The sequence below is a fragment of the Mytilus galloprovincialis genome, chromosome 7 (genome assembly GCF_965363235.1).
Source record: "Mytilus galloprovincialis chromosome 7, xbMytGall1.hap1.1, whole genome shotgun sequence".
Lineage (NCBI taxonomy): Eukaryota > Metazoa > Mollusca > Bivalvia > Mytilida > Mytilidae > Mytilus > Mytilus galloprovincialis.
The window spans coordinates 59,216,766-59,288,854 of record NC_134844.1 but is presented as its reverse complement, the minus strand read 5'-3'; the positions used below and the strand labels follow the sequence as shown (position 1 = coordinate 59,288,854).

Sequence of the window (72,089 nt, the reverse complement as noted above, 5' to 3'; positions counted from 1 at the left end):
CAATTTATACAAGTAAAGTCAAGGGGAGATAATTAAATTACAATCAAACAAAAACAAGTACATGTAAATCAATGTATATATAACAATATCAATAAACATAGATAGTACTTTTAAGATGCACACAAATCACTGTCCAGTTGTGATGTGCATCAACATATTAATAATTCTACATGAATTATCATAAAGCCTTAAGTAAGTACAAAATAGAAAGATCTCTTCTCACATGTGAATTAAGTTTTTAATTAAGTCCCATTTACTATCAAATTTCTCTCTTGCTTAAGGGGATCTGTAAAAGGAGGTAGATATTTTTTCTATTCGGTAAGAATTTTTAATCATAGCTATGACACCTGTAAGAGTCGGTAATGAATTATTAAAGCGACATGTTTAAATGCAATATTTAACCAGAATAGTGAATAAGTTTAGGAAAACATCTATGACTCTGACCCAAGAACAATATTTTCCACATTAAGTATTAAAGTTAAATTATTTTCAACTAGAAAAAGTGCTGTTATTTCTAACCACAAATTTCTAACTAGGGTACATTCACAGAAAATGTGACTTATATAGTTTCTTTAGTTTCATTACAGAAACTACATAAGCTAGTTTCTTTTAACCCATATTTCTGCAAAAATGCATTTGTAGCGAGTGTATCTTTAGTTATGAAACACACCTTAGAGTATCAAACGACATGATCAAGATGTCAAAGTGTTTTCGGGTTGGTTTTTTGTTTTACTTTCTCGCCCTAATTGTTGTGCAACACAGGTCTGATGACCTACTATTTCATAAGCAGAACATATGTATGTGCACTTTCATTCTAATCAGACTAGATTTTTGTCTTAGAGAGTTTTTTTTTCATAGAAGAACGCAATTACTTTGTTTATGACTGACATTACTACACGATGAACATACAGTACTCCGCCATAAGTATTCGTAAAACAACAATGGCGGTCACGTCACGGAAGAGTAAACAAGATTTGACCGTCGTCTCCATGTCACAATCGGGATTGCAATGAATCTATATATAGATGGTCATGTTGAAAAACGTGTGGTTGTCATGTGACACGTGCGTGATGACGTCAGAGGCGTCTGCACTTACGTTGTAGCTAATGTAAACAAAATGGGTCGCAAGGGAAAAGAACTGACATCTGATCAGAAAAGTTGTCTCGCTGCATTAAATGATGCAGGTTACAGAAAAAGTAAAATAGTCAGATTGACAAGTATTAAACTGAAAATGAATGAATAGGTATAAACACCGGGGTGATATAGAACACATTCGGAGAACAGGCAGACCAAAGTCCTTTCATGAACTGGACATGAGAAAACTTTCCCGTTGTGTAAAAAAAACTCGCTGTAAATCTTTATCTGAAATTACTAATATTTTAATGAGAGCATTGATCGACCTTTCTCTAAACGAAATGTTGAACGTAAATTACATTCTGATGGGTTCAAAAAGCGGTCAGTAAAGAAAAAAATCGTATCCGTGAAGTCAACAAGAAAAAACGAGTGGCATATTACAGGGGAAATATGCATAAAACTGTTAATGCACACTGGAGTAAAGTAATTTTTCAATGATGAGTGCAAGGTGGTCATTGGGCAAGATTCTCGTGTCAGTGTCTGGAGAAAGGTTGGAGAAGAGTGGCTGATGATTGTATTTGCCCTCCATCTCAACACAAGTAGATTAATGATCTTGGTATGCATCACTTACCATCATGTCGGAACTATTACTGTTGTTGAAGGGAATATGAATGCCTTAAAATACATTGACAGTATTGACAATGACTTGTGGCCAGTGGTTGTTCGTCATTTTCCAGATGATAACTACGTTTCTCAAGATGATAATGCCCCCGTCCATCGAATCCGATCTGTTCAATATTTTCGTAGGGAAACGGGTCTAAAAAGCATGAACTGGCCAGCTTGGAGTCCGACCTCAATATTATATATATACAGCTTATCCACTGTTTAAAAAAATTGCATCATAATATATCTGTAAAGTATACGAATCTGTTACTTTTGCTTAAATCTATAGCAACAATTTTTCATTCAGCCTTTCTGCTGAAATCCATAACATTAAATCTGCTGTCATTTCGAAAATAACAAAATTACAACTACATGTACTATTATATCGTAAAATTCAGATTAAAAACCATATGTTACCAAGTTTTATGCTAAAGGATAGATTTGTTATTTGAATTATTGTTAAAGCATTGTGTTAGATATCACATTTGGATTCAAATACCATTGTATATTACATTTATTTGATTTCATAGATTATTTTAGTAATGCAATTATCCTTTTATTTCCTATTTTTCATTGATCGATGTGTGTTTTTTTCTGAGAACACCATTGATTTTAACTTATTTACATTCATTTTAATTTTTCATTATATCTTTCATACAAGTCATATGTGTAAGACTGTTCAATATTTGTGTAGACTACAACAATAACCCAACGCGTTTGTCTTCAAGATAACTACGATGTTTCGGAACAAAAACAAATGGATGCATAATGTCCTTTGTGTTTTTTGTTTTATTTTAATTTTAACATGTCTTTAACATTCATATGCAAAATAAAAAAATAGACATAGATTTTCTCCTAGCATTGAATGTTATACTTTATCGTGTAAAAGAGGGACGAAAGATACCAAAGGGACAGTCAAACTCATAAATCTAAAACAAACTGACAACGCCATGGCTAAAAATGAAAAGGACAAACAAACAACAGCACACACGACACAACATAGAAAACTAAAGAATAAACAACACGAACCCCACCAAAAAACTAGGGGTGATCTCAGGTGCTCCGGAAGGGTAAGCAGATCCTGCTCCACATGCGGCACCCGTCATGTTACTTATGTGATAACAAATCCGGTAAATAGTCTAAAGTGTAACATATGTAACAGGTTTTATCTCTCAACATCATATTTAGCCATTTTACCATTCGCACATAGACAAAAATGAGAAAGACATGAATGTTAACAAAAATAGAAATCAAACACCGACAAACTCACCATTATTGTTTCTTTATTTCATATTTGTTTTTTATGCTGATTACGATTCTAAAACAGTGTTGATTGTATCCTGATTTGTAACATGTGTTTCTATTATGACTGTTTATTTTGTTCTATCGACAATACAATTTCGTTCGTTGTCCGTTCGTGCGTATTCATGACATGTGCCCATTGGTTTGCACCTAAAAATTCGTACGGTAATCTTTCTTACCATCGACTTTCGCTATAGCCTAAAGAAGAGAAACGTATATTTACGTATGGTTTAATGTGAATTTGTATTTGTAATTATGATCACTATTGTTAGTATGTCTGTATTTGATTTATAAGATATATAATTAAAGGTAAAAGTGATTCGCACACCTATATAAGATCTGGTGATTTTGGTAAAGCAATAGTACAGGGTGAATATAACATATCGTTGACAATATACTGGATTTTATGCGATTTTCAAACCAGTGAGACTTTAAGCTAGCTGTTTAGTCCATCATGTTATACATAAGAAAACGCCTATACCATGTTAGGGGTAGGACAGTTCTTTTTTATGTTTTTTTTTTTAATTTTAAACATATTTTTTTAGTTATCTGTTACATAAATCCTACGTTGCCCAGTGAAGCAACTAAGTTTTTATCATTTAACCGTGGGGGAAAACAAATTAAAACAAGCTCCCATTATAAATAATTAAAATCTTTCTTTATCAATATTATCTATCTTTGCCCTAATGTACATTTTCTCTCACAATAGCCTCCTATATTTACCAGTTTCAATTGTATAGCACTTCAACCTGTTCCGTCTATTACAATAAATTTCTGGTCGAGTGATCTTTTGCCACGTGCTACAATCGGCATACATACAGGTTGGACTTTGTAAATACAGCTGTTTCGCAAAACACGCCTCTTTTGGGGAGATCTTGAATATTCATAGAAAATTAATTTTGTTTACATACTGGTTCCCAGTTATGCTCTCTGTGTTCCATCTCACAGAGACATAACTTGGGAATGTTCCCAGTAAATATACATGTACCTATTGTTTACATTCAAATCTGTGGTAATCTTTCAGTCGAGGTAGGGGTAGTTAAGAAAATTAGTGTTAGTTTAAACTATGAGAAGTTCAGGGCATATAAAAGTTGAAAATATGCCCTATATTTTGATCTTTGAAAAAAATTGTGGTACATATGAACTTTCAATTCTAGGATAAGATTGTTTTCAAAATTTCATAGTAAAAGTGGTACAGTTTTAGCCGTAAAAGGAGTTCCTATGGGAAATTGCATTGTCAATATTACAGAAATGCAACCTACATACATACATACGCGTATCAGCTTTTTGTACATTTGAATGCAGTCATTGACAGTACTTTTATCACAAATGTATATGTTTTACGTTTTGTAACAAATTCAGCTGAAATAACTTACTTACTTACTGCCCTTGTACGCCATCAGCTGAAATCAGTTCATTATTAGTTTTCAGTGCATTAGGTCTCTTTTAGTGGTAAAACACAACAAAATTAGAAAATAAACACCTTTTCGACGAAACGCGCGTGTGGCGTATTAAAATATATAATCCAGGTACCTTTCATAACTATACCTATCTGAAAAGGAGCGACCGTCAGTTACTTTGAAGATCTTTGATGTCAGTTTCGAATTTCGGTCCAATTCTGCTATCTTGATGTTTCACTTAATCATGTTCATTTCTTCCAAAGACATCCTCTTGAAATACTGCAGTGCTGAGACTGAACGATGTTTATTCAAAGGTCGATTTTTGTCTTTGTAATTCAGTGGTTGTCGTTTGTTTATGTGTTACGTATTTGTTTTTCGTTCATTTTTTTTATAAATAAGGCCGTTGGTTTTCTCGTTTGAATTGTTTTACATTGTCTTATCGGGCCTTTTATAGCTGACTATGCGGTTTAGGCTTAGCTCATTGTTGAAGGCCGTACGTCGACCTATAGTTGTTAATTTCTGTGTCATTTTGGTCTCTTGTGGACAGTTGTCTCATTGACAATCATACCACATCTTCTTCTTTTTTATTTATCATAATGTAAAACGTACATGTACGATAGAAGCTTTCAAAGCAGCCGAAAGCTATTTTGATACTTCCCCAATACCGACCTTAAGCAGCCACAGCAGCATCAAAAACTACCAAAAGGTAAGCATAACAGCAGCAACGGGAACAGTTATATAAACAAAAATAAATGCATTTCACATATTAGTGGAAATATCAATACCAAATCCTAACCCTAAATAAAACAAACGCATGCGAAGTTAACACAATGAGGCAATTTGGATAACAGATGCTCATATGTTTCAAAGGACCATATTATCGGTTAAGAGAACCCTATACATGCAAGATTAACACTATGAGAGATAATTAGATTTGATCTAAAGGTGCATCCACATCCCATTCGTTTGCTAACCTGGTCGTTTGCTACTACCTTTAATCCATCAATGAGTAGCTGCAATAACCACCAAACGAGTGAATGTAAAAGTGAAGTTAACATTCATTCATTCTATCTTTCTGACTGTCTATCCTTAAAGTTTTAAACACCAATGAAGATTTCTATTGATTTCAACAAGTACATTGCAACTCTTTTTCAACCGTCGAGCTGGATTAATAATGGAGCTATAACATACGAACTTTCTGAAGGTTAATGTTGAATACTTGGGTTTTGAAATGTGAATTTGTATTAATAAATAATTCTTCTAAAAAAGAAAAAAATAACAGATCAACAAAGTTGTTCATAGTTGGACATTATTTCCATACAACACGTACGTCAATTTACACGGGCACAATCACAATTTATAATATTCATGATTTTTTGGTTTTTTAAAGGAATTTTCCTCAATAATATTACTTCATGTTGGCGATTTATTGAAATGATTTTCAACACCGATATATTCATTGCATTGTTCATGTTGTTGAAAGAGGGAAATGGTTTTTATCATCACTAAATGAAAGGGAATATTATTCCAAAAGCATAAGTTTTTACTTCAGAACTGTTATGGCGTCTTAGTATTTTTGAATTGCCCGTTTGTATCTTTCTCGCACTTTGCAAGTCCACTTGAAACAAATCGCAATTGACCTGGATTATCATTATTTTTTTCGAATGTCGGTGGTCTATCCCAACACATTCGCTTCCTTCACAAATGAAAAATAGCAGTCTGCAAATAACCCAAAAACACTAATCAACCAATTTTTTTTTCTGTTTTATTAGGTATTATTTTTCTTCTATGACGTAGACAAGATTGATAATATTCCATCATTCCATGATACGTAATTTATTCTATGTAGTAATACGCGTTACGATTAATCATCTTTTACTTCCAAAATAACAAAGTACAGTGTCGTCATTAAGGTGAAAATAAACATAACAAGAAAGTCATGAAAGTATATTACGAAAATTTAATTATGTAAATAAACAAAGAAATACAGTTGTATTGATGCTATAACATTTATCGGAAGACATTCAAACAGATGTTATCTTGTATTACATGTATTACACTAATCGAGAAGGGATGTTGAACAACAAACAAACCGGATAATATCATTTAATTTAATTAAAGTGTACATTTTATTTTACATCATTATCTTGTATAAAATCTAAAAACAGTAATTAAGTTATTTAAACATTAAAGTTTGTCAACAGTAAACGTTACATTTTCTTAATATGTAAGTATATTTAAATTTATAAAAGAATTGAAATTGACTGCAGACCTGAAAGTTTCAAAGTCACAGGATAGCATGTGATCTGCCATATGTTGAACTAATAAGCAAGTACATGAATTCGTGGAAACTGTGGTACGCAATTTGCATATAAACATGATAAACTCTTACAATGATAGCTTCATTGTATATTGTTTTTCCATTACCGTTACATGTAATAGTTACGATTACCAAACTTTATACATATAGTCCTTGTTCTCGGGTTTTAGCATCCACAATTCTTAAATATTAGTTATTTGTAGGTCATTAAATATCGTGATGAGGGCTAAAATTCAATTGTGTATTTCAAGTATTATCTAGCATTGCAAATGTGAAGTATGGGGTCTGGATTAGGGTTCTTCGTTTCTGCATTTTTTTTTTTTTTTTTATAAGGCGGTTTTTCTCAATTCTTATAGATATTGTGTGTTATTCTTTATTCTTTGTTTTTTTAACATAATTATCACTTTTCTTTATTAATTTGGTGCATAATTTTACACATATTGTGAATTATTCTCTATTCTGTAAGCCCCATCAACACCCTCAAAGAATACTTTAAGCTTAATGTAACGATATATTGAGGGTTTGGAGTCGAAGATTTAATCAAATGTCCGTATAGAAAAATGTATTTAGTATATGTTTCACTTAAAAATTGAACCACAACTATTTGAAGGCTTTCAATTTGCTTGTTTTATTTTGAAGTACTTTAATGAAATACAAAAGTCTAAGGAAACTCAAATGTTATTTATTAAGAAACTTTTATTTGTTGCTGGCTCAAAATATAAAACAATCCAATATAAATACTGAAATTATACTGTTTCAAAATATTGAACTTATACTGCAAATGGATAGCTGTGGAACTAAAAATAAACATTTGCTGTAAAAATAGGTCTTCTTTGTTAAATACTATTATATTAAACAATACGTATCATTAGAAATTATAAAAATCATCGTCCAATTGTAAATATTTGACCTTCAGGAGGTGTTTTCTAGAAAAACATGAACAATACATATTTAGAAACAAACGTTTAATTTCTTGCAATTTTTTTGGATGTAACACGTCCTCTGATTGACTGAAAGTGTTTCATTGATTATACATATTGTTGACACGTGACCGTGGTGTAATAAACATTGTTTTCATGATTCTTTCATAACTTTTTTAAAATATGCAATTCAAAATTGAATTATAAAGTATGATAATAGTAATTCTACGCGGATTATTATACACATACTTTATTTGTATTTCTTCATAAGCTGAAAAATATTACAGTCATACCTGAAATTGACAACTAAGAGTTATAACATGTAAGAATGTCTGGATTGGAGTTTTCTTCATTTATGTAAAACAATTTTAGATGCCATTTTTCTCATTTCTTTTTTCTATTTGGCCAGTATGTTCTATTCTCTGTCTTATAGCAGGAATATGACAATTTTGTTCTTCTTCAAATATTCCGTATCTTTGTACATTGTATGTTGACGTTTGTGTTTGTGGCAGTTTGGTGTTTCTGTTTTTTATTGTTCGCCACTTATGACTATTGAACAGCAGTAAATTACTGTTGCCTTTATTTAACATTTCAATATTCTCTATTTTTGTTGCTTTGAATCACGTATTTGCGTGTCACTTTACGGAGCTAAGGTTGAATGTTAAAGATCTTTATATGTTTGTCTTAACAAAAATGCATTCTGTTTGTTAAATAAATAGTCGCTCTAGTTGCAAAACAATATCTATTTAAAATCGATAACAGTTATTTTTCGTCAATTCCGTGTTTTACAGTTCTTCATAAAAAAAACTTATCTTCTTCTATCGATTACAAGAAAGACTTTGGTGCCAGAGTGTTGAATATTATAATCAAATGACACATATCATTCAGTCACGCTATGTCCGATTACATCATACACAATTAACAATGTAGTATGCAAAGGACGATAAGAGCACTGAAATTCTGATTTAAAACCCATAGTATTGACTCTATGCTTACGTTTTATTGTCTTTGATATCGTTTTTTTATTAGAAAAATTTTAAATATTTCATTCAATCTAGATTTTTTTATAATTAAATTAAAAAAAAATTGTTTTTGTTTTTAGAAGAAGTTGAAAGGAACCATGAAATTTGCTGTGTGTTTAGTTGTCTGTGTGTTGTTGGTCGTCGTAGAAGGTAAGACACGATAACATTCAAAAGAGAGAGGCAAAAGTTACCAAAAGGATTTTCAAACTCATAAGTAGCAAACAAATTGACAATATAATGGCAACAAAATCGAAGAAAAAACAAACTACAATAGAGAAAACATAACACTAATTTCTAACGAATGAGCAAATCTAACATGGATCAGGGGTTTTGGAAGAGTAAGCATATCTTCTCTGCATACGTCATCCTTCGTGTCATCTATGTAACTTTCTAAATGCATAAGGGTACTCAAATCTAAGCGACAGTAATTCAAAAAGTAAGGGTTTAATCCAAAGCAAAATAAAACGCTTATACCTATCATGTTATCGTATTCCTGACTTGGTATAGGCAGTTCCTTGTAGAGAGAATGGTTGAGTAAACCAGTAGCTAGTATAGCTAATTAAACCTCTTGCTTATCTTGACAATAAGGGAACTCCAAGCAGAACAAAAAGACATAAAAGGTTATATTGTCAAAAATCTTGGTATAACTGTCAACCTTGTGTTTTCATCATAATCACTATAAATAGAATCAGCAAAGAAAACAAAATGGCACATAGACACTCTAAAAACAAATTATATATTCAAAAATGAAAGACCGGTATACAAAAACAGTTACCATAGCAGAAAAACACAATGGCGGGATGAAAAAATACTCAGCCACGCATAAAGCATATTACCAAGAATGGACCAAACAGTCAAGATATTAAATATGCAAAGACAAATAAAAACACTACAACACGTAATAAGTATTATTTACAACGAAAGTACTTCAAATCTTTACTTCAAGACCAACATGTATCATTTCTCAAGTTGATACGGAATATTTGTCAAATCTCGTGAAGCGATAAGGAAGAGATAAATGAAGATAAAGACACAAACGTCTTTAAAGTCTGTATACAATGTGGAATTCTCATATATTTTGGAATCGAGCATCTACAAAGAGACATGTATTATCAAAATAGGCATCTGCTGTAGTAAAGTTGGTTTTGTTGAATGTTATTGGTTATTATTTTACATATTTTGTCATACAAAAGTATATAAAGTGTGTACATTTTTGGAATGAGTGTAATGCAAGCTTATGGTACTCAACGAATGAGCAAGTTGTCCTTCGCTATGGCCTTACAGATTTTCAATGAATGTTGGACAATTACTTTTAATTTTTGATTTCAAAACTGTTTCAGTAAATATGGCAAATGGTGAAAGACTAGAAGACAATGGATTTCTTCAAAAGTAAGTTTAGCTAAAATCTTATCAACCTATCAACTAAAAATACATTTTAAAAGAGTTACACAAATATTTCATCCACAATTAGATACATTGTTGAAAGATTGACATTTCCCCGCTCCATACAGTCATCAGCATGTTGTCTCAGAAAGCTAAAAATATGTTTTTATTTCGCAAAACACGATATAACAAATTAGTGGCAATATAAGTTGAAATCTCATAAATTCATACAGAATATTCAAAGTTAATGGGAAGAGTCGAGAGGGTATTAAGTATAATGTTCTATTTATTTATGCTAATATCAAGTTAAAATATCGAGAGAAAAAGCATGCATTCGCGTTCAAAAACTTGATGTAAAGAAAATTCGTCTTACAAAGACTTAATACTATGCATTTATACATTTTTAAATACCTTTATACACACAATGTATTCCATCTAAAATACAAATACAATAAAAGAGACGCTGTAGCATCGGTAGAAGACTAATCTAATTGCGAATGTAAGGGTTTAATGTGGAATGAGGCAGGCACATCTCTGCCAACTATAATCTTAAGTTCAGTGGTTTCTAAATTCGATATTGTCTTTGACATATTCAACGCCATTGAGGCTTTCTGAGTGATAACCTTTTTAAATGTTCTATAAAAGGTTGTTTTACTAATCTGATCACCAGTAGAATGTAGGTTCTAACACGGTTATAAATGTTCTTTAAATATATTTGACCTTAATATACGTATCGTCAGATCATATGTGTTCATACGGCATATGAATTCCTACTATGCATGCTATTACAATGGCAATTGTGACGTCACAAACAATAAAATCATAAAAATGCTGGATTACGACGGAAATTCAAAACGGAAAGTTCCTAATCGTTTGGCAAAATCAAAAATTCAAACACATCAAATGAATGAATAACAACTGCCAATGCATTTATAAAAGGACGAGAACCCCTGAGGCGAGTGTACATGTAGTTACAAAGTTTGATTTATCATTAAAGTAGTTTTTGTATATCTTTTATATCGAAATGTATCCATACCATTAATAAGCGAAATATATGATCCAGATTTACACTTAATTGTTAGCTTTTTTTAGGCTTGAGAAGAGAGCTGTTAGCTGTGGCACATATAGAAAATCTTGCTCGTTTCGTAAGTGCTGTTCTGGTTATACCTGTTCGTATGGAAGATGTCGTTCCAGTTACGGGAAGTGAGCTTTTGTCGTTCCGGTTACTGGAAAGTGAACTTGACCATCTAATATTTCAAACTAATTAATAATAGTTACAGAACTAAATGTTCATGCAGTAGAAATAAAGATGTTGCTTTCTGCTTCAATGTTTGATTTATTTTCCTTTTAAAAAAGAGACACACGCTACAAACAAAAATTAGACTTTTTAGTCGAAAACTAATTTACACGGTCATGGCAAAACAAGAACAAAAACCATAAGACAAACAACAGTATATGAAACACAAAAGAAAAATTTTAAATCGAGCAACACATGTGCATACCCTACCAAAAATGAAAGGTAGTCCTAAATGCTTCAAAAGGGTGACTAGATTCTATCAAATGCATTGTCTAGATATATCTAGTGATTATGCATAACAAAGCATTGGAAAGTCTGAGCTATTATTTTGAAAACAAACAAAGCATCTTCTTCCTTCTAACTAGAGGCTCTGAAGAGCATGTGTCGCTCACCTTGGTCTATGTGAATATTAAACAAAGGACACAGATGGATTTATGACAAAATTGTGTTTTGGTAATGGTGATGTTTGTACATCTTACTTTACTGAACATTCTTGCTGCTAAAAATTATTTCTATCTATATTGAACTTGGCCCAGAAGTTTCAGTGGAAAATGTTAGTAAAAATTTACCAATTTTATGAAAATAGTTAAAAATTGACTTTAAAGGGCAATAACTCCTAAAGGGGTCAACTGATCATTACGGTCATTTGACTTATTTGTAAATCTTACTATGCTGAACATTATTGCAGTTTACAGTTTATCTCTATCTATAATAATATTCAAGGAAATAACCAAAAACAGCAAAATTTTCCTAAAGTTACCAATTCAGGGGCAGTAACCCAACAACGGAATGTCCGATTCATCTGAAATTTGAGGGCAGATAGATGTTGACCTGATAAACAATTTTACTCCATGTCAGATTTGCCCTAAATGCTTTGGTTTTTGAATTATAAGCCAAAAACTGCATTTTACCCCATTGTTCTATTTTTAGCCATGGCGGCCATCCTGGTTGGTTGGCTGAGTCAAGCCACACATTTTTTAAACTAGATACCCAAAAGATGATTGTGGCACAGTTTGGATTAATTTGGCCCAGTAGTTTCAGAGGAGAATATTTTTGTAAAAGATAACTAAGATTTACGAATTTTTTTTAGAAATTGACTATAAAGGGCAATAACTCCTAAAGAGGTCAACTGACCATTTCGGTTATGTTGACTTATTTGTAAATCTTACTATGCTGAACATTATTGCAGTGTACAGTTTATCTCTATCTATAATAATATTCAAAGTAATAACCAAAAACAGCAAAATTTTTTTAAAATTACCAATTCAGGGGCAGCAACCCAACAACGGGTTGTCCGATTCATCTGAAAATTTCAGGGCAGATAGGTATTGACCTCATAAACAATTTTACTCCATGTCAGATTTGCTCTAAATGCTTTGGTTTTTGAGTTATAAGCTAAAAACTGCATTTTACCCCTATGTTCTATTTTTAGCCATGGCGGCCATCTTAGTTGGTTGGCCGGGTCAAGCCACATATTTTTTAAACAAGTTACCCCAATAATGATTGTGGCTAAGTTTGTTTTCATTTGGCCCAGTAGTTTCAGAGGAGAAGATTCTTGTAAAAGTTAACAGACGACGCCGGACGACGACGACGACGGACGACGGACGCAAAGTGATGAGAAAAGCTCACTTGGCCCTGTGGGCCAGGTGAGATCAAACGTTTTAATGATTATAACGACGAGTGTCTAATTCTTTTACATGTTTAAGCTATTTTAATGTGTCATACATGAAGTGCAAAAATCTAAGTAATGTAAAAATAAACTTCGGGAAACAAGAGGGGTAAACGTTTAATTATTTACACATATGTTAACTGTTTATATGGTAAAAATTCAAATATATGTTTGTTCAGTGACTTTATATACCTATATGGAGTTATTTTCTTTCAGAACGACAGGTCATTCTTTTTCAGAATCAACCCGGACGATACCATGTTTCATTGAAATATGCTCAAAGGCATAAAATAATGACCTGTGTGAGGTCATTATTTTCCTTGATAAACATGCAACCTATGATTTACTTCAAAAATTATTTCGTCTAATAGTTTTTTGTTGCCGATTTGGAAATTTATTTTTTAAAGTCCAATCGTTTACAGTTTATCTCTATCTATAATAATATTCAAGGAAATAACCAAAAACAGCAAAATTTTCCTAAAGTTACCAATTCAGGGGCAGTAACCCAACAACGGAATGTCCGATTCATCTGAAAATTTGAGGGCAGATAGATGTTGACCTGATAAACAATTTTACTCCATGTCAGATTTGCCCTAAATGCTTTGGTTTTTGAATTATAAGCCAAAAACTGCATTTTACCCCATTGTTCTATTTTTAGCCATGGCGGCCATCCTGGTTGCTTGGCTGAGTCAAGCCACACATTTTTTAAACTAGATACCTCAAAGATGATTGTGGCACAGTTTGGATTAATTTGGCCCAGTAGTTTCAGAGGAGAATATTTTTGTAAAAGATAACTAAGATTTACGAATTTTTTTTAAAAATTGACTATAAAGGGCAATAACTCCTAAAGAGGTCAACTGACCATTTCGGTTATGTTGACTTATTTGTAAATCTTACTATGCTGAACATTATTGCAGTGTACAGTTTATCTCTATCTATAATAATATTCAAAGTAATAACCAAAAACAGCAAAATTTTCTTAAAATTACCAATTCAGGGGCAGCAAATCAACAACGGGTTGTCCGATTCATCTGAAAATTTCAGGGCAGATAGGTATTGACCTCATAAATAATTTTACTCCATGTCAGATTTGCTCTAAATGCTTTGGTTTTTGAGTTATAAGCCAAAAAATGCATTTTACCCCTATGTTCTATTTTTAGCCATGGCGGCCATCTTGGTTGGTTGGCCGGGTCAAGCCACATATTTTTTAAACAAGTTACCCCAATAATGATTGTGGCTAAGTTTGTTTTCATTTGGCCCAGTAGTTTCAGAGGAGAAGATTCTTGTAAAAGTTAACAGACGACGCCGGACGACGACGACGACGGACGACGGACGCAAAGTGATGAGAAAAGCTCACTTGGCCCTGTGGGCCAGGTGAGATCAAACGTTTTAATGATTATAACGACGAGTGTCTAATTCTTTTACATGTTTAAGCTATTTTGATGTGTCATACATGAAGTGCAAAAATCTAAGCAATGTAAAAATAAACTTCGGGAAACAAGAGGGGTAAACGTTTGATTATTTACACATATGTTAACTGTTTATATGGTAAAAATTCAAATATATGTTTGTTCAGTGACTTTATATACCTATATGGAGTTATTTTCTTTCAGAACGACAGGTCATTCTTTTTCAGAATCAACCCGGACGATACCATGTTTCATTGAAATATGCTCAAAGGCATAAAATAATGACCTGTGTGAGGTCATTATTTTCCTTGATAAACATGCAACCTATGATTTACTTCAAAAATTATTTCGTCTAATAGTTTTTTGTTGCCGATTTGGAAATTTATTTTTTAAAGTCCAATCGATGATAGGTGTAAAAGAAACCGTCATTGTAGTCCCGCATTTTAATTTTAGAAACAAATAACGTAAAGTACGTGAAGTTTTGTTAGTTTATCGCTACAATAAAGAAACGTTATCATATATGTCAGATAAATTTTAATGTAGACTTTCAAAAAATAAATCCAGATTTAACATATTCGTGTGTAAGATTTTGAAAATCTTATTCAGTCAAACTGAATAGGTTGATTGATTTTTGGTTGCTTGCTTAACGTCCAGTGGCAAATAGTTCATGCATGTTCAGAACGATACACACTGAATAGGAAATCATACTGTGACCTACATGTATTTATATTCGTCTTCGTGTCAGTTTTTAACTTTTTAAAATTTATGTATACCTTTTACTTTATCAAATGATCAACTAATAAGATAATCTATTGAATAACATTAACGTAACTCACGAAAGGGTCGGGTGCGGACTGGGGGTATATAATTATATCCTGATTATCTTTTAATGAAATTGTATTGCTATTCAAAATACAATCTTTCTTAATTTTCATTCGAATCAAGTAAAATTGTTAAAAAAAATAACCACTTTTCCGAGATAGAAAAACATAACAAATAGAAAAAAAAAACATACCCATCCCCCTTTTCTATAAGCTAAGTGGTACAATAAATTACTGACAATGTGTCTTGTATTTGTCATACACCGTTATCGGATGGTAACAATACATTTGTGTCTTATTTCATGCAGTTACAGTAATATTTTTATTGTGTATGGATAATAATTTTTAAAAGGTTTATATCTAAATTATTTAGTGAGTTTTATTTCACATCTAAATGAGCCGCAGGGCGTATTAAAACCTGAACGCATTAGAAAGGATTATATACCTAATTGGAGTTATTTTCTTTCAGAACGACAGGTCATTCTTTTTCAGAATCAACCCGGACGATACCATGTTTCAATGAAATATGCTCAAAGGCATAAAATAATGACCTGTGTGAGGTCATTATTTTCCTTGATAAAAATCCAATCTATAATTTATTCAAAATTTCATTCTTCTGATAGTTTGTTGCCGATTTGGAAATCTATATTTTAAAGTTCAATCGATGATAGAAGTTAAAGAAACCTTCATTGCTCGCATTTTAATTTTAGAAACAAATAACGCGTGAAGTTTTGTTAATTTATCGCTACAATAAAGAAACATTATCATATGTGTGAGATGAATTTTAATATAGACTTTCATAAATAAAAGCCAGATTTAACATATTCGTGTGTTAGATTTTGAAAATCTTATTGAGTCACACTGAATAGGTTGGTTTATTTTTGGTTGCTTGCTTAACGTCCAGTGGCAAATATTTCATGCATGTTCAGGACGATAAACGCTGAATAGGAAATTCATACTGTGACCTACATGTATTTATATTCGTCTTTATGTCAGTTCTTAACTTTTTTAAATATATGTATACCTTTTACTCTATCAAATGCTCAACTAATACGATAATCTTATATTCTATTGAATAACATTAACGTAACTCAGAAAAAGGTCGGGTGCGGAGGGTATATAATTATATCCTGATTATCTGTTAATACAATGTATTGCTATTCAAAAGACAATCTTTCTGAATTTTTCATTCGATTCAATTAAAATTGTTAAAAAAATAACCACTTTTCCGCGATAGAAATGACATTACAAATAGAAAAAAAAACATACCCCTCCCCCTTTTCCAAGTGGTACAATAAATTACTTACAATGTGTCTTGTATTTGTCATACACCGTTATCGAATGGAAACAATACATTTGTGTCTTACTTCATGCAGTTACAGTAATATTTTTATTGTGTATGGATAATATTTTTTAAAAGGTTTATATCTAGATTAATTAGTGAGTTTTATTTCACATTCTAAATGAGCCGTAGGGCGTATTAAAACCTGAACGCATTAGAAAGGAATATCCCACTTAAGTGTTGTCGGTAATATAAGATACTAAATTTTGCAAATCTTTATAAAAAATAATATTTTTTTGACGGTATATAAGTCAAATAATGCATATCTTAAGGTTTTTCTTGTCGTAGAACACACCTCGGGGTGTCAGGATTTCTCACAGAAAGACCTCCCTACGGTCGGTCTTTCGTTTGATCGATCCTGACAACCCTCGGTGTGTTCTACGACAAGGAAAACCTTAAAATAAGCATTATCTATAACATATCCCACTTAAGTGTTGTCGGTAAAATAGGATACTAAATTTTACAAATCTTAATAAAATTAATATTATTTTTTTGACGGTATATAAGTCAGATAATGCATATTTTAAGGTTTTTCTTGTCGTAGAACTCACCTCGGGGTGTCAGGATTGTTCAAAGAAAGACCTCCCTCCGGTCGGTCTTTCATTTGCTCAATCCTGACACCCCTCGGTGTGTTCTACGACATGAAAAACCTTAAAATATGCATTATCTATAACATAAGGTGCAAACTCTATAATAGGTTTAATGTTTTTTTAACTTTTATTTATAGTTGAACAAGGTAAATGTACATGTGATACACAAAATGAGAAAATAATATTCAAACAAATGTAATTTCAAGTCAGAAATATACTAGGAAATTTATCTAGGAAAACGCATGATTTTGGGATATTTCAATGATTTGTGATAAATAGAGTAAAGGAAAACATGATATGATGTGTTTACATATTTCTTTAAACGTCGACAATAAAGTAACAAAGCTACATCCAGAATCAATCATTTGGTATTTAATTCGAACAGACAATACAACCTTGATGCTGCACTTGTTTCATTATTCTTATCATGCGCAGCTATTTCTTGAAAAGCACGTCTAGCAGTGTGTTTATCACCTAATAACTGGTAAGCTATGCCACACATGATGACAGTATTCAACGAATCAGGATGTGAAACAAAAGAGCAACTTTCTAAAATTGTCCTATGAACCTGTTCGAGTTGTTTTAAAGACTCTCTGCTCGCTATAATGTCATGTAGATGGTAGCAACACAAGAAGCGGAGGAAATGTGCATAAGGTAACGGGTGAAAAATAGTACTGTCGCGTGAAACATCTTCTTGTAATTCTTGTGGAACTATTGCGGATTTATGGTCAATTTCAAAGCAACGAGTTGCTGATAATCTTAAAATTGTAGGAAGTGATTCTTTATTCATCAGTTTCACAACATGCTGTTTGGTATTATCAGGAAGGTAGCTATTATTGAAAACTCTAAGATAGATTGTGTCATCTGTGTATTTCCCCGTTGTATATGTTAATACAGTTAATGTGGCTAAGTAATTTCCGGCAGCATAGAAGAAAGAAGCTAACATCAGCAGTCCAGTTATTGCATCTGAATGTAAACCGATTAGTAAATGACTTAGATCATTTTTGTAAATTAAGTAACGGTGTTTGTTTGTTGAACTGTATGATTGGTGTGTTTTTGCGGGAACAACTTTAAATGCGGCTGATATTTGTAAAGCGAATAACCCCTTCGATATCCGAGTTGGCAAGTGGTGAAGACAATTATACAACAGTCTTGAAAAGCTTCCAACTTTACCAGAATTAAGAATATGCACATATGTTGGCATAAAATGTTGTAAAAATCCGATGTTTTTGCTTATCAATGATTCAGTAATTTCGTTGCACTGGTCATTTTGCTGGTTTTGATAATCTTTTAGGGTTTCAGAAAATACAAAACTATTAATTCCTTGTCCATGTAAATTCTTGAGTATGGTGGTCAATGTTTTTGCGTTAAAATTACTGAATCGTGAAAGGAACAAATTATTATCAGGAATAAAATAATGTGACAATATTGAGTATCTTACACAGTAGAGCAGTCTTTGTAAACATGCCTTAAAACATGGTATCAAATTATCTGGTCTCCATAAATATGGGTCTGTTTCTTCTAAAATCCAAAACATTAGCGTTTTTAAAAAATATGAACACAATAAATCTTTCAAATCCTCATGTTTCTCTATTACTTCTTTCAGTAAGATTTTCAACAAAGCATAACATAGTAATTGGGTATGGCTAAAGGAAAATACAAGAAATTTTTCCGCAACTGAAAAAGAAATTCGCCATTGAACGTTTTCGTGTATAGATCCTTTGTAGCCTATCGGAACAAATAACACACCACACGATATTATTTTGGAAATGAGATCAGGTGAAGGCCAAGTTGCACGAGGTCTACTTACCCATGGTTTTGCTTGGCATATCCATGTGTCGCATTTAAGGCAAAATGCAACATCTTGTTGATCAAATTCATCTGATATACACGGTCCATGGATTTTGGAAGGCCTATATGCATTTGACAAATAAGATAGCTTATAAAGTTCACTTGATAATGCATATCCCAGATGATTTGTATCTAACATATTTAAAAGTGACACAGAAAGGCTAGCAATTGTTTGATTTCGATGATAGGTTAGAAGATATAATTGTGTAAAGCAAGGTGGTGTGTCTTCAGTATACATCATGAACGGTAGCCCCCTGCCTTCAGTTACAACTTCTTCTTCGGATTCATACACCTGAGCACAACGATCAATTACCATTAGATCTAAATCACTGCCGTTTAAATTGAGTCCTTCACCTTTACTTCCACTAGTTATAAATGTAGCATTTCGTCCAATGTCACGAATAACGAAAGCCAGTCTCCTTATTCTCACGTCTTCTTCAGATCCGATCTTCTGGCAAAGATATTTGTAAAAATTCAATGAGTCGCATGTTTTCATAGATCTTCCAGTCATTTTTGTATATGTTAATCTACAAAAAATACATTGTCTAAATACTACATTAGATTTCGTTTATATTGCCTAAAATAAAACAAGCATTTGTGGAGGTTTTATGGTGGGGGATATAATTGGCATTATATCAACAATACAGACGATCAAAGGTTCTGCATCTCAAGTCTTTGAGTGGAGAATTTTTTGCTTTAAACTTTATAAAAAAAAAAAAAAAAAAAATTAAGTACGCTAATACATTTTGTAAAACTGTTTGCTATATTTCATATATGTTTTATCATTTAGAAGACAAATATTGCATATATAACATGTTTATAGTTAATCTTTAAAGTAAGGTATGCTTTATAATTCTTGTTTTACAAGTTCATATTTGCAAAGACACTTGTAAGATTTAAGATAATATTTTGATTTTCACGAATAATTGTGAAATTAAACCCAAACCATGAAATATATTTTATTTTCCTCGGAGTTCAGTATTTTTTGTGATTTTACTTTATACTTGAAATTTTCTAAACATTATTCCCCTTTGAAGGTTTCCAGAAAGTGAATTTTCATTTTAACTGAATAATCTTTTACTATTTCTCTTGTATTATCAGACTATTAAGCAGGATTTTTTCTTCACACAAGTATTTGACAATTTAAAAGCTATATAAAAAAATGAGGCACATCAATATGGTTAACTGATGTTCAAATCTAGTATATTTTTGCTCGTTAAACAAAAGAGGGTAGACCTGGAGTATGGGAGACAACCCCACAGGTATTGGAAGTCATTTGTGTGTTTTATCCTTAGACTAGGTGTACTTGAAACAGTGATCAAAAGTTAAATGTTGTTTAAAGTTTCTATTTAGAAATTGAAATGTATAAATCAAGAAAAGGACATTTACTGTTTTTTTTTTATGTTAAATTTATTTAAAGTTAGTTTCTTTAGGTAAATTTCGGTAGAACATTTAGAAAACTTTGATTATTTATAATAATATATAAAAATATATCATGTAGATAATGGTAGGTATAGTAAAATGTATCACCCAAATGACGCGTCTTTACTGAGTTTGGTCATAAACCGAAATATAATGCAATACAGTAATGAATCTGATATTAAAAGGACGCGATTAGTACACATCGAAATACATAATACTTGTCGATACAATTTTTTGCCAAAACGTATATATACATTGTCCAAGAGACATTGTTAAAGCCTCTATCAAATTCTAACATTTCCTGTCAGTGAATCTGGTATACTCACATTTATGTTATAATTTTTTGTTTTAAACTTTCAAAAGACCATTTAATTAAATGTCAATACTATTTCTTGATAAGATAGGAAGTGTATGTTACACTTTGTAAATACCACTGTTTCTCAAACCACGCATCTTTTGAGGAGATACATGTATATAATATTCATAGATATGTCATTTTTTTAACATACTGGTTCCCATTTATGAGCTCTGTGTTTTATCTCATAGAGACATCACTCGGGAAGGTAACCAGTATAGAAAAACATGGTATCGACTAATTTCTATTTTATTAGGAGGCCCAAAAATGAAGGTAAGGGTAGTATAGAATTTTAGTATAAGTTTAAACTCTTAGAAGTTCAGGTCATATAAATGTTGAAAATATGCCCCACATATTTTATAAGCTTTGTTACAAACGTTAAAAACATGTTTTCATAGGGGTAAAAGGGGGGCGTGGTAGTTAGAAGCACTTACAGCTTTGTATAAGAATACTTAGAGATAAAACGGAATTTAAATCAAATTTTACTTTTGGTAAACAGTACATAGAAAAGACATTCAAATGTTCAGAAGAGCCTTCAAGCTGAGTAATGGCAGTGATGTGCTAGTTGAACTGCTTCCTGGATTCGTCAGCCACCTTTTCCTCGTAATTTGCTGTGTTGCATTTCAGACTTCATTCTATAAAATAAATGCATATGCAAAAATGCCTGCAAACACCAAATAAGAAATGAATCCACAATTTTGTTCCTGAACGACTTCGGTATTACCTTATCTTTGATTCAGAATTGATTTTAAGCAAATACTAAAACTTCAATCCAAAATCACTGTTTTATCGAAGTATTTGTTATAGTCTACTAGTATATGTTTGTAGCTACAAAAAACCTTTACTTAGTTTGGATTTAAAATTTCAATATATGTTCTTTTATTTTTTCAATCTTTTTTTCAATTATGAAAGATTCCTAATAAAAGAAATTTTTGGATTTCTGCACCTAAAAACAAATCAAAACGTTTCAAATAGTCTTAAACTCCAAACTCCAACCTTGCAAGTAAGATAGGGTGACTTCCTCCAACATGGATTTTGAAATACCAAAAAAAATCGGTCTAGATCTTTTATAGAATGTGCAAATTTTGAGAGTAGTAGGTAATTCATGTGCAAGAATTTTCATTTCAATTTAGGAAATGACATTTTTTATCATATTTATGGTTGTATTTAAAAAAAACCCAGAAAATGTTAGTTTGATAATTTTTTTTCAAACTTTATCATATATTGGGGAGGCATCTCAAATGTAAGAGCGGATAATTCAGATAAAGATACTTTTTACAGTAGAATGTGTTAGGAATTTACCTATTTTATTTTGTAGCTAGAAAACGGGTCCAGTGACCCCATTTTGTCTTTTTATTATCTGAAAACATACTATTAAAGCTTTCTTTTCATATTTTATCTCAAAATTCTATGGTGTAGTTTTATGACAGAAAATTGGGTTTTTCATGCATAATCTATACAAAATCTGTCAATTTTGAAAAACCTGTAGGGTGAAAATAAGCCTGGTGATCCTTTTTTTTTTTTTTTTTTTTTTTTTTTTTTCAGCATTATATAAACTACATTTTGGCAAATTATATAAACTACATTTTGGCAAATTATTAAAACATTCTTTGAATAATAATTTAGACACCCCATCTACCTTAAACATCAAATATATGCAAGTTTGATTACACTCAGAATATTATCCATCAAAGACTACACAGATGACGAAAAGAAATCTGATTTATTGATTGTCTCTTAAATTTCGAGTGACACATATTTCATAAATAATATTTTAGTACTGCCGAGACGGTCGACTTGGATCAAACTATAAAACAGATTAGTGCATGACACACGCTGAATTAGTTAATGCACATCTAATTTGAGCAAAAAAAAAGGTAGGGGCATAAAATATAATGTAAAAGAAAAGTTATGAAGTGATTTCTTTTAGGTCAGTGTATATCTGCGTCCATTCGTTTTTCGTTTTGAAATATCATAAACAAAAACAAAAAACGAAAGTGTTTTCATTTTTTGTTTTTGATTTCTTAAAAACCAAAATGAAAAACAAAAGTGTTTTCGTTTTTCAGTTTTGATTTCACAAAACAAAAATCGAAAAACAAAAGTATTTTCATTTTTCATTTTTGATTCTCAAAAACTGAAATCGAAAAAGTGAAAGTGTTTTCATTTTTCATTTTTGATTTCACAAAAACAAAAAACGAAAAACGAAAGTGAATTCAATTTATCTTTCCCCACACTGTTTAATTGTCATTCCAAAAATGACAATGTTGTCATTTGTCATTCATTTAAAGGTCGTTAAAGTATACATGCACAGCGGTTGTCAGATCAATACTACTTTAATCGAAAATAATGTCGACGGATGCAAAAGTCTTTAACAATCGGAACAATATGGGTGCGTGAACTTTATTACTTTTAAGTTTAGAAAGGTCGATCCAAGATTATTAGAATTGATGATCAAGGTCCATCTGCCAGTATTTTACGAACTACGAGGACGTAATGTATCTTGCTTGATCAAATTTAAAAAATTTCCGCAATTTCACAATCAAACTGGGATATTAAAGCCTTCAATTGGTTTGCCATTAGAGCCTATAAGGTGTTAATTTTGCTTATTTGTGAAGACTATTAAGGTGACATTAACTAGATGCCGTTGATGGGGGATTATGGAATTGAGAATAGTGGACAAAATATATAAATAATAGAGATAATGGACTAAGAAATAAATAAAATAACTAGAATAATGGTGTTAAAATGTAATGATAAGAGAATACTTGTCAAAAAGTATAAAGAATAGAGAAATATGGCCTAAAATATCAAAGAATACAGAAATTAAGAACCCCGAATCCAGACCATCATACTAGTTGCCTTAATGAACGTAAGTTTGTCTCTGGAAGATTGTTATTGGTTATCATACGGTTTCTCTTTATTTCTATGTCTATTAATTGAGAAGCGTGCTTTCATTATTTGCCAACATTTTACATATCACATTATAAAAAAGACTATTATTTTCCAAACTACCATAGATTTCCGGTAATTGTTCTGCATAGACCAGACCACATTGGAGTCCCTGCAAATTTTTTTCAAGTGGACCTCAGTTACCCACCCTACCCCATCATTACATAAATGTTAATAAACAAATTTCTACGGAAATACTTCTGTCCGCACAATGTGTGAAAGGGAGCTGGGTAGCTGAAGTCTGCTGGAGAAAAAAATCAAGGTTGCTGTTTAGCTTATATTTTTTGAAAAATAGGTCCAAAGTTGGGGTCGAACACCCCACCCTTACCGAAAATGTAATAAAAATTGTCCTCACTAGGTGCAAAGGGAAGCTGGGTAGCTGGGGTCTACAGTAGAAAATCCAGAGTGTTGTTCTGCTTAGTTTTTTTTTCTAAAGTAGGTCTAAAGTTGAGGTCGTATACCCTACCTAACCCTTACCGGACAGTTAATAAAAAATTTCTGCGGCAATACTTTTATCTGCACTAAGTGAGAACGTAAGCTAGAAATCTAGAGCCTACTTGATCAAAATTACAAGTTAATTTATAGCACGGATCAATCTTTTTGAAGCTAATAAATAATTTACTTGCCCACCATACTTTGAATACAAAAAATAAACCTTTTGTCCAGTCATATTTAAGCGAAATCCACTAGTTCAGAGGTAGAATGTTTTGTAAAAACAGTTTTGTGTGGCAAAAAAAAGTTAAAGCACGAGTGCAAATTTCTTTTCTTTTAATGCAGAATTATTATTACTTTTCATGAACTATTTGACAGGATGGCGATAATAAGGAAAGCTTTTTCACCAAATAGTGCAATTTTGCCATCATTAAAAAAATCATAATTATTTACGATTCTATAAACACTCAAAGTGTTGACTATTTAAAATGTAAAGCGGACAGTACGGTGTGTAATATATCGAAAGCCATTGATTTTGCCTTTATATAACTAATAATTACATCAGATGTATGGTTCATTATAATTCGTTTTTCTGATTGGCTAACTGCACATCTCATGTTATTCCTTACGCAATTGCATTACATAATAAAGTGCAAAGGTGAATTTAATAAAAACTTGATAAAAATCGTGTTTTCATGATCCTAGCTAAAAAATGTAATTATAAATATTGAATGCTTCTTTTTGTAACTTCATAGGGTTGTAAAAGCGTTGACCGTGCGCACATTTTCAGAATGAAGCGCTTCTGCGTTTCATACAAAATGTATTTCGGTCAACGCTTTACACCTCAATGAAGTAACAAAAAAAAAAAAGCATTCAATTCTTTAATGAACCAGAAATGAAATGTTAAAATTCATTGAATAGTGTCTTTGACTGCTTAATTATATATTAAAAACTGATGATATAGTGGTTATATATTAATAAAAACATTTGAATATATAAAAAAGAAGATGTGGTATGATTTCCAATGAGACAAACTATCCACAAAAGACCAAAATGACACACACATTAACAACTATAGATCACCGTACAGCCTTCAACAATGAGCAAAGTCCATACCGCATAGTAAGCTATAAAAGGCCCCGATAAGACAATTTAAAACAATTCAAACGAGAAAACTAACTGCCTTATTTATGTAAAAAAAAATGAACGAAAAACAAATATGTAACACATAAACAAACGACAACCACTGAATTACAGGCTCCTGACTTGGGACAGGCACATACATAAATAATGTGGCGGGGTTAAACATGTTAGCGGGATCACAACCCTCCCCCTAACCTGGGACAGTGGTATAACAAATAACGAAGTCAGTTTGAGTCTTATGCAATATTTGTGTTTATATATTTGAAAACTGGCTGCTACCGACTGGCTGCTCGAGCCTGGTCTCAAAAACTCCGCAGTTTCATTACAGCCGATTACATTGAGTGTGTAGACAAAGGAAATATCTTTGGATCGCTTGTTTGTTAGCTGAACTATGAAGTAACTAGGTATACCACCCTCCTGTAGAAGGAGCCTAGTCCTACAGACAGATTGATTGGTTATCTGTCGAACTAGTCTACTCTTAAAGGAGTGTAGCTTACTTAACCTAATAATAAAAGCAAGCTAACCTAGGATATGCTACCTTTGCCTACACACTCAATTCAATTGGCTGTAACTTCTTTACATTACAGGTTGCAACACCTTGCCAAATCATTGGGTTCCAATAACCGTTTGGAAAATTAAGTCAATGTGCTTTCCCATAGGGTTTTATGCAGAACAATTACCGGAAATCTATTATGGAAACTTGCAAAAACAATATCAAAATCGAAATCTAACTGAACAATGAAGTTACTCACATTAAAAAAGGTTGAGACATTGAAGGCCAAATAATTTTTTTTATTCTTGCGTGTCTTATTATAATCAGACGGTAATTTTAGAGTTTACAAAGAAATTTAATATTAAGGTCAAGGATCAGTAAATAAACTAGTCCATAGATTTTTTTAAAATTTAGAACTCAATTAGATATTGAAAATATATATCAGAAAATGTAAAAAAAAGTATATGTCACCGACTTTGTTTTCAAGAAAAATCCTTTTTTAAAAATGGTCCGAGAGGGTACTAAATTACATTGAATATATAGGGTAAATCTATATTTTTCTTCTACAATTTTCGGTTTCTGGTATAAATCACGAGAACCGCTCCATAGAATTTTTTTTTTCAATTAATATTTTTTTCCTCTTTGTCTTACGAATAAGATGATATTAAAAAAAAATATGGTCACCGACTTCGTTTTCCCTGTAGAAGCGACGCAAACCCAACATTTTGGAAAAAAAACCATCAAAATTCGTGACGTCGTAATTTTTATTACATAACGTCAAGTTATCATGCTAATAATTTCCAACGTTCTTCGTGTTGATTATGCACGATGATTATGCGTTTCGCATTGATAGATTCTTTTTTTATCATAAGAGTCTGGATAATTATCATAAATTTTTATTTAGTATTACCAATATTCTTTATTCTTTATATTTTAGCACCCCATTATACACTTTTTCTTTTTCTTTCTTTTTTGAATTTTATTCTGCAATTTTTGCCCATTATTCTGTATTCCGTAAACCCCAATCAGACCCTCTTTTATGGAACATTTTAAAGAGAAATTATACGTTGTAAAAAATGTGATGTATGTTCATTATCAGGGTTTTGATCTTTATCAATATTTGCTCTAATGATAGTTGAACTTTGTCATTTTTGGGTAACCAATTCATAAATCTCTTCGACTATCTTGTAAGTCATCTGTTTACACCTTTTCTCCGTTCCGATATATGATTTGGCCACTTTTGAAAAAAAACCGGTTTATTTAGCAGCGTAACATGTAATAGCTTGTGTTTTGGTACTTTATCACGACAGAACGTGTTCTGTCCATATACTGCTGCTTAACATAGCATATATAAACAAACATTATATCAATGATTCTACAAATTCTTGAAAGAGTGTCGTGTGGTTATTTATACATCTTCAAGTTAACTAGTAAAACACGCAGACAAACTGACATCTTTGTTAATATCTTTTTTGTTCTGTATAAAATTTATTGTTTACAAGTCTACAAAAACGTTTTAAAAAGTTTACTAAATGTTTATTGTTCCATAAGTGTACATATGTATGCTCGAATTATATATAGAATCAGTACATGGTACACAACAAGCGACAAATAAAGGGCGGGGGGGGGGGGGTAGTAATTTTAGGAAAGTAAATTAAACTAAGGCTTTGATCCATGTAAACTTTAATAAAACTGGAAGTTACATAAGGGTAACAGGAAGATAAGAATATATTGCATCACTTACAACAACCTTTAAATTGATCAGTGATTTTTTATTCATTACTGACCAGCAACACCGAGATATTCCAACGATTTTTAAGGGTCAATATGAAGTGTGGACCTTAATGTTCTTTATCTTTAAATATAACGCTTATTCTGTAAAATCTTCAAATAACGATTTTGTAAAATTCTTCTATCATTACATGATTTCTTAATTCTGTACATGGTCTACACTATTATATAAAATAATTATTTTATTTTCCGTTGTTATTCTTTATAATTTTGCAAACGTTTTTGTTCAATTTTGACATTAGCCGGTATCCGTTATTCTGCAACTCCCTTTGAGATCTAATTATGTGTGACAATAAATTAATGTGCTTCTCTCTCTGAATTTCGCTTTCTCTCAAGACATTGCACGGTCTTTGTAGTACAGTGTATTTTCCAGAAAATACATCGTGTAAAAATATTTCCGAGGAAACCAAATATAGGTTGAGACATGAATGGTAATATTGTGTTTTGTTATTTAGTCCATCTACACAAATGAGGGGGACCTTAAACGGGACTCCGGGATCGGGTGTTTTTAAGCACGGGATTTCGGGATTGATCCTTTATGGATCCGGCTATTCTTTTTTCGAATTTCGGTATGGCGGGATTGAAATTTCTATAAATTCGGGACCTCGGGATTTCATGTTTTTAAGTCCGGGATTTCGGAATCAGGATCCCTGCACCCCCACCCCCGTCAAATGCATATCATAAGATGTCTTTTCCTTTTTAATTTTCTTTTGACCTTGTGTTGTTGTCTGGTTGCTGTCTTATTGAAGTACTGACAACTTACGGGATTTACATTTAACTTTGGGTACTGAAAGTCTGTGACACTGTGCATATTTTTCAGTCGGTGTATATAGTAGTACTATGATATAGAGGTGATTGATATAATCTCGTTCTCAACCTTCAAGTTTTATGAGTGAAATAGAATTGAGAACAGTTCTATTGTATATCTGAGAAGCTACTTTCAGCTAGGGTACATTTTTTTATTCGGTTAATTTTTACCCATATATATATATATAACAATTTCCTTTGAGGAGACAACCATACGAATCAATACTATTAGGATACTAAGCCCTGTATAAATCTTCAAACCATACCATGACTATTTATACATGTATCTATTTTAAGATTTGTGTTCTATTTTTAACATCGAAATTGCGGACGTGAAAGAAAGCACCATTACAAAAAAAAACGTTAGATTACAAAATGTAGCGATGGATTAATGATCGTGAAACATCATTTTTGCTTATTTTTAATTTGGTATAGTCTAAAAACTGTGCATGCATATTAAACAATTGTTCCAACCGTGAACAAGGTTAATTAATTTAAGTGTATTATAGTTTAGTGCCATCCATGACTGACTGACAGCAGCGGCGAATTTATGACCAGTATTAGTTTATGTGGTTCATTTCCTTTTCTCTAATTTGAAAATATTTTTACTTGTTCCGACAAGTGTGATAATTTTCAAAATATGGGAGATAGATAGTCTTACCGTACAATCATACTAAGTTTTGACTTTAGTATTCAGTGGCGGATGCAGGAATTTTCGAAAGGGGGGTAATACAATGTCCCAAACTTGCACCCCTTCTGCTTATTTTCTGCTAGACGATGTCTTTTCCCAGTGAATATAGGGTTTTTATAAGGACAGTTTTGACATACTACACATAGAATACTTCCGAGACCACACTGTTTTTTCTCATCACAATTATGTAAAAATATTAGTGAGCAGCAGTTTTCACACTTGATTAACTGGTCGGCAGATATACAAACTCTACCACCCTACGTCCTGATTTTCATTTTGAAGATCGTCTTCAGGACTGTTTTCATATTCATTTTCAATTTTTAGTTTTAGAAAAACAAGTTCATTCTCCTAGAAGTAACATACTTTCCGTCAAATTTACCGTTGACATTGTCCCATCGAAAAGTCGCCGGCTGCAATTTTAACATTGCAAAATCTGGTCAAAGGGACGTAATTCGTACAAAACGTCGCAATATTTCGCGGAATCCGCTAGACGGCGTTCATTTACTGTTACTTGACCTTAAGACAAAAAATTAATGTAGAGTTTCATAGGTGAAATTAACACTACAATACAAATAAAGGATTCTCAAAGGATCATGACTTTTGCTTGTAGTAAAATGATCAATCAATCAATCAATCAATCAATCAATTGATCAATCAATAAAATTGAAAATGGAAATAAAAAATGTGTCAAAGAAACAACAGCCTAACCGAAGAGCACAGCCGCAGGCCACCAATGAGTCTTCAACACAACGAGAAAATCCCGCAACCAGAGGCAGGCTTCAGCTGGTCTCTAAATAAAAATATATACTAGTTATGTGAAAATGGACGTCACACTTAACTTAAATAAAAAAAAAAACATAAAAAAACTAACAAAGATCAGAGTCTCCTGTCTTGGGACAGGCGCAAAAATACGGCGGGGCTAAACATGCTTTGTGAGATCTCAACCCTCCCGCTTTACAACTATATCTAGCTCATGTAGAATAAATAAACACACAACAATATGCACAGAAAAACTCAGTTTAAAAGAAATCCGAGTCCGATGACAAAATAGTAAACAAAAGAAACTACACAAAATGAATATGATTCATAAATTACCAAAGGACTACTAGCAGTAACTGACATGCCAGCTCCAGACCCCAATTAAAAATATCGAAATAATATATAGATATAAGAAGATGTGGTATGAGTGCCAATGAGACAACTCTCCATTCAAGTCACAGTGTGTAGAAGGAAACTATTATAGGTTAAAGTACCCTCTTCAACACAAATCCTTGGCTCACACCGAATAGCAAGTTATAAGGATCCCCCAAAATGACTAGTGTAAAACCATTCAAACGGGAAAACCAAAGGTCTAAACTATATATATAACCAGAGGCTATAAAGAGCCTGTGTCGCTCACCTTGGTCTATGTGTTTTGGTGATGGTGATGTGTTCGTAGATCTTACTTTACTAAACATTGTTGATGCTTACAATTATCTCTATCTATAATGAACTTAGCATAGTAGTTTGTTCTTTCCATTAACAATCCGAACTTTTCTGATTGGGTTCCATTAATATATCCACCAGAACTAGAAATTAAAGAGACAACAGACACGGCTTCCTCCGCCTCATTTTTAGACTTATACCTCGAATTTGACATACACGGTCATCTTAGTACCAGAATCTATGACAAACGAGACGATTTTGATTTTGAAATTATCAATTTCCCCCACCTTAGTAGCAATATACCAACTTCACCTGCATATGGAATATACATTTCCCAACTTATTCGGTATTCTAGAGCTTGCAGCTCCTACTCAGACTTTGTAAAACGTCACCAGTGTCTGAGCAGAAAGTTGATGAACCAGGGGTATGTCAAAGAACGTCTCGTCCTTTTTCTAAAAAAGTTCATCGGAAGGTACCCAGAACTTGTTGATAAATATTCCGTATCAACTTCACAAATAATACACGATGGTCTTAAAGTATAGATTTTGCGTACTGACGTTGTTTATCATCTTAATAACGTGTTATATTATTCTTTTATTTGTCTTTATTAATATAACTTTTACTGTTAAGTCTGTTTTTTTAGATATCCTTTTGACGTAACTCTGTGCTGATGTATCCCATCATACTTTGAACGACAAAATTATTTCATGATGTGACTCTGTACCTATGTATCTTGTCATACCTTGAATGACAAAATTATTTTATTTATTAATATTACTTTTACTGTTAACCCACTGTTTTTGTGATATACATTTGACGTGCCTCTGTACTTATGTATCCCGTCATACTTTGAACCGCACTATTATTTTATTAATTATTATTACTTTAACTGTTAAGCCAGTTTTTGTTATATCTATTTTGCGTGACTGTATTTATGCATCCCGTCATACTTTGAACGACAAAATTATTTCATGTCTACCTGTGCGAATTTCAAACGCGCAATTTTCACCAGTACTCAAAACCCTCCTTCCTTGATGGGTGCATTTTACATAGACAAATAAAATCGTATAATATAATCAAAATGAGGATGTTAATTTGATGTATGCCTTTTTGTGCTTCTTCGTTACATTTGTTGTTTTTATAGTGATTAAGATGATAACACAATGTTGACTGCTGTACCCCTATTTTTGACATTTGTACCTATTGTGTCTGTTTGTTTTGTTCACGCATCGGTTACAATATAATGGAATTTGATGCGACTGTCATACAAGTGAGAGGTTTAGCTAGCTATAAAACCAGGTTCAATCCACCATTTTCTACATTTGAAAATGCCTGTACCAAGTCAGGAATATGACAGTTCTTGTCCATTCATTTTTGATGCGTTTTGTTATTTGATTTTGCCATGTGATTATGGACTTTCCGAATTGATTGTCCTCTGAGTTCAGTATTTTTGTGATTTTACTTTTTTCAGTGGAAAATATTTTGTAAAAATGTACAAATTTATGAAAATTGTTAAAATTTACTATAAAGGGCAATAACTCCTTAAGGGGTCAATTGACCATTTTGGTCATGTTGACATATTTGTAGGTCTTACTTTGCTGTACATTATTGTAGTTTACAGTTTATCTCTATATATAATAATATTCAAGATAATAACCAAAAGATGCAAAATTTTCTTAAAATTACCAATTCAGGGGCAGCAACCTAACAACAGGTTGTCTGATTCATCTGAAAATTTCAGGGCAGATAGATAATGACCTAATAAACAATTTTACCCCATGTCAGATTTGCTCTTAATGCTTTGGTTTCTGAGATATAAGCTACATTTTACTCCTATGTTCTATTTTTAGCCATGGCGACCATCTTGGTTAGTTGGCCAGGTCACCGGACACAATTTTTTTTTTTATACTAGATACCCCAATGATGATGGTGGCCAAGTTTGGTTGAATTTGGCTCAGTAGTTTCAGAGGAGAAGTTTTTTGTAAAAGTTTCGACGACGGACGACGACGGACGACGGACGCCAAGATATGAGAAAAGCCCACTTGACCCTTCGGGCCAGGTGAGCTAAAAAAACGAGAAGCGAGAACGATATCAACAAACGACAACTACTGTTTTTTTGTGTGATTTTTTGATTACTTGACCAAATATTTTATGATTTTTTATTATCTAGGACTGCATTATTGATTAATCATTGATTACCAAGTTTAATAAAACATATGTGTGTATAGCAAACATATTAACTTTGGCTTGAAAGACGTCTATTTAATTGTTTTCGACTCGCTCTGCTCGGAAAAATTGACAAGAATAAAATCCTAAGATTGAACGCGTTCGTTCAACAATCTTATTAAAATTAATATATGTGTAGGACTCTAAAGTGCGATGGTACTCTAAAGTGCGATGGTCACGCTAAAGTGCGATGGTCTACGCTAAAGAACGACGGTGTATCACGCTAAAGTGAGATGGTTGTTTGTTCGCTAAAGTACGATGGTGTCTCACGCTAAAGTGCGATGGTTGTTTGTTCGGTAAAGTACGATGGTGTATCACGCTAAATTGCGATGGTCCAAAGGATAAAATTCTAAGTATAAAAACAGCGACGTTTAAAAACTCTTTTTGTAAAAGATAATATCATTATGCTAAGGTTTAACATATGTGATAGGCTTTACAATTTACCGGTAGGCTGAAGTGATTGTTTCTAAATTAACAAGTCCGACCATGTACTAATTGCTATTAAGGTAACTTATGTTTTGGAAAATATCATTTTTCATGTAAAATGAATTTTTAACAATTCGAAGCGTATAGAATATTTGGATAATTGGTGTAGATTGCCGTTCACACTAATGTTACAACATATCTTACATTTGTCATTGAAAATTAAAAATACAAAACTCGCACGTTCATTGTCGGAATATGCAACATTTATTTGTATAAGCTTTAATCAGGCTAAATGAGAGAAATGCAATGTTCGCCAAGCTTTCTCCTTTTTTTACGTAGCGAGTACAAATACATGTTTTATTTTCCTACACAGTACAACTCGAACTAATGTCTTAGCAGACAATTTATAATTCACGCATGAAAACATGTATTTTTATTTTACCGACGTTACTTTTCATTAAAAAATCGACGGAATTTTAACGGGGATCACAAAGTAAACTGCCACATAAACAATGATTCGAATGTTTCCGTTTGCTTCAAATAGAAGCAGAATAAGTATGCGTATACTGTTTTGTATTTATATAGTAAACTGGTCGACTGTAGTCCTTTCTTCCAGCACTTGAAAAAAAAAATAAACCTTGTGATTTAGCCGACAAAGAACACGGTTAAATTAAATAAATTACTAGTAAGTAATGGACATTTGGTGTAAAATTTGTTAATCAAATATTCATAATCTATCTTCCGTCATGTTCATTTTTAGTTTGTATAAACGACTGTTAACGTCATAATCCAACTACGTTTCTAACGTCTATTATACTTTTGCGGACCATTGCACTTTAGCGTTTGGAAGCATCGCACTTTAGCGTATACCATCGCACTTTAGCGAGACCATCGTACTTTAGCGTCCCCATCGCACTTTAGAGTCCTACATATATATTAATTTTCTCATACACATAAGTATAACGAAATCAGAGATATACCTTTTAATTAGATTAGTTCGTCTAATTTACAAATGTAGTATTATCTGTAGTAAATTTACTGACTTCTTTAATAAAGGGTCTGAATAAGAATGTGTCCATAGTACATAAATGTCCCACTCGCACTATCATTTTCCATGTCTAGTGGACCGTGGAATTGAGGGTCAGAACTCTATATTTGGCATTAAAATTAAAAAAGATCATATGATAAAGAATATGTGTACTGAGTTTCCAAAAAAAATTATTTGTACATTAACTTCACTTTCAGGTATAGAGATGTGATTTTTTTCTGAGACAAGTGCTTGTGACATTCCAAAAGAACTTGCATTCATTCGATGTTCAGTACTTCAGTACTTTGATTGTTTGAAAACGAGGTAAAAATATCCTTCCACATTCGGTATGTGTTTTTGTTAGACCTTTTTTTTTTCTTCTGTTTTATATCGATCTCATGCGTTAAGCCCTTTTCCACTGATTTGTATAGTTTGTTCTTATGCTGTGCTGTAACAAAACTGTCCAAGCTGCTAACAAGCATGTTAAACGCCACAATATATTGCATGTGTCTGCTCCAACTCAGGAGCATGTAGTTCAATGGTTGTCGTTTGTTGATGTCTTTTATATGTGTTTTTCGTAATTCATGTTGTTTTAAAATAGGCCGTTATTTTTCTCAATTGAACTGTTTCATATTTTTCAATTCATGGACTATTGTAACCGACAATACCGTATGTTTTTTCTCATTGTTGAAGATTATATGGTTGCCTATATATAATTGCTTACATCCACTACATTTGAACTTTGTGGGATAGTTGACTCATTTGCATTAATACCAAATCTCCTTATTAAAAGTTGAGGGGTGTGTGTATTTCTTTGGAACATTTCAATGTTTTTCTCTCAGGTCACCCAGTTTGAATAGAATATTTTGACATTTTGCTGTGCTCTTGGATTTGAGTTAAGAGCTAACCAAAGCTCACGGCCTGTTGGTGGGTAGTTGATGACTATATGGTAAGCTCTGGATGTCTTTTTGAGTATTGCATACGGTGATTTGGTGATGTCTCAATGCCATGCATTGTCCCATTACTTTATATAGACAGCTTATCAGTCAACCTGATCTATCAAAGTAGCTCTCCTCGCCTTTTGTATAGTCAGACAAAAAACAAGATATAAACTGACTTAGCTTGGTATATACATGTTTATTTAATATGCTCATATAAATATAAAAAAGAAGATGTGGTATGATTGTCAATGAGACAACTCTCCACAAGAGACCAAAATAACACAGAAATTATCAACTATAGGTCATCGTACGGCCTTCAACAATGAGCAAAGCCCATACCGCATAGTCAGTTATAAAAGGCCCCGAAATGACAATGTAAAACAATTCAAACAAGAAAACTAACGGCCTAATTTATGCACAAAAATTGAACGAAAAACAAAAATGTAACACATAAACAAACGACAACCTCTGAATTACAGGCTCCTGACTTGGGACAGGCACATACGTTTTAAATGTGGAGGGGTTAAACATGTTAGCGGGATTCCAAATTCAAGTCAAATTGATATTTTAAAACAACATAAAAGCAAAAAAGTGTAAAAAAAAAATATTTTAATAAATGTTGAAAATATTATTGTGTTTGTGAGTGGAAAACTACTTAAAATTGTAGAAATATTCAAAAGTAGCTCTCGCGTTTTTGTTCTGCGGCTACGTTAATAGAACACCAATCAAGTAATCGATCTGCATGACTATGGCTTCAATATTCAATGGTATAAAATATCATGTTCTGCTTGCCGTAGACTCAAAAAGACTTCAAGTTGGAATAGATCTACAAAGACTAAAGAACGTTCAGGTGTGGTTTGGCATGTACATGCCCACGACACCGATGTCCAGATATTGTTCGGAAGATGTTTTGAGAAGTTACGATGCTACCGGACATGTAAAATTAAACTGTTACAGTGTATTACAGAACACAAAACTGGCTATCTTTGCTGTAAATACAAGTTAAAAACCGGACATGGTTTACATTAAAGCTAAAAATCCCAATCCCACGGCATCAAATAATTTAAATAAAAACATATGACCTTTAACATTGGAGGGCTAAACTAGCACTGAGCCGTGTCCAGGTCTTAAATAGAAAATAAAGAGATGTGGAGTAAATGTACACGGGACAAAATCGCACACAATATATAGAAAAAATACAAATTATTAATGAACAGGGCTTTTATTCCTGTTCTTCATCTTGAAAGGAGCTGGAGGGTCTTCAACGAGGAACTAGACCATTGATCCTCATTATACAAAAGTAACATAGGTTAGTGCATCGGACTACAAAACATAAGTTCCTGGTTCGATCCCCGTTCCGGGAAGAAAATTTCCAATCCACTATTAATAAATATGTTTAAACTAACAATAGCCACACACTTGACTTTGTGGATTACATTATTTTTTTCTTCATCCTACATACATTTTTGTATGTCTTCTGATATTGTTCATACATGTAAATACTAAAAGTCTTACACTGTATCTATATATTTTGCTCCGAGACCAGAACATAATAAAATAGATAAAACAAAACTTGTGCTTTAGATTAAAAAAGGGTCTGAAAGATTTTGTATCATTTTTCCCAGTTCTACTGGGGTCCTTGAGCCCTTCCCTCGCCAAAAATATATAGTTTGCTTTAATTGTAAAAGAAGCTAGTTACGCTTCTGTATTATCATCTTAAATTAACCTCTCCGAACTTAAAAGTAAAGATCACGCACCCTTATTGTTCCGATTGCTAAAGACTTTTGCATCCGTCGACATTATCTTCGATTAAAGTAGTATTGATCTGACAACCGCTGTGCATGTATACTTTAACGACCTTTAAATGAATGACAAATGACAACATTGTCATTTTTTGAATGACAATTAAACAGTGTGGGGGGGAAAGATAAATTGAATACACTTTCGTTTTTCGTGTTTTGTTTTTGTGAAATCAAAAATGAAAAATGAAAACACTTTCATTTTTCGATTTTAGTTTTTGAGAAATCAAAATTGAAAAAATGAAAATACTTTTTTTCGTTTTTTGTTTTGTGAAATCAAAAACGAAAAACAACACTTTTGTTTTTCATTTTGGTTTTTAAGAAATCAAAAAAGAAAAATGAAAACACTTTCGTTTTTTGTTTTTTGTTTTTGATATTTCAAAACGAAAAACGATTGGACGCAGATATACACGGACCCTTTTAGTCTATGGTTCTGATAAATAGTTAATGTTGTTAGAAAAAACTGTTTTTATATTCGAATAAATGCTAGTATAAGTTTTACATTGTAAATACAGTTATTTTTCAATTACGCCTCTTTTGGGGAGAAATATTTCTGGTTTTGTTCTTTTTGAGATTGTGACACAGTGATTATTGCTGTACCCCTATTTTGACAATTTGACATATTATGTACATGTATGTCTTGTTCATGCATCGTTGTAAACATAATATAATTTATTGCGACCGTCATACAAGTCAGAGATTTAGCTTTATTAAACCAGGTTCGATCCACCATATTCTACATTTGAAAATGCATAAGGTCTTTCCGTTTTGAGTTTCCTCGGAGTTCAGTATTTTTGTGATTTTACGTTTTTTTTTTTTTTATATAATATTCATAAATATTTAATTATGTTAACGTACTGGTTTCAACATATGATATTTATGTTTCATCTCTAAGAGACATTATTTGGAAAATTACCAGTGTATACATGTATTAACATCAATTGCGACCACCTTGAAATATGGGGAAGACTCAAAGTGAAGGGAGTGGTAGTACATAATGGTAGTATAATTTAAAACTCTCAGAGTTAGAGGCAAATACATGTTGAAAATGCCGCACATCCTTATATTTTGACCTTTAGAAATTAAAAGTGCATAGGCCATTTTCTTTTATGAAATTTCATGTGTAATTAGTGCAAATATTTTACATTAGAACATGTAGAACGAAAGTTTAAATGTTTATCTTTATAAGTTGATAGTTTTTGTAATAGTTATATAAAATACGATAAAAGCATCGTAAAACATATCGATCTTAATATCGAATAAAATTTAAAATGAGATCGTTCATGATAAATAAAGCATTTTAAAAGTGTATTATCAATTTAAACTACACATAAAGGTGTGTAACGAGGGCAAATATTTTACACTAGAACGAAAGTTGAAATAATTAACTTTATAAGTTGAATGTTTTAGTAATTTCTATAGAATGAAACATCGCAAAACCTTTCTTAATATAAATCGATTAAAATATAAAAATTACCTTTAATTTGAAATGTTCAATCCAGCTTTGTTTACAAGGAAGGTAAATTCACGTGACAGTTGTTAATAACTGACGACACTTGACTGATTTTATCAACTTATAATTGCCGGGAGTTTCAAATTTATGTTTACATAAGTACTAAAGTACGATATGATGCGGTGATTTCGTTTTTATTACCTTAATCGCCCCATCGAACACATACTTATATTTTATATCATTCAAAAGAAGAAACCTTGTACTGTAACATTATGCTTGTCGTAAGAGCCTAATATGATCACATGTTTTCATAATTAAGGTAAACAATCATATTGCAGTTGTTATCGATTCATTTTACGTGTTTGAGATTTTGGATTTTGTCATTCCATACTCAAGGGACTCTCCGTTTTGAATGTTCCTCTGACTTCCGTTGTTTTATTTCTTTCCTATTAACAAATCTTTGGAAATGTTAAAGGGTTTTATTTTTTCTTGTCCTAATTTCTACCAAAAATACAAACGATACTGTTTTTCCTTTAGCAATATTTGTTTTATACATAAAAGTTAATCATGAATACGTTTTGTGGTCTTTGATATCATTATTGTCTCAAACAAATCATGAATATGTATATTGAGTAAGAATACTAGTACTTAATAATAAAACAAAAATACTTCATTTTTTGGTAAATTTTAGACGAATATTAATAAGAACCATAAAGTTCTGTGTGTTTAGTTGCCTGCGAGATGTAGGTCTTTGTTAGAGGTAAGATATCATAACATTTATAAGGGACAGGAGAAAGAAATCAAAGAGACTTTTGTACACATAGTTTTCTCGTTTGAATTGTTTTACATTGTCATTTCGGTGCCTTTTATAGCTGACTATGCGGTATGGGCTTTGCTCATTATTAAAGGTTGCCCGGTGACCTTGAGCTGTTAATTTCTGTATCATATTTGGTCTTTTGTGGAGAGTTGTCTCATTGGCAATTATACCATATCTTCTTTTCATATTGACAATGCAATGGCAAAGAAACAAAAAATCGACAAAATCACAACAATAGTTCACAGTTGTAAACCGAAATATGACGAATCAGCAACACAAACCCAACAAAAAGTAGGTGCTCTTAAAGGGTAAACAGATCTTCTCTAAATTTGGCATTGGTCGTATTGCATATGTATGCAGGAGAATTCCCTAAAGTAAGATGACAGTAATTTACCAAGTTTAAAAAAAAAGTAAAATACCAAAAACAACTGACTCCACGAGAATGTCAAAAGGAAACACTCCTATCAAATGACAAAATAATAAGCTCAAACACATTAAACGAACGGAAATCATTTGTCATATTCTTGACTTTTTATAAGCATGTCATGCATGTCCTCATATCGAAAAGGATGATTTAAAATTAGTTTCATTTTTTAGAGCTAGTTGAACATCTCCATTGTTTGACAGTCGCACATATTTCCATTATATTGATAATCTTTTGTGAGCAAAACAAACAGATATAATAAAGAAAATTATCAAAATTTGGGATGAAGCAGTCCACTCTTTTTTTATGATCTTAATCAATAAAAAAGTCAAATAAATATTTCAAAAAAAAAAATAGAAAATGACATAAATACATTTTATAGAAAAAGTACATAAACAAAATATAAAGCAAACAAAAATACCTCAAAAAAAAATAGGAAAACAACACATTGGCGGGATGAAAAATATTGAGCCTTACAAAAAGCATATTACCAAGAAGGGACTAAACAGTACTGTTATACAGTATACACAGACAAAAAACATATTAATAGGTAATTGGTATTCGGATAAACAACGGCAGTATATACGATCATTTCTTTAAAAGCCCTGATGCATCAGTTGTGAAGGTGATATGGAAAACTTTGGAAAAATTGTGAAACGATAAGGCAAAGATAACATTTAGTTAGAGACACAAATGTCTTTAATCCTTGTTTACAATTTGCATTTGGAATGCTCCTATATTGTGACTTCGAGCATCTATAAAGAGACATGTATTGTCAAAATTGACATCTGTTGTAGTATTTTTTGTTTCGTGTAATGTTATTGGTTATTATATTACTCACTTTGATAAAACACAAGTACAAAAGCAGTGTACATTTTCGGAATAAGTGTAATGCAAGCTAGCTTATGGTCAAATATTTCATGCATGTTCAGGACGATAAACGCTGAATAGGAAATTCATACTGTGACCTACATGTATTTATATTCGTCTTTATGTCAGTTCTTAACTTTTTTAAATATATGTATACCTTTTACTCTATCAAATGCTCAACTAATACGATAATCTTATATTCTATTGAATAACATTAACGTAACTCAGAAAAAGGTCGGGTGCGGAGGGTATATAATTATATCCTGATTATCTGTTAATACAATGTATTGCTATTCAAAAGACAATCTTTCTGAATTTTTCATTCGATTCAATTAAAATTGTTAAAAAAATAACCACTTTTCCGCGATAGAAATGACATTACAAATAGAAAAAAAAACATACCCCTCCCCCTTTTCCAAGTGGTACAATAAATTACTTACAATGTGTCTTGTATTTGTCATACACCGTTATCGAATGGAAACAATACATTTGTGTCTTACTTCATGCAGTTACAGTAATATTTTTATTGTGTATGGATAATATTTTTTAAAAGGTTTATATCTAGATTAATTAGTGAGTTTTATTTCACATTCTAAATGAGCCGTAGGGCGTATTAAAACCTGAACGCATTAGAAAGGAATATCCCACTTAAGTGTTGTCGGTAATATAAGATACTAAATTTTGCAAATCTTTATAAAAAATAATATTTTTTTGACGGTATATAAGTCAAATAATGCATATCTTAAGGTTTTTCTTGTCGTAGAACACACCTCGGGGTGTCAGGATTTCTCACAGAAAGACCTCCCTACGGTCGGTCTTTCGTTTGATCGATCCTGACAACCCTCGGTGTGTTCTACGACAAGGAAAACCTTAAAATAAGCATTATCTATAACATATCCCACTTAAGTGTTGTCGGTAAAATAGGATACTAAATTTTACAAATCTTAATAAAATTAATATTATTTTTTTGACGGTATATAAGTCAGATAATGCATATTTTAAGGTTTTTCTTGTCGTAGAACTCACCTCGGGGTGTCAGGATTGTTCAAAGAAAGACCTCCCTCCGGTCGGTCTTTCATTTGCTCAATCCTGACACCCCTCGGTGTGTTCTACGACATGAAAAACCTTAAAATATGCATTATCTATAACATAAGGTGCAAACTCTATAATAGGTTTAATGTTTTTTTAACTTTTATTTATAGTTGAACAAGGTAAATGTACATGTGATACACAAAATGAGAAAATAATATTCAAACAAATGTAATTTCAAGTCAGAAATATACTAGGAAATTTATCTAGGAAAACGCATGATTTTGGGATATTTCAATGATTTGTGATAAATAGAGTAAAGGAAAACATGATATGATGTGTTTACATATTTCTTTAAACGTCGACAATAAAGTAACAAAGCTACATCCAGAATCAATCATTTGGTATTTAATTCGAACAGACAATACAACCTTGATGCTGCACTTGTTTCATTATTCTTATCATGCGCAGCTATTTCTTGAAAAGCACGTCTAGCAGTGTGTTTATCACCTAATAACTGGTAAGCTATGCCACACATGATGACAGTATTCAACGAATCAGGATGTGAAACAAAAGAGCAACTTTCTAAAATTGTCCTATGAACCTGTTCGAGTTGTTTTAAAGACTCTCTGCTCGCTATAATGTCATGTAGATGGTAGCAACACAAGAAGCGGAGGAAATGTGCATAAGGTAACGGGTGAAAAATAGTACTGTCGCGTGAAACATCTTCTTGTAATTCTTGTGGAACTATTGCGGATTTATGGTCAATTTCAAAGCAACGAGTTGCTGATAATCTTAAAATTGTAGGAAGTGATTCTTTATTCATCAGTTTCACAACATGCTGTTTGGTATTATCAGGAAGGTAGCTATTATTGAAAACTCTAAGATAGATTGTGTCATCTGTGTATTTCCCCGTTGTATATGTTAATACAGTTAATGTGGCTAAGTAATTTCCGGCAGCATAGAAGAAAGAAGCTAACATCAGCAGTCCAGTTATTGCATCTGAATGTAAACCGATTAGTAAATGACTTAGATCATTTTTGTAAATTAAGTAACGGTGTTTGTTTGTTGAACTGTATGATTGGTGTGTTTTTGCGGGAACAACTTTAAATGCGGCTGATATTTGTAAAGCGAATAACCCCTTCGATATCCGAGTTGGCAAGTGGTGAAGACAATTATACAACAGTCTTGAAAAGCTTCCAACTTTACCAGAATTAAGAATATGCACATATGTTGGCATAAAATGTTGTAAAAATCCGATGTTTTTGCTTATCAATGATTCAGTAATTTCGTTGCACTGGTCATTTTGCTGGTTTTGATAATCTTTTAGGGTTTCAGAAAATACAAAACTATTAATTCCTTGTCCATGTAAATTCTTGAGTATGGTGGTCAATGTTTTTGCGTTAAAATTACTGAATCGTGAAAGGAACAAATTATTATCAGGAATAAAATAATGTGACAATATTGAGTATCTTACACAGTAGAGCAGTCTTTGTAAACATGCCTTAAAACATGGTATCAAATTATCTGGTCTCCATAAATATGGGTCTGTTTCTTCTAAAATCCAAAACATTAGCGTTTTTAAAAAATATGAACACAATAAATCTTTCAAATCCTCATGTTTCTCTATTACTTCTTTCAGTAAGATTTTCAACAAAGCATAACATAGTAATTGGGTATGGCTAAAGGAAAATACAAGAAATTTTTCCGCAACTGAAAAAGAAATTCGCCATTGAACGTTTTCGTGTATAGATCCTTTGTAGCCTATCGGAACAAATAACACACCACACGATATTATTTTGGAAATGAGATCAGGTGAAGGCCAAGTTGCACGAGGTCTACTTACCCATGGTTTTGCTTGGCATATCCATGTGTCGCATTTAAGGCAAAATGCAACATCTTGTTGATCAAATTCATCTGATATACACGGTCCATGGATTTTGGAAGGCCTATATGCATTTGACAAATAAGATAGCTTATAAAGTTCACTTGATAATGCATATCCCAGATGATTTGTATCTAACATATTTAAAAGTGACACAGAAAGGCTAGCAATTGTTTGATTTCGATGATAGGTTAGAAGATATAATTGTGTAAAGCAAGGTGGTGTGTCTTCAGTATACATCATGAACGGTAGCCCCCTGCCTTCAGTTACAACTTCTTCTTCGGATTCATACACCTGAGCACAACGATCAATTACCATTAGATCTAAATCACTGCCGTTTAAATTGAGTCCTTCACCTTTACTTCCACTAGTTATAAATGTAGCATTTCGTCCAATGTCACGAATAACGAAAGCCAGTCTCCTTATTCTCACGTCTTCTTCAGATCCGATCTTCTGGCAAAGATATTTGTAAAAATTCAATGAGTCGCATGTTTTCATAGATCTTCCAGTCATTTTTGTATATGTTAATCTACAAAAAATACATTGTCTAAATACTACATTAGATTTCGTTTATATTGCCTAAAATAAAACAAGCATTTGTGGAGGTTTTATGGTGGGGGATATAATTGGCATTATATCAACAATACAGACGATCAAAGGTTCTGCATCTCAAGTCTTTGAGTGGAGAATTTTTTGCTTTAAACTTTATAAAAAAAAAAAAAAAAAAATTAAGTACGCTAATACATTTTGTAAAACTGTTTGCTATATTTCATATATGTTTTATCATTTAGAAGACAAATATTGCATATATAACATGTTTATAGTTAATCTTTAAAGTAAGGTATGCTTTATAATTCTTGTTTTACAAGTTCATATTTGCAAAGACACTTGTAAGATTTAAGATAATATTTTGATTTTCACGAATAATTGTGAAATTAAACCCAAACCATGAAATATATTTTATTTTCCTCGGAGTTCAGTATTTTTTGTGATTTTACTTTATACTTGAAATTTTCTAAACATTATTCCCCTTTGAAGGTTTCCAGAAAGTGAATTTTCATTTTAACTGAATAATCTTTTACTATTTCTCTTGTATTATCAGACTATTAAGCAGGATTTTTTCTTCACACAAGTATTTGACAATTTAAAAGCTATATAAAAAAATGAGGCACATCAATATGGTTAACTGATGTTCAAATCTAGTATATTTTTGCTCGTTAAACAAAAGAGGGTAGACCTGGAGTATGGGAGACAACCCCACAGGTATTGGAAGTCATTTGTGTGTTTTATCCTTAGACTAGGTGTACTTGAAACAGTGATCAAAAGTTAAATGTTGTTTAAAGTTTCTATTTAGAAATTGAAATGTATAAATCAAGAAAAGGACATTTACTGTTTTTTTTTATGTTAAATTTATTTAAAGTTAGTTTCTTTAGGTAAATTTCGGTAGAACATTTAGAAAACTTTGATTATTTATAATAATATATAAAAATATATCATGTAGATAATGGTAGGTATAGTAAAATGTATCACCCAAATGACGCGTCTTTACTGAGTTTGGTCATAAACCGAAATATAATGCAATACAGTAATGAATCTGATATTAAAAGGACGCGATTAGTACACATCGAAATACATAATACTTGTCGATACAATTTTTTGCCAAAACGTATATATACATTGTCCAAGAGACATTGTTAAAGCCTCTATCAAATTCTAACATTTCCTGTCAGTGAATCTGGTATACTCACATTTATGTTATAATTTTTTGTTTTAAACTTTCAAAAGACCATTTAATTAAATGTCAATACTATTTCTTGATAAGATAGGAAGTGTATGTTACACTTTGTAAATACCACTGTTTCTCAAACCACGCATCTTTTGAGGAGATACATGTATATAATATTCATAGATATGTCATTTTTTTAACATACTGGTTCCCATTTATGAGCTCTGTGTTTTATCTCATAGAGACATCACTCGGGAAGGTAACCAGTATAGAAAAACATGGTATCGACTAATTTCTATTTTATTAGGAGGCCCAAAAATGAAGGTAAGGGTAGTATAGAATTTTAGTATAAGTTTAAACTCTTAGAAGTTCAGGTCATATAAATGTTGAAAATATGCCCCACATATTTTATAAGCTTTGTTACAAACGTTAAAAACATGTTTTCATAGGGGTAAAAGGGGGGCGTGGTAGTTAGAAGCACTTACAGCTTTGTATAAGAATACTTAGAGATAAAACGGAATTTAAATCAAATTTTACTTTTGGTAAACAGTACATAGAAAAGACATTCAAATGTTCAGAAGAGCCTTCAAGCTGAGTAATGGCAGTGATGTGCTAGTTGAACTGCTTCCTGGATTCGTCAGCCACCTTTTCCTCGTAATTTGCTGTGTTGCATTTCAGACTTCATTCTATAAAATAAATGCATATGCAAAAATGCCTGCAAACACCAAATAAGAAATGAATCCACAATTTTGTTCCTGAACGACTTCGGTATTACCTTATCTTTGATTCAGAATTGATTTTAAGCAAATACTAAAACTTCAATCCAAAATCACTGTTTTATCGAAGTATTTGTTATAGTCTACTAGTATATGTTTGTAGCTACAAAAAACCTTTACTTAGTTTGGATTTAAAATTTCAATATATGTTCTTTTATTTTTTCAATCTTTTTTTCAATTATGAAAGATTCCTAATAAAAGAAATTTTTGGATTTCTGCACCTAAAAACAAATCAAAACGTTTCAAATAGTCTTAAACTCCAAACTCCAACCTTGCAAGTAAGATAGGGTGACTTCCTCCAACATGGATTTTGAAATACCAAAAAAAATCGGTCTAGATCTTTTATAGAATGTGCAAATTTTGAGAGTAGTAGGTAATTCATGTGCAAGAATTTTCATTTCAATTTAGGAAATGACATTTTTTATCATATTTATGGTTGTATTTAAAAAAAACCCAGAAAATGTTAGTTTGATAATTTTTTTTCAAACTTTATCATATATTGGGGAGGCATCTCAAATGTAAGAGCAGATAATTCAGATAAAGATACTTTTTACAGTAGAATGTGTTAGGAATTTACCTATTTTATTTTGTAGCTAGAAAACGGGTCCAGTGACCCCATTTTGTCTTTTTATTATCTGAAAACATACTATTAAAGCTTTCTTTTCATATTTTATCTCAAAATTCTATGGTGTAGTTTTATGACAGAAAATTGGGTTTTTCATGCATAATCTATACAAAATCTGTCAATTTTGAAAAACCTGTAGGGTGAAAATAAGCCTGGTGATCCTTTTTTTTTTTTTTTTTTTTTTTTTTTTTCAGCATTATATAAACTACATTTTGGCAAATTATATAAACTACATTTTGGCAAATTATTAAAACATTCTTTGAATAATAATTTAGACACCCCATCTACCTTAAACATCAAATATATGCAAGTTTGATTACACTCAGAATATTATCCATCAAAGACTACACAGATGACGAAAAGAAATCTGATTTATTGATTGTCTCTTAAATTTCGAGTGACACATATTTCATAAATAATATTTTAGTACTGCCGAGACGGTCGACTTGGATCAAACTATAAAACAGATTAGTGCATGACACACGCTGAATTAGTTAATGCACATCTAATTTGAGCAAAAAAAAAGGTAGGGGCATAAAATATAATGTAAAAGAAAAGTTATGAAGTGATTTCTTTTAGGTCAGTGTATATCTGCGTCCATTCGTTTTTCGTTTTGAAATATCATAAACAAAAACAAAAAACGAAAGTGTTTTCATTTTTTGTTTTTGATTTCTTAAAAACCAAAATGAAAAACAAAAGTGTTTTCGTTTTTCAGTTTTGATTTCACAAAACAAAAATCGAAAAACAAAAGTATTTTCATTTTTCATTTTTGATTCTCAAAAACTGAAATCGAAAAAGTGAAAGTGTTTTCATTTTTCATTTTTGATTTCACAAAAACAAAAAACGAAAAACGAAAGTGAATTCAATTTATCTTTCCCCACACTGTTTAATTGTCATTCCAAAAATGACAATGTTGTCATTTGTCATTCATTTAAAGGTCGTTAAAGTATACATGCACAGCGGTTGTCAGATCAATACTACTTTAATCGAAAATAATGTCGACGGATGCAAAAGTCTTTAACAATCGGAACAATATGGGTGCGTGAACTTTATTACTTTTAAGTTTAGAAAGGTCGATCCAAGATTATTAGAATTGATGATCAAGGTCCATCTGCCAGTATTTTACGAACTACGAGGACGTAATGTATCTTGCTTGATCAAATTTAAAAAATTTCCGCAATTTCACAATCAAACTGGGATATTAAAGCCTTCAATTGGTTTGCCATTAGAGCCTATAAGGTGTTAATTTTGCTTATTTGTGAAGACTATTAAGGTGACATTAACTAGATGCCGTTGATGGGGGATTATGGAATTGAGAATAGTGGACAAAATATATAAATAATAGAGATAATGGACTAAGAAATAAATAAAATAACTAGAATAATGGTGTTAAAATGTAATGATAAGAGAATACTTGTCAAAAAGTATAAAGAATAGAGAAATATGGCCTAAAATATCAAAGAATACAGAAATTAAGAACCCCGAATCCAGACCATCATACTAGTTGCCTTAATGAACGTAAGTTTGTCTCTGGAAGATTGTTATTGGTTATCATACGGTTTCTCTTTATTTCTATGTCTATTAATTGAGAAGCGTGCTTTCATTATTTGCCAACATTTTACATATCACATTATAAAAAAGACTATTATTTTCCAAACTACCATAGATTTCCGGTAATTGTTCTGCATAGACCAGACCACATTGGAGTCCCTGCAAATTTTTTTCAAGTGGACCTCAGTTACCCACCCTACCCCATCATTACATAAATGTTAATAAACAAATTTCTACGGAAATACTTCTGTCCGCACAATGTGTGAAAGGGAGCTGGGTAGCTGAAGTCTGCTGGAGAAAAAAATCAAGGTTGCTGTTTAGCTTATATTTTTTGAAAAATAGGTCCAAAGTTGGGGTCGAACACCCCACCCTTACCGAAAATGTAATAAAAATTGTCCTCACTAGGTGCAAAGGGAAGCTGGGTAGCTGGGGTCTACAGTAGAAAATCCAGAGTGTTGTTCTGCTTAGTTTTTTTTTCTAAAGTAGGTCTAAAGTTGAGGTCGTATACCCTACCTAACCCTTACCGGACAGTTAATAAAAAATTTCTGCGGCAATACTTTTATCTGCACTAAGTGAGAACGTAAGCTAGAAATCTAGAGCCTACTTGATCAAAATTACAAGTTAATTTATAGCACGGATCAATCTTTTTGAAGCTAATAAATAATTTACTTGCCCACCATACTTTGAATACAAAAAATAAACCTTTTGTCCAGTCATATTTAAGCGAAATCCACTAGTTCAGAGGTAGAATGTTTTGTAAAAACAGTTTTGTGTGGCAAAAAAAAGTTAAAGCACGAGTGCAAATTTCTTTTCTTTTAATGCAGAATTATTATTACTTTTCATGAACTATTTGACAGGATGGCGATAATAAGGAAAGCTTTTTCACCAAATAGTGCAATTTTGCCATCATTAAAAAAATCATAATTATTTACGATTCTATAAACACTCAAAGTGTTGACTATTTAAAATGTAAAGCGGACAGTACGGTGTGTAATATATCGAAAGCCATTGATTTTGCCTTTATATAACTAATAATTACATCAGATGTATGGTTCATTATAATTCGTTTTTCTGATTGGCTAACTGCACATCTCATGTTATTCCTTACGCAATTGCATTACATAATAAAGTGCAAAGGTGAATTTAATAAAAACTTGATAAAAATCGTGTTTTCATGATCCTAGCTAAAAAATGTAATTATAAATATTGAATGCTTCTTTTTGTAACTTCATAGGGTTGTAAAAGCGTTGACCGTGCGCACATTTTCAGAATGAAGCGCTTCTGCGTTTCATACAAAATGTATTTCGGTCAACGCTTTACACCTCAATGAAGTAACAAAAAAAAAAAAGCATTCAATTCTTTAATGAACCAGAAATGAAATGTTAAAATTCATTGAATAGTGTCTTTGACTGCTTAATTATATATTAAAAACTGATGATATAGTGGTTATATATTAATAAAAACATTTGAATATATAAAAAAGAAGATGTGGTATGATTTCCAATGAGACAAACTATCCACAAAAGACCAAAATGACACACACATTAACAACTATAGATCACCGTACAGCCTTCAACAATGAGCAAAGTCCATACCGCATAGTAAGCTATAAAAGGCCCCGATAAGACAATTTAAAACAATTCAAACGAGAAAACTAACTGCCTTATTTATGTAAAAAAAAATGAACGAAAAACAAATATGTAACACATAAACAAACGACAACCACTGAATTACAGGCTCCTGACTTGGGACAGGCACATACATAAATAATGTGGCGGGGTTAAACATGTTAGCGGGATCACAACCCTCCCCCTAACCTGGGACAGTGGTATAACAAATAACGAAGTCAGTTTGAGTCTTATGCAATATTTGTGTTTATATATTTGAAAACTGGCTGCTACCGACTGGCTGCTCGAGCCTGGTCTCAAAAACTCCGCAGTTTCATTACAGCCGATTACATTGAGTGTGTAGACAAAGGAAATATCTTTGGATCGCTTGTTTGTTAGCTGAACTATGAAGTAACTAGGTATACCACCCTCCTGTAGAAGGAGCCTAGTCCTACAGACAGATTGATTGGTTATCTGTCGAACTAGTCTACTCTTAAAGGAGTGTAGCTTACTTAACCTAATAATAAAAGCAAGCTAACCTAGGATATGCTACCTTTGCCTACACACTCAATTCAATTGGCTGTAACTTCTTTACATTACAGGTTGCAACACCTTGCCAAATCATTGGGTTCCAATAACCGTTTGGAAAATTAAGTCAATGTGCTTTCCCATAGGGTTTTATGCAGAACAATTACCGGAAATCTATTATGGAAACTTGCAAAAACAATATCAAAATCGAAATCTAACTGAACAATGAAGTTACTCACATTAAAAAAGGTTGAGACATTGAAGGCCAAATAATTTTTTTTATTCTTGCGTGTCTTATTATAATCAGACGGTAATTTTAGAGTTTACAAAGAAATTTAATATTAAGGTCAAGGATCAGTAAATAAACTAGTCCATAGATTTTTTTAAAATTTAGAACTCAATTAGATATTGAAAATATATATCAGAAAATGTAAAAAAAAGTATATGTCACCGACTTTGTTTTCAAGAAAAATCCTTTTTTAAAAATGGTCCGAGAGGGTACTAAATTACATTGAATATATAGGGTAAATCTATATTTTTCTTCTACAATTTTCGGTTTCTGGTATAAATCACGAGAACCGCTCCATAGAATTTTTTTTTTCAATTAATATTTTTTTCCTCTTTGTCTTACGAATAAGATGATATTAAAAAAAAATATGGTCACCGACTTCGTTTTCCCTGTAGAAGCGACGCAAACCCAACATTTTGGAAAAAAAACCATCAAAATTCGTGACGTCGTAATTTTTATTACATAACGTCAAGTTATCATGCTAATAATTTCCAACGTTCTTCGTGTTGATTATGCACGATGATTATGCGTTTCGCATTGATAGATTCTTTTTTTATCATAAGAGTCTGGATAATTATCATAAATTTTTATTTAGTATTACCAATATTCTTTATTCTTTATATTTTAGCACCCCATTATACACTTTTTCTTTTTCTTTCTTTTTTGAATTTTATTCTGCAATTTTTGCCCATTATTCTGTATTCCGTAAACCCCAATCAGACCCTCTTTTATGGAACATTTTAAAGAGAAATTATACGTTGTAAAAAATGTGATGTATGTTCATTATCAGGGTTTTGATCTTTATCAATATTTGCTCTAATGATAGTTGAACTTTGTCATTTTTGGGTAACCAATTCATAAATCTCTTCGACTATCTTGTAAGTCATCTGTTTACACCTTTTCTCCGTTCCGATATATGATTTGGCCACTTTTGAAAAAAAACCGGTTTATTTAGCAGCGTAACATGTAATAGCTTGTGTTTTGGTACTTTATCACGACAGAACGTGTTCTGTCCATATACTGCTGCTTAACATAGCATATATAAACAAACATTATATCAATGATTCTACAAATTCTTGAAAGAGTGTCGTGTGGTTATTTATACATCTTCAAGTTAACTAGTAAAACACGCAGACAAACTGACATCTTTGTTAATATCTTTTTTGTTCTGTATAAAATTTATTGTTTACAAGTCTACAAAAACGTTTTAAAAAGTTTACTAAATGTTTATTGTTCCATAAGTGTACATATGTATGCTCGAATTATATATAGAATCAGTACATGGTACACAACAAGCGACAAATAAAGGGCGGGGGGGGGGGGGTAGTAATTTTAGGAAAGTAAATTAAACTAAGGCTTTGATCCATGTAAACTTTAATAAAACTGGAAGTTACATAAGGGTAACAGGAAGATAAGAATATATTGCATCACTTACAACAACCTTTAAATTGATCAGTGATTTTTTATTCATTACTGACCAGCAACACCGAGATATTCCAACGATTTTTAAGGGTCAATATGAAGTGTGGACCTTAATGTTCTTTATCTTTAAATATAACGCTTATTCTGTAAAATCTTCAAATAACGATTTTGTAAAATTCTTCTATCATTACATGATTTCTTAATTCTGTACATGGTCTACACTATTATATAAAATAATTATTTTATTTTCCGTTGTTATTCTTTATAATTTTGCAAACGTTTTTGTTCAATTTTGACATTAGCCGGTATCCGTTATTCTGCAACTCCCTTTGAGATCTAATTATGTGTGACAATAAATTAATGTGCTTCTCTCTCTGAATTTCGCTTTCTCTCAAGACATTGCACGGTCTTTGTAGTACAGTGTATTTTCCAGAAAATACATCGTGTAAAAATATTTCCGAGGAAACCAAATATAGGTTGAGACATGAATGGTAATATTGTGTTTTGTTATTTAGTCCATCTACACAAATGAGGGGGACCTTAAACGGGACTCCGGGATCGGGTGTTTTTAAGCACGGGATTTCGGGATTGATCCTTTATGGATCCGGCTATTCTTTTTTCGAATTTCGGTATGGCGGGATTGAAATTTCTATAAATTCGGGACCTCGGGATTTCATGTTTTTAAGTCCGGGATTTCGGAATCAGGATCCCTGCACCCCCACCCCCGTCAAATGCATATCATAAGATGTCTTTTCCTTTTTAATTTTCTTTTGACCTTGTGTTGTTGTCTGGTTGCTGTCTTATTGAAGTACTGACAACTTACGGGATTTACATTTAACTTTGGGTACTGAAAGTCTGTGACACTGTGCATATTTTTCAGTCGGTGTATATAGTAGTACTATGATATAGAGGTGATTGATATAATCTCGTTCTCAACCTTCAAGTTTTATGAGTGAAATAGAATTGAGAACAGTTCTATTGTATATCTGAGAAGCTACTTTCAGCTAGGGTACATTTTTTTATTCGGTTAATTTTTACCCATATATATATATATAACAATTTCCTTTGAGGAGACAACCATACGAATCAATACTATTAGGATACTAAGCCCTGTATAAATCTTCAAACCATACCATGACTATTTATACATGTATCTATTTTAAGATTTGTGTTCTATTTTTAACATCGAAATTGCGGACGTGAAAGAAAGCACCATTACAAAAAAAAACGTTAGATTACAAAATGTAGCGATGGATTAATGATCGTGAAACATCATTTTTGCTTATTTTTAATTTGGTATAGTCTAAAAACTGTGCATGCATATTAAACAATTGTTCCAACCGTGAACAAGGTTAATTAATTTAAGTGTATTATAGTTTAGTGCCATCCATGACTGACTGACAGCAGCGGCGAATTTATGACCAGTATTAGTTTATGTGGTTCATTTCCTTTTCTCTAATTTGAAAATATTTTTACTTGTTCCGACAAGTGTGATAATTTTCAAAATATGGGAGATAGATAGTCTTACCGTACAATCATACTAAGTTTTGACTTTAGTATTCAGTGGCGGATGCAGGAATTTTCGAAAGGGGGGTAATACAATGTCCCAAACTTGCACCCCTTCTGCTTATTTTCTGCTAGACGATGTCTTTTCCCAGTGAATATAGGGTTTTTATAAGGACAGTTTTGACATACTACACATAGAATACTTCCGAGACCACACTGTTTTTTCTCATCACAATTATGTAAAAATATTAGTGAGCAGCAGTTTTCACACTTGATTAACTGGTCGGCAGATATACAAACTCTACCACCCTACGTCCTGATTTTCATTTTGAAGATCGTCTTCAGGACTGTTTTCATATTCATTTTCAATTTTTAGTTTTAGAAAAACAAGTTCATTCTCCTAGAAGTAACATACTTTCCGTCAAATTTACCGTTGACATTGTCCCATCGAAAAGTCGCCGGCTGCAATTTTAACATTGCAAAATCTGGTCAAAGGGACGTAATTCGTACAAAACGTCGCAATATTTCGCGGAATCCGCTAGACGGCGTTCATTTACTGTTACTTGACCTTAAGACAAAAAATTAATGTAGAGTTTCATAGGTGAAATTAACACTACAATACAAATAAAGGATTCTCAAAGGATCATGACTTTTGCTTGTAGTAAAATGATCAATCAATCAATCAATCAATCAATCAATTGATCAATCAATAAAATTGAAAATGGAAATAAAAAATGTGTCAAAGAAACAACAGCCTAACCGAAGAGCACAGCCGCAGGCCACCAATGAGTCTTCAACACAACGAGAAAATCCCGCAACCAGAGGCAGGCTTCAGCTGGTCTCTAAATAAAAATATATACTAGTTATGTGAAAATGGACGTCACACTTAACTTAAATAAAAAAAAAAACATAAAAAAACTAACAAAGATCAGAGTCTCCTGTCTTGGGACAGGCGCAAAAATACGGCGGGGCTAAACATGCTTTGTGAGATCTCAACCCTCCCGCTTTACAACTATATCTAGCTCATGTAGAATAAATAAACACACAACAATATGCACAGAAAAACTCAGTTTAAAAGAAATCCGAGTCCGATGACAAAATAGTAAACAAAAGAAACTACACAAAATGAATATGATTCATAAATTACCAAAGGACTACTAGCAGTAACTGACATGCCAGCTCCAGACCCCAATTAAAAATATCGAAATAATATATAGATATAAGAAGATGTGGTATGAGTGCCAATGAGACAACTCTCCATTCAAGTCACAGTGTGTAGAAGGAAACTATTATAGGTTAAAGTACCCTCTTCAACACAAATCCTTGGCTCACACCGAATAGCAAGTTATAAGGATCCCCCAAAATGACTAGTGTAAAACCATTCAAACGGGAAAACCAAAGGTCTAAACTATATATATAACCAGAGGCTATAAAGAGCCTGTGTCGCTCACCTTGGTCTATGTGTTTTGGTGATGGTGATGTGTTCGTAGATCTTACTTTACTAAACATTGTTGATGCTTACAATTATCTCTATCTATAATGAACTTAGCATAGTAGTTTGTTCTTTCCATTAACAATCCGAACTTTTCTGATTGGGTTCCATTAATATATCCACCAGAACTAGAAATTAAAGAGACAACAGACACGGCTTCCTCCGCCTCATTTTTAGACTTATACCTCGAATTTGACATACACGGTCATCTTAGTACCAGAATCTATGACAAACGAGACGATTTTGATTTTGAAATTATCAATTTCCCCCACCTTAGTAGCAATATACCAACTTCACCTGCATATGGAATATACATTTCCCAACTTATTCGGTATTCTAGAGCTTGCAGCTCCTACTCAGACTTTGTAAAACGTCACCAGTGTCTGAGCAGAAAGTTGATGAACCAGGGGTATGTCAAAGAACGTCTCGTCCTTTTTCTAAAAAAGTTCATCGGAAGGTACCCAGAACTTGTTGATAAATATTCCGTATCAACTTCACAAATAATACACGATGGTCTTAAAGTATAGATTTTGCGTACTGACGTTGTTTATCATCTTAATAACGTGTTATATTATTCTTTTATTTGTCTTTATTAATATAACTTTTACTGTTAAGTCTGTTTTTTTAGATATCCTTTTGACGTAACTCTGTGCTGATGTATCCCATCATACTTTGAACGACAAAATTATTTCATGATGTGACTCTGTACCTATGTATCTTGTCATACCTTGAATGACAAAATTATTTTATTTATTAATATTACTTTTACTGTTAACCCACTGTTTTTGTGATATACATTTGACGTGCCTCTGTACTTATGTATCCCGTCATACTTTGAACCGCACTATTATTTTATTAATTATTATTACTTTAACTGTTAAGCCAGTTTTTGTTATATCTATTTTGCGTGACTGTATTTATGCATCCCGTCATACTTTGAACGACAAAATTATTTCATGTCTACCTGTGCGAATTTCAAACGCGCAATTTTCACCAGTACTCAAAACCCTCCTTCCTTGATGGGTGCATTTTACATAGACAAATAAAATCGTATAATATAATCAAAATGAGGATGTTAATTTGATGTATGCCTTTTTGTGCTTCTTCGTTACATTTGTTGTTTTTATAGTGATTAAGATGATAACACAATGTTGACTGCTGTACCCCTATTTTTGACATTTGTACCTATTGTGTCTGTTTGTTTTGTTCACGCATCGGTTACAATATAATGGAATTTGATGCGACTGTCATACAAGTGAGAGGTTTAGCTAGCTATAAAACCAGGTTCAATCCACCATTTTCTACATTTGAAAATGCCTGTACCAAGTCAGGAATATGACAGTTCTTGTCCATTCATTTTTGATGCGTTTTGTTATTTGATTTTGCCATGTGATTATGGACTTTCCGAATTGATTGTCCTCTGAGTTCAGTATTTTTGTGATTTTACTTTTTTCAGTGGAAAATATTTTGTAAAAATGTACAAATTTATGAAAATTGTTAAAATTTACTATAAAGGGCAATAACTCCTTAAGGGGTCAATTGACCATTTTGGTCATGTTGACATATTTGTAGGTCTTACTTTGCTGTACATTATTGTAGTTTACAGTTTATCTCTATATATAATAATATTCAAGATAATAACCAAAAGATGCAAAATTTTCTTAAAATTACCAATTCAGGGGCAGCAACCTAACAACAGGTTGTCTGATTCATCTGAAAATTTCAGGGCAGATAGATAATGACCTAATAAACAATTTTACCCCATGTCAGATTTGCTCTTAATGCTTTGGTTTCTGAGATATAAGCTACATTTTACTCCTATGTTCTATTTTTAGCCATGGCGACCATCTTGGTTAGTTGGCCAGGTCACCGGACACAATTTTTTTTTTTATACTAGATACCCCAATGATGATGGTGGCCAAGTTTGGTTGAATTTGGCTCAGTAGTTTCAGAGGAGAAGTTTTTTGTAAAAGTTTCGACGACGGACGACGACGGACGACGGACGCCAAGATATGAGAAAAGCCCACTTGACCCTTCGGGCCAGGTGAGCTAAAAAAACGAGAAGCGAGAACGATATCAACAAACGACAACTACTGTTTTTTTGTGTGATTTTTTGATTACTTGACCAAATATTTTATGATTTTTTATTATCTAGGACTGCATTATTGATTAATCATTGATTACCAAGTTTAATAAAACATATGTGTGTATAGCAAACATATTAACTTTGGCTTGAAAGACGTCTATTTAATTGTTTTCGACTCGCTCTGCTCGGAAAAATTGACAAGAATAAAATCCTAAGATTGAACGCGTTCGTTCAACAATCTTATTAAAATTAATATATGTGTAGGACTCTAAAGTGCGATGGTACTCTAAAGTGCGATGGTCACGCTAAAGTGCGATGGTCTACGCTAAAGAACGACGGTGTATCACGCTAAAGTGAGATGGTTGTTTGTTCGCTAAAGTACGATGGTGTCTCACGCTAAAGTGCGATGGTTGTTTGTTCGGTAAAGTACGATGGTGTATCACGCTAAATTGCGATGGTCCAAAGGATAAAATTCTAAGTATAAAAACAGCGACGTTTAAAAACTCTTTTTGTAAAAGATAATATCATTATGCTAAGGTTTAACATATGTGATAGGCTTTACAATTTACCGGTAGGCTGAAGTGATTGTTTCTAAATTAACAAGTCCGACCATGTACTAATTGCTATTAAGGTAACTTATGTTTTGGAAAATATCATTTTTCATGTAAAATGAATTTTTAACAATTCGAAGCGTATAGAATATTTGGATAATTGGTGTAGATTGCCGTTCACACTAATGTTACAACATATCTTACATTTGTCATTGAAAATTAAAAATACAAAACTCGCACGTTCATTGTCGGAATATGCAACATTTATTTGTATAAGCTTTAATCAGGCTAAATGAGAGAAATGCAATGTTCGCCAAGCTTTCTCCTTTTTTTACGTAGCGAGTACAAATACATGTTTTATTTTCCTACACAGTACAACTCGAACTAATGTCTTAGCAGACAATTTATAATTCACGCATGAAAACATGTATTTTTATTTTACCGACGTTACTTTTCATTAAAAAATCGACGGAATTTTAACGGGGATCACAAAGTAAACTGCCACATAAACAATGATTCGAATGTTTCCGTTTGCTTCAAATAGAAGCAGAATAAGTATGCGTATACTGTTTTGTATTTATATAGTAAACTGGTCGACTGTAGTCCTTTCTTCCAGCACTTGAAAAAAAAAAATAAACCTTGTGATTTAGCCGACAAAGAACACGGTTAAATTAAATAAATTACTAGTAAGTAATGGACATTTGGTGTAAAATTTGTTAATCAAATATTCATAATCTATCTTCCGTCATGTTCATTTTTAGTTTGTATAAACGACTGTTAACGTCATAATCCAACTACGTTTCTAACGTCTATTATACTTTTGCGGACCATTGCACTTTAGCGTTTGGAAGCATCGCACTTTAGCGTATACCATCGCACTTTAGCGAGACCATCGTACTTTAGCGTCCCCATCGCACTTTAGAGTCCTACATATATATTAATTTTCTCATACACATAAGTATAACGAAATCAGAGATATACCTTTTAATTAGATTAGTTCGTCTAATTTACAAATGTAGTATTATCTGTAGTAAATTTACTGACTTCTTTAATAAAGGGTCTGAATAAGAATGTGTCCATAGTACATAAATGTCCCACTCGCACTATCATTTTCCATGTCTAGTGGACCGTGGAATTGAGGGTCAGAACTCTATATTTGGCATTAAAATTAAAAAAGATCATATGATAAAGAATATGTGTACTGAGTTTCAAAAAAAAATTATTTGTACATTAACTTCACTTTCAGGTATAGAGATGTGATTTTTTTCTGAGACAAGTGCTTGTGACATTCCAAAAGAACTTGCATTCATTCGATGTTCAGTACTTCAGTACTTTGATTGTTTGAAAACGAGGTAAAAATATCCTTCCACATTCGGTATGTGTTTTTGTTAGACCTTTTTTTTTTCTTCTGTTTTATATCGATCTCATGCGTTAAGCCCTTTTCCACTGATTTGTATAGTTTGTTCTTATGCTGTGCTGTAACAAAACTGTCCAAGCTGCTAACAAGCATGTTAAACGCCACAATATATTGCATGTGTCTGCTCCAACTCAGGAGCATGTAGTTCAATGGTTGTCGTTTGTTGATGTCTTTTATATGTGTTTTTCGTAATTCATGTTGTTTTAAAATAGGCCGTTATTTTTCTCAATTGAACTGTTTCATATTTTTCAATTCATGGACTATTGTAACCGACAATACCGTATGTTTTTTCTCATTGTTGAAGATTATATGGTTGCCTATATATAATTGCTTACATCCACTACATTTGAACTTTGTGGGATAGTTGACTCATTTGCATTAATACCAAATCTCCTTATTAAAAGTTGAGGGGTGTGTGTATTTCTTTGGAACATTTCAATGTTTTTCTCTCAGGTCACCCAGTTTGAATAGAATATTTTGACATTTTGCTGTGCTCTTGGATTTGAGTTAAGAGCTAACCAAAGCTCACGGCCTGTTGGTGGGTAGTTGATGACTATATGGTAAGCTCTGGATGTCTTTTTGAGTATTGCATACGGTGATTTGGTGATGTCTCAATGCCATGCATTGTCCCATTACTTTATATAGACAGCTTATCAGTCAACCTGATCTATCAAAGTAGCTCTCCTCGCCTTTTGTATAGTCAGACAAAAAACAAGATATAAACTGACTTAGCTTGGTATATACATGTTTATTTAATATGCTCATATAAATATAAAAAAGAAGATGTGGTATGATTGTCAATGAGACAACTCTCCACAAGAGACCAAAATAACACAGAAATTATCAACTATAGGTCATCGTACGGCCTTCAACAATGAGCAAAGCCCATACCGCATAGTCAGTTATAAAAGGCCCCGAAATGACAATGTAAAACAATTCAAACAAGAAAACTAACGGCCTAATTTATGCACAAAAATTGAACGAAAAACAAAAATGTAACACATAAACAAACGACAACCTCTGAATTACAGGCTCCTGACTTGGGACAGGCACATACGTTTTAAATGTGGAGGGGTTAAACATGTTAGCGGGATTCCAAATTCAAGTCAAATTGATATTTTAAAACAACATAAAAGCAAAAAAGTGTAAAAAAAAAATATTTTAATAAATGTTGAAAATATTATTGTGTTTGTGAGTGGAAAACTACTTAAAATTGTAGAAATATTCAAAAGTAGCTCTCGCGTTTTTGTTCTGCGGCTACGTTAATAGAACACCAATCAAGTAATCGATCTGCATGACTATGGCTTCAATATTCAATGGTATAAAATATCATGTTCTGCTTGCCGTAGACTCAAAAAGACTTCAAGTTGGAATAGATCTACAAAGACTAAAGAACGTTCAGGTGTGGTTTGGCATGTACATGCCCACGACACCGATGTCCAGATATTGTTCGGAAGATGTTTTGAGAAGTTACGATGCTACCGGACATGTAAAATTAAACTGTTACAGTGTATTACAGAACACAAAACTGGCTATCTTTGCTGTAAATACAAGTTAAAAACCGGACATGGTTTACATTAAAGCTAAAAATCCCAATCCCACGGCATCAAATAATTTAAATAAAAACATATGACCTTTAACATTGGAGGGCTAAACTAGCACTGAGCCGTGTCCAGGTCTTAAATAGAAAATAAAGAGATGTGGAGTAAATGTACACGGGACAAAATCGCACACAATATATAGAAAAAATACAAATTATTAATGAACAGGGCTTTTATTCCTGTTCTTCATCTTGAAAGGAGCTGGAGGGTCTTCAACGAGGAACTAGACCATTGATCCTCATTATACAAAAGTAACATAGGTTAGTGCATCGGACTACAAAACATAAGTTCCTGGTTCGATCCCCGTTCCGGGAAGAAAATTTCCAATCCACTATTAATAAATATGTTTAAACTAACAATAGCCACACACTTGACTTTGTGGATTACATTATTTTTTTCTTCATCCTACATACATTTTTGTATGTCTTCTGATATTGTTCATACATGTAAATACTAAAAGTCTTACACTGTATCTATATATTTTGCTCCGAGACCAGAACATAATAAAATAGATAAAACAAAACTTGTGCTTTAGATTAAAAAAGGGTCTGAAAGATTTTGTATCATTTTTCCCAGTTCTACTGGGGTCCTTGAGCCCTTCCCTCGCCAAAAATATATAGTTTGCTTTAATTGTAAAAGAAGCTAGTTACGCTTCTGTATTATCATCTTAAATTAACCTCTCCGAACTTAAAAGTAAAGATCACGCACCCTTATTGTTCCGATTGCTAAAGACTTTTGCATCCGTCGACATTATCTTCGATTAAAGTAGTATTGATCTGACAACCGCTGTGCATGTATACTTTAACGACCTTTAAATGAATGACAAATGACAACATTGTCATTTTTTGAATGACAATTAAACAGTGTGGGGGGGAAAGATAAATTGAATACACTTTCGTTTTTCGTGTTTTGTTTTTGTGAAATCAAAAATGAAAAATGAAAACACTTTCATTTTTCGATTTTAGTTTTTGAGAAATCAAAATTGAAAAAATGAAAATACTTTTTTTCGTTTTTTGTTTTGTGAAATCAAAAACGAAAAACAACACTTTTGTTTTTCATTTTGGTTTTTAAGAAATCAAAAAAGAAAAATGAAAACACTTTCGTTTTTTGTTTTTTGTTTTTGATATTTCAAAACGAAAAACGATTGGACGCAGATATACACGGACCCTTTTAGTCTATGGTTCTGATAAATAGTTAATGTTGTTAGAAAAAACTGTTTTTATATTCGAATAAATGCTAGTATAAGTTTTACATTGTAAATACAGTTATTTTTCAATTACGCCTCTTTTGGGGAGAAATATTTCTGGTTTTGTTCTTTTTGAGATTGTGACACAGTGATTATTGCTGTACCCCTATTTTGACAATTTGACATATTATGTACATGTATGTCTTGTTCATGCATCGTTGTAAACATAATATAATTTATTGCGACCGTCATACAAGTCAGAGATTTAGCTTTATTAAACCAGGTTCGATCCACCATATTCTACATTTGAAAATGCATAAGGTCTTTCCGTTTTGAGTTTCCTCGGAGTTCAGTATTTTTGTGATTTTACGTTTTTTTTTTTTTATATAATATTCATAAATATTTAATTATGTTAACGTACTGGTTTCAACATATGATATTTATGTTTCATCTCTAAGAGACATTATTTGGAAAATTACCAGTGTATACATGTATTAACATCAATTGCGACCACCTTGAAATATGGGGAAGACTCAAAGTGAAGGGAGTGGTAGTACATAATGGTAGTATAATTTAAAACTCTCAGAGTTAGAGGCAAATACATGTTGAAAATGCCGCACATCCTTATATTTTGACCTTTAGAAATTAAAAGTGCATAGGCCATTTTCTTTTATGAAATTTCATGTGTAATTAGTGCAAATATTTTACATTAGAACATGTAGAACGAAAGTTTAAATGTTTATCTTTATAAGTTGATAGTTTTTGTAATAGTTATATAAAATACGATAAAAGCATCGTAAAACATATCGATCTTAATATCGAATAAAATTTAAAATGAGATCGTTCATGATAAATAAAGCATTTTAAAAGTGTATTATCAATTTAAACTACACATAAAGGTGTGTAACGAGGGCAAATATTTTACACTAGAACGAAAGTTGAAATAATTAACTTTATAAGTTGAATGTTTTAGTAATTTCTATAGAATGAAACATCGCAAAACCTTTCTTAATATAAATCGATTAAAATATAAAAATTACCTTTAATTTGAAATGTTCAATCCAGCTTTGTTTACAAGGAAGGTAAATTCACGTGACAGTTGTTAATAACTGACGACACTTGACTGATTTTATCAACTTATAATTGCCGGGAGTTTCAAATTTATGTTTACATAAGTACTAAAGTACGATATGATGCGGTGATTTCGTTTTTATTACCTTAATCGCCCCATCGAACACATACTTATATTTTATATCATTCAAAAGAAGAAACCTTGTACTGTAACATTATGCTTGTCGTAAGAGCCTAATATGATCACATGTTTTCATAATTAAGGTAAACAATCATATTGCAGTTGTTATCGATTCATTTTACGTGTTTGAGATTTTGGATTTTGTCATTCCATACTCAAGGGACTCTCCGTTTTGAATGTTCCTCTGACTTCCGTTGTTTTATTTCTTTCCTATTAACAAATCTTTGGAAATGTTAAAGGGTTTTATTTTTTCTTGTCCTAATTTCTACCAAAAATACAAACGATACTGTTTTTCCTTTAGCAATATTTGTTTTATACATAAAAGTTAATCATGAATACGTTTTGTGGTCTTTGATATCATTATTGTCTCAAACAAATCATGAATATGTATATTGAGTAAGAATACTAGTACTTAATAATAAAACAAAAATACTTCATTTTTTGGTAAATTTTAGACGAATATTAATAAGAACCATAAAGTTCTGTGTGTTTAGTTGCCTGCGAGATGTAGGTCTTTGTTAGAGGTAAGATATCATAACATTTATAAGGGACAGGAGAAAGAAATCAAAGAGACTTTTGTACACATAGTTTTCTCGTTTGAATTGTTTTACATTGTCATTTCGGTGCCTTTTATAGCTGACTATGCGGTATGGGCTTTGCTCATTATTAAAGGTTGCCCGGTGACCTTGAGCTGTTAATTTCTGTATCATATTTGGTCTTTTGTGGAGAGTTGTCTCATTGGCAATTATACCATATCTTCTTTTCATATTGACAATGCAATGGCAAAGAAACAAAAAATCGACAAAATCACAACAATAGTTCACAGTTGTAAACCGAAATATGACGAATCAGCAACACAAACCCAACAAAAAGTAGGTGCTCTTAAAGGGTAAACAGATCTTCTCTAAATTTGGCATTGGTCGTATTGCATATGTATGCAGGAGAATTCCCTAAAGTAAGATGACAGTAATTTACCAAGTTTAAAAAAAAGTAAAATACCAAAAACAACTGACTCCACGAGAATGTCAAAAGGAAACACTCCTATCAAATGACAAAATAATAAGCTCAAACACATTAAACGAACGGAAATCATTTGTCATATTCTTGACTTTTTATAAGCATGTCATGCATGTCCTCATATCGAAAAGGATGATTTAAAATTAGTTTCATTTTTTAGAGCTAGTTGAACATCTCCATTGTTTGACAGTCGCACATATTTCCATTATATTGATAATCTTTTGTGAGCAAAACAAACAGATATAATAAAGAAAATTATCAAAATTTGGGATGAAGCAGTCCACTCTTTTTTTATGATCTTAATCAATAAAAAAGTCAAATAAATATTTCAAAAAAAAAAATAGAAAATGACATAAATACATTTTATAGAAAAAGTACATAAACAAAATATAAAGCAAACAAAAATACCTCAAAAAAAAATAGGAAAACAACACATTGGCGGGATGAAAAATATTGAGCCTTACAAAAAGCATATTACCAAGAAGGGACTAAACAGTACTGTTATACAGTATACACAGACAAAAAACATATTAATAGGTAATTGGTATTCGGATAAACAACGGCAGTATATACGATCATTTCTTTAAAAGCCCTGATGCATCAGTTGTGAAGGTGATATGGAAAACTTTGGAAAAATTGTGAAACGATAAGGCAAAGATAACATTTAGTTAGAGACACAAATGTCTTTAATCCTTGTTTACAATTTGCATTTGGAATGCTCCTATATTGTGACTTCGAGCATCTATAAAGAGACATGTATTGTCAAAATTGACATCTGTTGTAGTATTTTTTGTTTCGTGTAATGTTATTGGTTATTATATTACTCACTTTGATAAAACACAAGTACAAAAGCAGTGTACATTTTCGGAATAAGTGTAATGCAAGCTAGCTTATGGTCATCAATTAAAGGAAGTAGTTGTCTATTACTATATTCTTCTTAACAGATATTTAATGACTATTTTGAACAATTTCTTTTAATTTTTGTTTTCAAAAATGTTTTAGTAAATATGGCAAATTGTGAAACACTAGAAAACAATGGATTTTTACAAAAGTAAGTTGAGCTAAAATATTATCAATTATTAACTAACAACAACGCATTATAAAATAAGTTACACAAATATATCATACACAATAAGCTTTACAGATACATTATTGAAAGATGGGATTTTCCGCTCCATTAAGTCATTATCATGTTGTCTAAAAAACTAAAAAATGTTGATATTTCGCAAATCATGATATCACAAATCAATGGCAACATAAGTTGTAATCTCATTTATTCATACAAAATATTCAACGGAAGCGGGAAGAGTCGAGAGGGTATTTAGTATTCTGTTCCTTCTATTCATGTTGATATCAACTTTTATGCACACCTATTGCCAAAATGTAGAGAGAAAACGCAAACATTCGCAATCAAAAAATTTATTTAAAGCAAACAGAATTGGAACTAAGCTTTTTTAAATTTCCAAAAACCACCAGCCCAGTAGTCAACACTTCTGTGTTGACATGAATATCAATAATGTGGTCATTTTTATAAATTTCCTGTTTACAAAACTTTGAATTTTCGAAAAACGAAGGATTTTTTTATCCCAGGTATAGATTATCTTAGCCGTATTTGGCACAACTTTTTGGAATTTTGGATCCTCAATGCTCTTCAACTTTGTACTTGTTTGGCTTTATGAATATTTTGATTTGAGCGTCACTGATGAGTCTTATGTAGACGAAAACGCGTGTCTGGCGTACTAAATTATAATTCTGGTACCTTTGATAACTACTTACACCACTGGGTCGATGCAACTGCTGGTGGACGTGTAGTCCCCGAGGGTATCACCAGCCCAGTAGTCAACACTTCTGTGTTGACATGAATATCAATAAATTAATGTGGTCATTTATATAAATTTCCTGTTAACAAAACTTTGAATTTTCGAAAAACAAAGGATTTTCTTATCCCAGGTATAGATTATCTAGCCGTATTTGGCACAACTTTTTGGAATTTTGGATCCTCAATACTCTTCAACTTTGTACTTGTTTGGCTTTATAAATATTTTGATTTAAGCGTACTGATGAGTCTTATGTAGACGAAAACGCGCGTCTGGCGTACTAAATTATAATTCTATTACCTTTGATAACTACTTACACCACTGGGTCGATGCCACTGCTGGTGGACGTGTAGTCCCCGAGGGTATCACCAGCCCAGTAGTCAACACTTCTGTGTTGACATGAATATCAATAATGTGGTCATTTATATAAATTTCCTGTTAACAAAACTTTGAATTTTCGAAAAACGAAGGATTTTCTTATCCCAGGTATAGATTATCTAGCCGTATTTGGCACAACTTTTTGGAATTTTGGATCCTCAATACTCTTCAACTTTGTACTTGTTTGGCTTTATAAATATTTTGATTTGAGCGTCACTGAGGAGCCTTATGTAGACGAAAAGCGCGTCTGGCGTACTAAATTGTAATCATGGTACCTTTGATAACTATTTATACAAACAAAGTATTCACATTTCAAAAACATAACAAAGACCATAAACATGATCAAAAAGATGCTGTTACTTTGGTAGAAGACTTATACGATTAGGAATGTTAGAATTTAATGTGGTATGAGGCAGAAACGACTCAGTCAACTATAATCTAAAATTTAGTTGGTTTTTAAATTCGATATTTTGTTTGACATATTCAATGAAATTCATTCAGGCTCTCTGAATGATAACCTTTTTAAATGTTCTTTAAAGGTTGTTTTACCAATCTGATTACCAGTAGAATGTATGTTCTATTACGTTTATAAATGTTCTTTTAATATATTTGATCTAAATATCAGGATCGTCAGATCATATGTTTTTATACGTCATATGAATTCGTACTATGCATGCTTTTACAATGGAAATTATGATGTCACAAACAAAATATCACAAAAATACTGAACTTCAAGTGAAATTCAAAACGGAAATTTTCTTATCAAATGGAAAAATCAAAAGCTCAAACACATCAAACGAATGGATAACAACTGACAATGCATTCATCAAAGGACGGAAACCCATTAGACGAGTTTACATGTAGTTACAATTTTGATTTCTCATTAAAGTAGTATTTGTATATCTTTTATATCGAAATATATCAATATCATTAATAAGCGAAATATACGATCCAGATTGACACTTAGTTGTTAGGTTTGTTTTAGGCTTGAGAAGATAGCTGTGAGCTGTGGCAAATCCTGCTCGTTTCGTAAATGCTGTTATGGTTATACCTGTTCGTACGGAAGATGTCGTTCCAGTACGGTAAGTAAGATTTTGTCCTTCCGGTTACGGGAAAGTGAGCTTGACCTTCTAATATTTCCAAGATCTACACACCTAATTGATAATAATTACAGAACTAAATGTTCATGCAGTAGAATTAAAAATGCTTCATTCTGCTTCAATGTTTGATTTATTTTTCTTTTAAAAAAGAGACACAAGATACAAACAAAAATTATAATTTTTAGTCGAAAATTTACTTGCACGGAGATGGCAAAACAAGAAAAAACAAACATAAGACAAACAACCAGTATACAAAACCCAACAGAAAAAACTTAAAACCGAGCAACACATGTGCATACTCTACCAAATATGAAAGGTAGTTATGCCCTGAAAGGGTAAACAGATCCTTTAAAATGCAATGATAAGATGTATGTAGTGATCATTCATAACAAAAAAAGGGGATGGGTTATTGACTCTTCTTTAACCCTAAGGCATCACAAAATAAATAAAACACCAATAAAATAACTTTAACTGTTGCCTACTCTCCATAAAAGTATAAGATAAAGAAAAATACCGAAACACAAATTTGAGAGGTTATTAAACAATTGATGACATGAGTTCATGAAAAGACGTAAGATAATCAAGAAAATGTACTTATTTGTTAGTCTTGTATTATTTTAATTTTAGTTTCTTGTGTACAATTTGTCACTGGGCTAGTGTATGTCTGTTAAGGGGCCAGCTGAAGGACGCCTCTGGGTGCAGTAATTTCTCGCTACATTGAAGACCTGTTGGTGACCTTCTGCTGTTGTTTTTTTCTATGGTCGGGTTTTTGTCTCTTTGGCACATTCCCCATTTCCATTCTCAATTTTTTTCGATTGGTTTATTCAGCATTTATAGATTATTTGTTGCATGTCTGATTGATATTTGTTTGATTTCAAAATTTCTAACTAGAGGACCTTGAACGGTAAGGATTAGTATAGGTGTATAATTGCCTGTCTATTGATGACAACTTACGTTTCCTATAGATTTTTCCTGGAATTGTATGTCGTTGACCTTTCTTATTCAGGTCAGTAATATAACAGTTGTTTTTCATTCTTTTGATGTGTTTGAGCTTTTGATTTTGCCATTTGATATGGAACTTTTTGTTTTGGTATTTTTGTTATTTTGATTTTTACATAAATCTCATTTTTAATTTTATTGAAATAGCTCTTCCTCTCTACACAGTTAAATTCTACTGTACTGTGAATATAGCACTCTCTGAAAATATAACAGCACTTTCTGTTTCCATGCATATTTGCACACATTTTATAAAAAACATTTTTTTGTCACACGATTAAAAAAAAAATGATATTCCATAATTGTATCATACATTCTTATCATAACTAAACATGTTTGTAAATCTGTACAATTCATAGGTACATGTAGTCACATATAACTTACATTAAGTTTCTTTAAGCATGCTTTTTATCTAATATACAGTGAATATAAAACAATAATAAAAAGGATGTATTTATAAAAAAATAAATGATATGATATGGAAGTATGTGTTTGAATACTTAAGATGGATTAAGTTAGAGAAAAATCTTTCTTACATAAGTATTGGAATGTCTGAGCTATTAATTTTGAAAACAAACAAAGCATCTACTTCCTTCTAAACAGTCTTAGTGATTACAACGACGAGTGTCTAATTCTTTTACATGTTTAAACTATTTTAATGTGTCATACATGAATGGACACATCTAAGCAATTTAAAGAAACCTCGGGAAACTTGAAGAGTCAACGTTTAATTATTTACACATTTTTTAACTGTTTATATGGGAAATTACCATATATATTTGTTCAGTGACTATAAGGTGCAAACTGTAAAATAGGTCTTATGTCTTTTAAACTTTTATCAACAGTTAAACAAGGTAAATGTGATACACAAAATGAGAAAATGATATTTAAACAAATGTAATTTCAAGTCAGAAATATACTACGTAATTTATCTAGGAAAACGCATGATTTTGGGATATTTCAATGATTTGTGATAGATAGATTAAAGGTAAACATGATATGATGTGTTTAAATATTTCTTAAAATGTCGACAATAAAGTTACAAAGCTACATCCAGAATTAATCATTTGGTATTATTAGAATAGACTATACAGCCTTGATGCTGCACTGGTTTCATTATCTTTATCAACCACAGCAGTTTCTTGAAAAGCACGTCTAGCACTGTGTATATCACCCAATAACTGGTGAGCTATTCCACACATGATGACAGTATTCAGTGAATCAGGATGTGAAACAAAAGAACAACTTTTTAAAATTGTCCTATTAACCTGTTCGAGTTGTTTTAAAGACTCTCTGCTCGACATAATGTCATGCAGATGGTAGCAACACAAGAAGTGGAGGAAATGTGCAAATGGTAATGGATGAAAAACGGTACAGTTGCTTGAAACATCTTGCTGTAGTTCTTGTGGAACTATTGCGGATTTATGGTCAACTTGAAAGGAACGAGTTGTTAAAAATCTTAATATTGTAGGAAATGTGTCTTTTGTCGTCAGATTCCCCGTGTGTTGTTGGATATCATACATTGAGATATTATTGAAAATGCGTAGATAGAATGTTTCGTCTGTATATTTCTGTAATGTATATGTTATTACAGTTAATGATGCTAAGTAATTTTTGTTAACATAAAAGAACGAAGCTAACATCAGCAGTCCAGATATTGCATCTGAATGTAAACCGATCATTAAATGACTGAGATGATGTTTGTAAATTAGGTAATATTGCTTATTTGATGACGTTTGATACATTGATGATACTGATGCTAATTTGAATGCGGCTGATATTTGTATAGCCAATAATCGTTTCAATACCCAAGTTCTAGAATGATTAAGAACATTATATAGCAGTCTTGTCAATCTTTCAACTCTTCCATAATTAAGAATTGTACAATATGTAGGCATCAAATGTGGTAAAAATCTGTTGTTTTTGCTTATAAATGATTCGGTGATTTCGTAGCACTGGCTTTGATAATCTTGTAGGGTCTCAGAAAATGTAAAACAATTAATTCCGTGTCCGTATAAATTTTTTAATAAGGTGGTCATTGCTTCTTTGTTTGAAGTATTAAACCGTAGAAGGAATAAATTATTATCAGGAATGAAATAATGTGACAATATTGAGTATTTTACACAGTAAAGCAGTCTTTGTAGACATGCCATAAAACATGGTATCAAATTATCTGGTCTCCATGAATATGGGTCTGTTTCTTCTAAAATCCAAAACAAAAGTGTTTTTACAAAATATGAACACAACAAACCTTTCAAATCTTCATGTTTCTCTATTATTTCTTTCAGCAAGAGTTTTAACATAGCATAACATAATAGTTGTGTATGACTGAAGGAAAATATAAGAAATTTTTCCGCTACAGAAAATGAAATTCGCCATTCAAGGTTTTCATTTATGGATCCTTTGCAGCCAATTGGAACAAATAAAACACCACAAGATATTATTTTGGAAATAACTGCAGGTGAAGGCCATGCTGTGCGAGGTCTTCTAGCCCATGGTTTCGCTTGGCTTATCCATTTGTCGCATTTTAGACAATAGGCAAAATCATGTTGATCATATTCATCTGATATACATGGACCATGAATTTTTGATGACAATGCTGCAATTGACAAGTGAGATATCTTATACAGTTCACTTGAAAATGCATATCCCAGATGATTTTTATCTAGCATATTCATGAGTGACACAGAAACTCTGACAAGTGTTTGATTTTGGTGATGAGTAAGAAGATACAATTGTGTAAAACATGGTGGTGTGTCCTCAGTATTCATAATAAACGGTAGTCTCGTGCCTTTAAAAACAGCTTCTTTTTCTGATTCAAATACTTGAGCGCAACGATCAAAACACATTATATCTAAATCACTGCCGTTTAAATTGAGTCCTTCACCTTTACTTCCACTAGTCATTATTGTTAAACGGTGTCCAATGTCATAAATAACAAAAGCCAACCTCCTAATGTTCACGACCTCTTCAGATCCAATCTTCTGGCAAATATATTTGTAAAAATTTAACGATTCGCTAGTTTTTATGGATAATCCCGTCATTTTCAGCCTGCAACCTACAAATCAAAATGTAAATCCCATATTAAATGACCTATATCTTTACGAACTATTGGTTATTCATCGTAGCATGCCTCGCAAAAAAAGTCTTTAGATTAATGGCTACTAAGGCGTAGATATTGTGACGATATATATTGCAAACCAACTTTTATTAACGGGGTGGGGGGGGGGGTATCATTGTCATTTTCTTACTAAATTAAATACAGTTCGTCAGAGATTTTGCATCCCAAGTGTCTAAAAGAAAGATTGTGTGCTTTATACTAAGAAATAACCGAGATTCACAGATTGGTGTATAAGAATGTAATTTTACCACGATACTACGTGAACATTATAAAAGTACTCGTTGTATTTCATATACCAATGTGTGTTCACTGTTGTACCTTACCTTAAAGTTAAATTACGTCGCGTAATTTTTTTATACCTTTTCCATTGCCTAAAGAATACTGTTCTGTTCTAAGGAAGTGCCTGGTTTTTTGGGTTTTTTTTTTTTTGGGGGGGGGGGGATTTGGGGCACTGGCTTTAAATGCTTTTGAGTTTGAGGAGACTGGCTTTGTTGATTATTTTCTTTTTTTTTTGGGGGGGGGGGGTTCCGCCGAAGTAGCATGCAAATGTAACATAATCATGATAATATTTTGTTTA

At 32.1% G+C, this 72,089-nt stretch overlaps 1 protein-coding gene and 2 long non-coding RNA genes across 3 annotated transcripts; all 3 read right to left on the bottom strand.

The window, feature by feature from the left end:
- Nucleotides 1-17,304: 17,304 nt before the first annotated feature.
- On the bottom strand, nucleotides 17,305-38,560 carry LOC143083392 (uncharacterized). Its single transcript, XR_012980684.1, has 3 exons — nucleotides 38,468-38,560; nucleotides 21,327-21,475; nucleotides 17,305-19,590 (listed from the first exon to the last, which is right to left on the bottom strand). It is a non-coding gene; the product is annotated as an uncharacterized LOC143083392 (long non-coding RNA).
- Nucleotides 38,561-41,711: 3,151 nt separating this feature from the next.
- Nucleotides 41,712-62,964, bottom strand: LOC143083391 (uncharacterized). Its single transcript, XR_012980683.1, has 3 exons — nucleotides 62,872-62,964; nucleotides 45,732-45,880; nucleotides 41,712-43,997 (listed from the first exon to the last, which is right to left on the bottom strand). It is a non-coding gene; the product is annotated as an uncharacterized LOC143083391 (long non-coding RNA).
- Nucleotides 62,965-67,425: 4,461 nt separating this feature from the next.
- On the bottom strand, nucleotides 67,426-71,435 carry LOC143084230 (uncharacterized). Its single transcript, XM_076260639.1, has 2 exons — nucleotides 70,623-71,435; nucleotides 67,426-67,449 (listed from the first exon to the last, which is right to left on the bottom strand). Exons 1-2 carry the CDS (start codon nucleotides 71,433-71,435, stop codon nucleotides 67,426-67,428), a joined length of 837 nt encoding a protein of 278 aa, XP_076116754.1.
- Between the last annotated feature and the right edge of the window lie 654 nt (nucleotides 71,436-72,089).

Excerpts from the sequence above, each read along its gene's own strand:
- LOC143084230 (XM_076260639.1), bottom strand. The coding sequence starts at position 71,435 with ATGACGGGATTATCCATAAAAACTAGCGAATCGTTAAATTTTTACAAA. Across the intron at positions 67,450-70,622 it reads GTTTGTTGTGTTCATATTTT|GTGTGTAGATCTTGGAAATA; the intron begins GTAAAAACACTT and ends ATTATCAATTAG.